The sequence below is a fragment of the Spinacia oleracea genome, chromosome 3, assembly GCF_020520425.1.
Source record: "Spinacia oleracea cultivar Varoflay chromosome 3, BTI_SOV_V1, whole genome shotgun sequence".
Lineage (NCBI taxonomy): Eukaryota > Viridiplantae > Streptophyta > Magnoliopsida > Caryophyllales > Amaranthaceae > Spinacia > Spinacia oleracea.
In genome coordinates, this window is record NC_079489.1 from 22,146,227 (window position 1) to 22,218,315 (window position 72,089).

The window sequence follows — 72,089 nt, forward strand, 5'->3', positions numbered from 1 at the left end:
AAACCAAGATCCGTCGATTCCGAATATCCATAGATGGATTATTTAATGCCATTAAATACTTGATCCGTTTACGTACTATTTGTGTGACCCTACGGGTTTAGTCAAGAGTAAGGTGTGGATTAATATTATTAATTCCACTTGAACTGAAGCGGCCTCTAGCTAGGCATTCAGCTCACTTGATCTCACTGAATTATAAACTTGTTAATTAATACTGAACCGCATTTATTAGACTTAATATTATATGCATACTTGGACCAAGGGCATTATTTCCTTCAGTTTCTTGGCATGTGCCGTTGTGCGTCAGCGCGGGCCTTGCGTCCAACTACCTTGTATGCTGCTGCTTGGCTCGTGTTGTTGCGGGCCTTGCTGCCATCCCACACAGGACCCGCGCGGGCAAGTCCATTGCTTCTGTTGTGGATGCTACTTGGCTCGCACGCATGGTTGAGCTACACTCTTGCTACGATCATGGGCCGCGAAGCACACGGCCTATGGCTCGTGCTTCTAGCTCATGATTCAAGATTCGTGTTACCGGTTCGTTTTTCAATTCCGACAATATTTCCAATTCGAGCAATATTCCGTTTCTGGTAATATTTTCGATTTCGACAATATTTTCAATTCTGACAATATTTCATTTTCGGTAATATTTCCGTTTTCAGTAATATTTCTGGTTTTTACAGACTTACGGTATTTCTGATTTTTTTTCCCTTTTGATGGCTGTTTCTCCCACTAAGCCCAACATCCATCATTTTCGAAAACATACATCTAATAGAGTATTTACTAAATATTATATATATATATATATATATATATATATATATATATATATATATATATATATATATATATATATATATATTCATCTAAATATTTGATCCAATCACATACTATGTGTGTGACTCCGCGAGTTTAGTCACGAGTAAGTCGTGCAATTAATCTATACTAATATTTAATAGCAGGCAAATTTGCAAGAAATCTGGAGAGCCACATGCATGTCCCTCCTTGAAAAATCTTCCCATTTTATTTTCTTTAAATTTCATTCCCCTTACTTCACCAATTTCATGTCTCCTGACCACCAAAAAGTTTCATGAACCTTCACCTCCAATAAATTTCATGCCCCTTTATCTTTTAAAATTTCAAGTAATATATCAATTTATATTTCTATCTTCCCATTTTCTTAGTGAAACACAAAATGAAATACATTTTCTCTTTTTTGATGAATTGAAAAATTAAACTCACCTTTAAAGCATAACAAAAGCCATGCATGGCACGGGGTCAATACTATTATTATTAATTCCACTTGATCTGAAGCGGCCTCCATCTAGGCATTTCGATCACTTGATCTCACTGAATAATTAACTCGTTAATTAATCTGAACTACATTTATTCGACTTCGTATAAATACAATAAATGCATACTTTGATAATGGACATATATGATTCGGAAATCATATTTTGACAAAATTAGTTTGCATGTTACCTGATTCTAGAAGTAAATCATTTTTTTGGTAGCTGCATTTAAAAGAAAGGCTAAATTATGTCAGGGAATAAGTTGAATTTACAATGATATTCCGCATAAAGTTTGACATAAATCTTTTGGGGTAGATTATTGCGCCCTCATGTATTCTCAGATTGAAAGTATTTTAACTTTGTTGTAAAAATTGATTGAATAATGACATTTGAAGTTGAGTGTATTGTTGTTATTATATTGATCTAGCAGGTTTATACTTTCATAGTTATCTTTGCGTTAGCACAACACAGACTAGTATTCCTGAAAATAATATTTGATTATTTTGATATATAATCCATACATATTTATAAATGTTATTATTAACATTAACAAGGTAGTATATGTATGTTCAAAAGGGGGCACTAAAAAGTCAACTTATGATGCTCTCTTGTAGAATAGAGATTATTTAACTATCAAAAGAAATCGACCATTTGTCGTTAATATTTTGTTGATTAAAATTATTAAAAAAAACTACTCTATTTGTTCTTGAATGTTAGTTCAGTTTGGAATCTAAGACAATCCAACAAAAGTACAATTGTCACATGAATTTCAATAGAATATAACTCATGTGGGTAGGAGAGAGAAATAATTAAGAAGTTTAATGGGGATAAACGTTACTTGTGAGTAAACAGGTGAGTAACAACTCGTGGAGGTGGATTTCATAGCAAGAAAGGCCAGGAGCCAGCTGAGTCTGTTGGATCAGTGCATTAACATTGCCCCCCCCCTCATGTCTCTTTGATGATATTTCAGAAAACAATGAAACTAATTTTTTGGAAGCATGTTTGCTTCGTAACTTTTGGGCCATTTGTGGCTGTAGCCTTACCTCCCCTAGGAGTGGAGAAACATGACATTTTGAACATGATGTACTTTGGTTTACTAAGCTTCTAATCTAGTTACTCTTTATTACCAAAAAAAAAAGTAAACAGGTGAGCCGTTTTGGATATTTATAAGGGTATAAAGGGGATAAATGTTGGATAAATAAGGAAATATTCTAAAAGGGACTAATAAAAAAGAACAATTCAAACAGAAAAGAGGGCTAACATTAAAAAAATAATCGAGAGAGTAGTATTTTAGAAATACTAGTTGTTGGACCGTGCGCTAGCGCGCACGATCCCCAATGTATACAAATTTAGTTTGGATAAATGTTACGTAAAAGACAAACATTTATAAATTTACGTTATATGTTAGAAATCAATGCTAAAGTTCGATTTTCTATATGAAATCATACATACGTTTACAATATTTGTGTCATTGATATCGTAGCATTCCACAAGAAACATTGATAGGAGAGACAAGAGGGCAGAAAAAAGCTAGGTTAGTAAGAGTGACGGGAGAAATGAGTTATTGGGTTGGCCGTAAAAGGGGGAAAAAAGGCAAAAGAGGAAAAAGAAAAAGGGGACAAATTGTAGCAATATGACAAAGGATATAAATGTCTCAATACTATTGATAAGAATAAGACAAAATAAAAATTAAGGGACAAAATGAGGGCAAAATAATAAATACACTATTGGGTGAATAGTAATATAAGTTCAAGGCTTTATAAGTGTTAGGATACATTAAAACTATACAAAAGTTTAATTATTGTTTTTTTTTTTTTTGACATAGGCGGTTTAATTATTGTTGTGGTTAAAGATAACTGTGGAATAAAAATAAAATGGTGTCCTGTCTATTTTATGAAAATTATTCATAGTAGTACTTAAGTGAAGAAATTATAGTGGAGCAAATAAATGTGACCCAAATAATATTTAGATTGAGACATATTATTTCAAAGCCAAGCAATTTTGTACAGGTCCAAAATTTGGTCGACATGGTTGGATAATAAAATATCTAAAATCTAAAAATGTAGGTGAATCGGACAAAATTATTATTCCTAAAAGACATAAAACCATGTATTTAAAAAAGTATAGTGAACATCAATTTTATTTTTGTGAGAGACCCACTATTCAATAATACAATTACTCGATATATACAACTTATACAACAACAGTTAGTTAGTGTTTGGAAGATATGTACAAGATATATACAAGATGTTGATTACTAACTAGTCAATTATTCTGTTACTTTGTTTTTATATTGTAATCGTAGTACTCGATCACATGTGGTGGATAGCCAAGAAGGTTTCGTTATATTTTACTAGTCTTATATGCACGTGATGTTTTTTTTTTCGGTGTTAGCACCCGGTTCACCCTTAGGGTTAATCCGGATTCGGGGTGAGTTATGGGTGGATAGGTTCCAATCCCCTCCCAATTGTTGTTGCGGGGGATCGAACACGAGTTCTCCCTACCAAGTTCAGCCTCAATCACCACTGAACCAACAGACAATTAGTTATATGCACGCCAGCACGCGATGTGTGCGAGATAATATCAGAACTTTTAAATTGTTTTATTGCAATTAATCACGTACCAAAAATAATATGCCACAAAATTTATTCACAAAGTTAATCTAAAGAAAAATTATACATCATTCCTATTTTTATTTTTGGTAAAATAGCAAACTTTATTACCAAAAGGTAGAAAATAATCAAAATCCAACAACATAAGCAACAAACACCAGTCTTACATACACGTAATGTGTGCGAGATAGTAAAAAAAAACAATTAAAATTGTGTTATTACAATTAATCACTACAAATAATAAGCAAGAAAATTTGTTTACAAAGTTCGATCATCTAAAGAAAAAATTTCCTACGAAGTATATAAATGAGCCCCTCTTAAAACCTTTTGATGAAGTTTTCAGCATTGACGAATGATCCTAATTATCTTAGTTTTTTTTTAATATAGTAATTAGGGGCATGCGAATTATGAAAGTATTGGTATATGAGAATAATATGAGAATAATATGGCAGTTGTTATTTCTTTTATTAATTAATTAAATTGTAAAGTAACTGAGGGTAGTTTCGTCTTTTAGACATGGGACACCAAAGTGTGATTACTGAAATAACATCAGCTCTTCCCTTATAGAATAAATATACTAGATGATGATCAGCCAATGAAGCAATACCTGATGTTGTTTTCAAACCGCGATAAAAATACAAATAGGTAGGCAACAGTTTGTATATATGTTTTTTTAGTGTTCAAACATTCTGACATTCAGGATCTTCGATGAATATTGAACTAATGATCAAAGTTTGTGAGCCTACATTTAATTTTGGGATCAAATTTGAATATCAATACTAATTTCTCAATCAAACAATATACTGAAGTATTAATTTACAATGAATTCATTTAGGAGATTACTTTTGGAATCACGGTTGAATATCCAAATTAATGAGCCATTTCTTAATTCCACAAATTAATGAGTCGCATTTACTTTTGGGGTCAAAGTTGAATATCCAATGCTAACTTCTCAATCAAACAATGTATTAATTTACATTCAATTCATTTCGAATATTAATTCTATAGAAAACTAATGAGCCAAGTTAAGCAAAAATTGACGAAAAAGTCGAATCTAACCTATGATTTTGGGACAAAATTTCGTAAACAATCATTCAATTGGTAATCCCTAAGTTTTAATTAGAAACCTAACATCGTGTTTTCCTATTTTTACATACAATTCAACTCATCAAATCATCAAAGCTAAATTCAAAAATGAAAAACACAACCAAAATTAAAACTTAATATGGCAGTTGTTATTTTTTTACTTAATTATTTAAATTGTAAAGTAACTGAGAGTAGTTTAGTCTTTTATAAAGGGGACACCAAAAGTGTAATTACTGAAATAACATAAGCTCTTCTCTTATATAATAGAGATGCACGTGATATGTATATCGTAGGTTTTCTAAGTCATATAGTTTTTTTAGTGTGAATGAGCCATAAAGGCAGTATAAATTACAAATGGGACGAGGAATTCGAACCTGAGACCTATTGTACACAGGCCCTCACTTTTAACCACTAGGCCAAGAAATCATTGGTTAGTGTCATATATATTTTTATCACATACTTGTATCATATAGCTAAGTGTTAGGTAAGCCGTTGTGAGGTTTTGGAGTTAAAGTGGTCTATTATGTTATTACTAGTCTTATATGCACGCGATGCGTGCCGGATTATATAAAAACTTAAAATTGTAATACAACCACTAAATATAAATATTAGATTAAAAAAATATTCACAAAGTTCATATTTAAAAAAATTAAGGTTATACTATACGAGCATACATTTAAATAGTGAAACAGAGTAATCATGCCTTTACATGACAAATAATCTAAATCTTAGTACCAAAAAATAAATTCCAAAATTCCATCATATACCTAAGAGTTACTCCATTTTGTTTCATTAACCCCATTTATGAACTTCATCAATCAAACTCTTTGAAAAAAATTCTACAGCTTTTTTCACAGCCATTTGATTAGGAAATACACAAACGAACAGAAAAATGATTCTCCATTGGTAGGTCCATATGGAAAATCTATTCTAAACTTCTCATCTTTATCAAGCTTCCCTTCCCCTCTTGTTTTCACCTCACCATTCGCAAGCTTGCAATCAATGGTAACTCTAAGCCATGCATATATAAAACTTGTTTATATCAGAACATACATATATAACAGAAGCAGACAGTACAATGAAAACGCGTTAACTTATATATATACCTTCATAAGCATGGATGTGCTTGATATTGTTCTGCTGACAATCAACACATTCACTAATACCCATGACCTCTACCATTCGCAAGCTTCCAGTCAATGGTAACTCTAAGCATCCAGATGCATTGTAGAAATACGATTAAAGTAATGAACATCAATTAATTAAATTGCAAGCAAATGAAGCATTATAAAACTTTGAATAAAGCAAAATTAACAAAATTAAGCAACGAAATTGGCATCAAAATCAATAAATTTGTACATAACTCTTCCTCACCAAGAAATTTGTATTTTCTTGTACTCCCCCTCCCCCCCCCCCCCCCCCCTCCCCACCACTACCACCACCCCCACCACCAGAAAAAGGAAAAAACCTTAACTTGTTGTTAACAGCATAAAATACAGTCTGATCCATGCACTGTGTTTCATCAATTGTTGATCAATTACAACATACGAAGTATATATAATCAACCATCATTAATTAAAGATGCCCAAAATATTTAACAGCTTATATAAACATTAATGGAACTCATAAAACTCAAAAATTAAGAGCAAATACCACAAATAGATTAATCCCTTACCTGAGAAACTAAACTAAAGCAACATAAGCTATCCATAAAAATTCTAGCTATAGCTTCACCTTCTACTATCTTTATTATTCAACATCTATTTCCACAAGAACCCCATGCCAATAACTGCAACATATATCAAAGCAATAACATACAATTTTGATCACTAATACAGAGAAAAAAAAATTAAAAAGTAAAGATACCCACACCTTATAAACATCAAATTAAAGATACCCACATCTTATAAACATCAAATTAAAGATACCCAAACTAATTACTCTGTAATTGAAAAAAAAAAAGGAAACGCAAATTACCCAAACTAATTAATTGAAAAACAAAGCAGGAAACAAATTCAATGAAAACTGTCAAATTTTATTTTGTTAATTTTTAATTCTTACATTTTCTTAGCATTTGGACCTTATTTTGCAAATTGGATCATCAACAACCTTGTCTGCATATTATCAAACCCAAGTTGGGGGAAATTAAAATTACTCACTCAGACGTGAAGTAAGATAGAGAAATTAAGCAAGTGATGAATTAAATAAAAAACATGCCAATATTTTCAAGGAATTTAATAGTAGAAATGAAAAAGAGAAAAAAACCTTGATCATTAATATATAAATAATTAGAGAGTGTTTTATAATGATTGAAAACGAAGCATTGCCTCCTCTGTAGTGATAATTGCTTTGATATGCTGAAATCATACAAACCCACAAAAAAATCAAAAATTAACACCAGAAAATACCCAAAAATATTGAAAATGACAAAATTATGCAAGAAATTATATCTCCAAATTCACGATAATAGCTCTTTCTCTGCCCAGAATAATTAAAGGATATGACAACAGAGGATCCAAAATTCTCAAATCCCTAGCATGAATCCTCAAACGTCTAAGAATCGAATACTTATCCAATTCCAAATTTTACTCTCTCCTTCTTAATTGAACAATACCCAACTGCTGGAAACCAATGTAATGTTTTTCATTGCCATAATTTCGTCAAAATTTGATGAAAAAAATGCAATTTTTGGAGTGGGATTAAGCAATTGATGAATTAAATCAAAAACAGGAATCAAAGTAAGTAATTCAAGAACTAGATTTACTTTTTGGAATGAGAGAAGAACTTCTTCGCACGGGGAATCTCCTTAAACTAGTTTTATCAGTGGATTCCCCTTTTGAATTGAATCTTAATAAGTGGTCTATCAGTGGTGCGGTTCCAGAGAAGCGCTCGAGAGAACTCCGTCGTATACGGCTGCTCGACGACGTCGTTCGCCGAATCGTCGACGTTCTTGACGTCAACACTGTCGTGATCTCCAATCCAGTGATTGACGCCAAAGAATTTGGCACACGTGATGATGATGACTCCACATTCATCGTTGGCGACGGTGGATCACCACCTCGGTTTCGATTTCTCATTCCCCATTTTCTGAGAGAGGGTTTTCTGAGGAGAGAGAGAGACTGTAAAATTTATGAGAGAAGATTATTTGAGGATGGTCGTTTCTTTTTTTGCAAGTAATTTTGGGCGTTATGTTATTGCAATCAAATTAGGTTTGTAGTAGGATTAAACTGTAACACTGTGAAGGGTATTTTTGTCTTTTACGTAGGGGACACCAAAATTGTGATTATCAAAAAGACCTTAGTTCCTAGCTTATATAATAGAGTTTTTTTAGGGGAGTCTATTATGTTATTTAATTAAATTTAATAGCGTGAGATTTTTTTGTCAATTATGTTTAGTTGATAGTATATATTTATGGTCATATAAAAAATATATATATGGTGATATCATATACTACCTCCGTTTCAGAAAGTTCTTTACGCTTTGGAAAATGTGTCCAAAGTATAAAAACTTTGACCGTAAATTCTCACCATTATATATATCAAAACGTTACATGTAAGATCTTGTTAGATTGGTCTCGTGATGTATTTTCAAAATATCAAATTTTTATAATTTTTTCACATACGAAAATGAAAATATTAGTAGTTAAATATTGCATTGGAGTCCGTGCAAATAGTAACTGTAAAGATCTTTTTGAAACGGAGGTAGTACTCGGTAAGATACTAGTGTTAATAAATGCAATGTGTGTGATACATTTCAAATTAGGAAATTAATCATGCTTTTATTCTTAGTTGACACTTTTTATAGGTAGTTTGTTAATTACTCCATAGTTTTTTAAAGCAACTAGCTTATGAGCCCGTTCAATGAACATGCAATTATATAGCGATTCTTAAGCGGTCTTTTAAAATGTTAATTTTGTTGAGAATTGTGATTTCAGTGGGTTGAAAGTTGAAAAAATATATACAAATTAGATGGTGGATTAATATCGAGTGTTAAAGAGGTAGATGGGGGTGGAAGAGGTTATATGAATTAATTGGTGAATTGATGTTGAATGGGGAAGATGAAGTGGGGTGTTAAAGCAGTAAAATAATTTATATCACAAACAACAAAAGAAAAAATTGAAAAAAAAAACAAATAAATGGAAGAAAGATGGGATGACACATGTCATCTAATAAACTATGGTCTTCCTTTTTATAGACTAGGTATAGATGTAAATACCAAGTGATTAGGGACAATATAGTCATGTAGACATTTTACATTGACAACAAAATATTCAAGAGTTCCTTTATTAAATAGAGATTATTTGACTATATTTATGCTTAATTGCCAATTGTGTTCCTAATTTTACAAAGTACGAATAATAATTATTGTATTTCCTTTCAAAATTTTGGTTTATAACTGATATGATTTAGGGTGCAAATTAGCCAATAAGTTCGTGAATAACTTGTGAACAAGCTCAATAAAATCCCATTATTACCTATCAAAGCTCGTTCATTAAGAAAATGAACAAGCTCGAGCTTTACTCGAACACCATTGTATTCGACTCGTTAATGTTCACGAACATTATCTCGTTTATGCTCGTTAATAGCTCATACATTTTAATAGAATAATATGAAATTATATGTTTTCCTATTAGAAGAATACTTCACCTTATAAGACATTGGCCTCTTAATCACAACCTTGTAAGTCCTTTTCACAGTTTCAATGATCTCCTTTGCCGGCCAATGTGGTCTTGCCTTGAATATTTCCAGAAACTGCTTTGCCATCCACATCGACTTCAGTTGCTTTTTGGACTTTCATGTTTCTACAATAGATGTGCTCATTGTCTATTGACTTCACAACAAAGCATGCCCTTCTTGTATACCAAGAACCATATAACCTAAAGGGACATCCAGGTAGACAATTCACTTTGATTCTTTGCTTCCTTTTCTTATTGCTCGATGTAAAGCAAAAGTTTCTACATTTTGTTATTGCAAACTTGGCTACAACATTCATAAATGCTTATCTGTTAGGAAATTTGAAGCCCACCTTCCAAACAAAGTTAGTGAAATATGTGTTTTAACTAATAATCATTCCCCCTGCCCCTCCTTTTGACACCAGTATCATCCTCAACAGAAGGTTTTGGAATGTCAATATCCTCTTCACTATCCTCGTATTCGCTTACGAAGCCACTACCTTCACCATCCCCTCCCTTTTATGTTGTCTTTCTAGGTCTAGCCTCCTTTTCCACCCCAAGTCTACCCTCTTCAGCCTTTTGTAGATGTTTTTCTATTTCATACAAGTGATTGTTCTTGGTTCTCACTCTATTCCTTGCTTCCCTCAACTCTTCATTATCACTCTCAAATTCTGAAATCTGGTGGTTGAGCTCCTCATCAGCAAGAGTTCTGAGTTCATTGTCCATAGCTTCATCAACATCAGCGTTAACCCCATCATCAGTGTTAACCCCCTCAGAATATTCGGAACCCTCATCTAGTCGATAAGCTTCATCTGAACAATCAGAGTCTGAAATGTCATCACCAATGAGCTCATTCAATCCCAGTGGACTCTCTAGTTTGGTATCATGAAAAACATACTCTTCATCTGTGTGTTCAGGAGAAGGTTGAGTGTTTCCAAGGTTTTTTTTGTTGAAATCAAGAGTAGATTCAATATGTTCAGGAGTTTTTTTTTGTGATATTAGAGGAGTTTTCAGTGTTTCTAGCTTGGGATTGTTGAGTGTTTGGGATTTCTGCTGAGATGGTGTTAGCTATGTAGGATTGGTTGGGATTGTATAAGGTTGGTTGGTTGCGATTGTGTACTCTTAAATCTTGGACTGGACCTAAGTGGTAGGGAATTGGTTTTTTGTGTGGCTTTTTTTTGGACTGGAATTTTGGGCTTCATCATGGGCTTGGCAGGTTTTGTTGGTGTTTTCACTTTCTTTTTGGCCTTAGTTTTCTAAGGTTTTGCAACTTCTGGAGGGGAAGGGAGTGAGGCTGGGATGACAATGGGATTATCATTCCATGCAACACAAACAACTCTATTGACCTACACTTTAACACAATTTCAGCTATTTCCAACACTTCCTTATCAGTGTATACACTCATTAACCCATCTAACCACTTATTAGGGAGCAATTAATATATCTCCTCAACTTTCCCATACTTTTCACATTTCTCCACTAATTCCAGTAAATACCACCAACAGTGTTCATCAATATTCACCTGAAACGATCTAGCTTGCCCACCCACGTATTGTCGACCTCTCTGTTTATCTTTAAACAAACCCTCATGCCAAAATTTCAAAGTAACAACCACTTTACCCCCATTAAACTACAATCACATAAAGACATAAATTTATTAAACTTACGAGATTAAAAACCACAAAAATTATGAAAAAAATATGCAATTTAAATCACAAATATTAGGATTAATTCTAGTTCTTGACATCGACAATCATGGAAATCCAATTTCACAATCTCGTTAAAATCCTAAATTACGAAAATTACAAGATTAAAACCCTAAATTACGAAATTAATTAGGTTAACCATAAAATTACAGTTCATTGTGCAGTTATAAAACCCTAAACTACTAATGTACTAATAAATTGATGTTTTACTTTCAATTTTTGTGCGTGAATGTGATGTTTCCTTATGAAATTGAATGCACCCACAAAAGGAAAGGGAATTCTTCCAAAAACAAAAATGGAGATGGTGATGGATGTACACAGTAAGAATGCAATAATGATGGTATTGGATGCTCGTCCTTTTTGCAGAGAAGTTAATGGAAGAAGAAGGGTTGGAGTTATGAAGGTGGGTGCAGAAGTTGGGTGAAGTGGAGAAAATGGGAGGGAAAAACAAAAACACGTGCCTAAGAAAATCTGAAGTCAAATTATTTGGGAAAAATAGATAAATTAAAAGAATGAAAAATATATGAAAAGGTTTGACTTACAAACCGGTCATCGGTAAAAAGGACCACGCGAAGTTAACACACCCGGCCCTTAGTTGAGACATGCCAGTAATAATTTGTACTTGGGACCCTTTAAAGATGAATGTTCATAGTTGGGACCGCCAATTTGTCAATTTTTCCTAATTATTATAGGATTTCCTTTCAAAAATTTGGTTTCTTACCGATATGATTAGGGTGCAAATTAGCCGATAAGTTCGTGAATAACTCGCGAACAAGCTCGATAAAATCTTGTTCATTACCAATTAAAGCATATTCGGACGCCATTGTGTTCGACTTGTTAATGTTCACGAACATTACCTCGTTTATAACTCGTTAATAGCTCGTATATTTTAATAGAATAATACGGAGTATAAAATTATATGGTTTCCTAAAATCTTTTAATTATATATATGTGTGTATATATAATTCAGCATAACTGTAAAGTCCAAAATTATAATAGAGTACCTATTTAAATTTACCTTTTATCTTCGTAAAAAGAGAATGGGTTGCAAATCTCGTTTAAAGCTCGTTCCGTTTAGAGCTCGAGCTCGAAATAAGAACGAGCAAGCTCAAGTCGAGCTCAAACAAGAAATTTTTCTAAACTAGCTCAACTCGAACAAAAGATTTTAAGGAAATATGCCCATGGTCCAAGTTTGCATTTAATGCTAAGTCTAATAAATGCAGTTCAGTTTAATTAAGCAAGTTAATTATTCAGTGAGATCAAGTGATCTGAATGCCTAGCCAGAGGCCGCTTCAGTTCAAGTGGAATTAATATTATTAATGTCACAACTTACTCTTGACTGAACCCGTAGGGTCACACAAATAGTACGTGAACGGATCAAGTATTTAGATGAATATTATATTCAGTAAATACTCTAATTATGTATATTCGGAAATGATGGATGTTGATTCCTGTAACACCCCGACAATTCCCTTCTTCTAAAACAACCCTTTTATAAATATAACTATAGAGAATTATCAAGACATTATCGACCGTGTGAAAACGTACAGCTTAATCAGAATTTTGCAGCGGAAAACATAAAACTAACTTTTAGGTTCATAAATAATCGACTACATATTAAGTCCAAAACCAATTAACGGAAATAAGGAAATACGAATAGTACGACAACTTTCAAATCTAAGTTAACAAACCAAATCACTTAATAAAACAAATATAACTACAAGCTCTCTAATCCCGATCCCAATGATGCATCATCTTCAAACCTGTAGATGGGCAATGCTTATTGATCCTTAGAGACTGCTCACCAAAGTTGGGTCATCACAGGATCAATAAGGCATAGCCATGATCAACACACACAAACAAAGCACGTAATCAGCAAAGCTGAGTACTACATACTAAAAGCAATAATAATCCTAACATGATACTACCAAACGAATCATCCTAACATGATACTAATGAACATAAATAAGGGCAGACAAACATGATAATTTGACGACCATACTTGACTAGACTAGGTTAGACTTATAACAATAATATTATTTTAGTTGAAATAGACAATGGACCGAGTTTTCTAGCTAGAGGCTTCACTAAGGAAGACGAGGTACGGGCGCGACTCCGTAACCTCAGTGACCTGCGATATCGAGGAACGTTTGAATAAAAATAGGACATGGTGATCAATCCGGTCCGAATTAAAGGTCATGGGCTACCACCATGAACCCCAACTCCTGTTTGTCCGTCACTTTAGACGTGCACAGTCTAAAGCTATTGCTACTCAGTTTCACTTTACATGATTTACAAATTGAAACTCTGTTATGACTTAACAATCACATAAGGCATACAAACCACATGTATTCACAACTGTTTTTATCTTGGAATTAAGTAAGTATCATAAAGGGATCAAACAAGACTCATTCCAATTAAATCCAACCTTTCCTTTAATACTGATTAACCCCTCTATATGGGTATAAGGTTTCAACTTACTAAACAAGGTCCTCGGCCCTCATAAAGTAGTGAAAAGCTAAAAGGGAACAACAATCAACTGATCTGAATCAATATATACAAAGTAATCTAGTGTTCCCAATCAAACATGTTTGCATCAATCATCCATACTAACATGTTATAATTCTCGTAATGCAATATAGGTTCAATATGTCCATGCAATAGTATTAAACATGCAATTTCAACCTGACTAAGTTCGTCGATAATATCAACATCACCAAGTTCAACATTACTATCAACATAGCCAAGTTCAACAACAAATTCAACATGGTTTCAACAATTAGCACACATTCCAAGCACACCGGTATGTACGTACCTTGTGTAAACAAACTGCAATACCACTTTAATAATTCAAAAGTCGCCTAAAGAGAATTCTCCGCCTAAACAACCAACAAATATTCCCAATCAACTTCTAATCACTCACACAATAACAAATCATTCTAAATACATCCTAAACATATTTAGGACATTCCCTAACATTAAAACTTGAACATTTGATTTCCTAGCATCATAATCATTGAATCAATGATTGAAATTCGTTGAAAACTCTTCGCAAACGTCATACTTTAAATTTTCAGCAATATGAAATCGTTTAAAGCTTTCCCAAAACCAAATTATCATGCTTAGAACATAAAAATAATAATTTTAATAATTCATAACCATTCTATCATGATTTTAAAACTATTAAAATCTTAAAAATTCATGTTTTAATAATTAAAATCCTTATTTTAATTCAATTATATAAATCTGAAAATTAAATTATTAATTATGCAAAGTATATAATCTGAAATTCCTAACTTAATAATAAAACTATAATTTAATTCAAGAAACATGGATTAAACTAATAAAACATATTTAATTAAAACATAACTAAAACATAATTTAGTTTAGGGTTGAGAATTAACCAAAAACTAGAAGAGAAAGAAGAGGTTGGCCGGCGGTGGACTGCGCGGCAGCAACACAACTGGTCGCGGAGGATGGCGGCTCAATGGTGGAGCAGGGTGGTGGCTGCACTGGGGCGTGCGTTGGTGGTGGGTAGCACTCGAAATAAGAAAGGGGAGAGGAGGAGAGTCGGCTGGGCAAAGCAGCAATCAACGGTGCAGCACACCGGTGGTGGTTGCCGTGGTGGTTGCCGCGGTGGTTGAGAACGATGGTCGGCAGCAGGGCACGGTGGTCGTGCGGTGGTGGCTGGCCCGAGAAACAAAACAACGAAGTGAGGAGGAGCGAAAAAGAAAAACAAAAGAAAGAAAAGAGAAACGAAAGGGAAGAAGGACGACGAAGAAGAAGGTCGAAGCAAAGGGGTGCTTACCGGCGGCGGGAGGTGATTGACCGGCGGCTGGAGCACGGCGTGAAGGAGGAGAGAAAAACGGCTGTGAGGGTTTGTTGTACGTGAGATTGAAGGAGGGAGAGGAGTGTATGCTTGCTTGGGTTTCACGTGAATTAGAGTAAGGGAAGGGAGGTTTGAGTTTTTGGGTTTTAATGTTGGGCTTTCCCAAGTGGGCTAGAATTAGGATTTAGCTTTTATGATTCGAATCCAAAACTGAATAAGATCGTTTTCTAAATTCAATCAATTTTCGTAATTCAAATTCTTTTCAACTTAAAATTCTAAAATCATTTTCGATTTCGTAAATCGTTGAAAATATTAAAATGTAATAAATAAATATACGTTAATTATATATTTATTTCTAAAATTCGTAAATTATTTATTAAATATACGTTAAAATATAAATAAAATGTATAAAATTACGGGGGATTACAATTCCAGTGGGAGATAAACGAATCATTAAAAGGAAAAGAAAGCATATTTTATGGAAACGGATATATGGTTCATTACGGTAATATAAATATTATCTAAGTAGAAGATAATACCGAAAACGGAAATATGATTCATTTCGGAAAATATTATCGAAAATATTGCCGGAAACGGAAATATTACCGGAATCGGAAATATTGTCGGAATCGGAAATATTACCGGAAACGGAAATATTGTTTGAGTCGGAAATAAATTTCGGAATCGGAAAACAAATCGGAACCACGGCGAGCGACAGGCCAGTGAGAAAGGTCGGCCCATCCCTCGAAGAGCCAGCCCACGAAGTGCAGCGCCAACGCCGAGCACAAGTCCCAGCGTCAGCGCCAGCGCCAGGTCCAGCGCCCCACCTGCTGGCCAGCGCGCATGGGCTGAGAGGTTTGTGCGAGCAAGGTTTGGGCCCCAAACTTACTTGCGCGGCAAATAGTCTGGGCCACAAGCTGGCCAGTTTTACTAATCCTAGGTGTTTGGGATTATCCCAAACTTCCCTATCCTAGTTGGATTTGACTACCTAGGTTTTCCTATTTTCCTATAAATACATGGTCTATGGTCATGAATTTAGTACAATAATTCATATGCTTTTACCTATCACTGGAGTGAGATCCCGAATACAAAACCCCTTAGATGATATCCTAGTTGGTTGAACCTAAGGCGGATCGAACGTGTTGTGGACTTTCTACGGAGGGACGACATTATTCGTTCTAACTTGTTCTTGTTCGGTTCGGGAGCAGCTATGGAGGCACGCATTACAAAGTATGAATATTATGCTAATTGATTATGTGCAATTAATTTGGACTCTGGAAATTTATGATTTTTCCGCATGACACTGGATGGTTCATAACCTAACACGAACACCAATATTCCTTAACAAGGTTAGCTCGATAATGTTAATACTCCGCTCATTTGCATCCTAGATACGATTTGGCAATTGTATGTTTTTTTTTTTACTTTGTCCCTAATTTTGTCTATCATTTTTTATTTAATTTTTGGTGTAGAGAGAGCCAAAAGGGTCAAATGATGTAGACGAGATTCGCTCTCAGGTCTTGGGTGTCACCTCCTCAATACTTTACCAACTAAACTAGTTGGCATCCACTAATTTTGTCAATTACCCCCCCCCCCGCCCCCCTCTTCCGTTTCGAAATAATGGGGGCGGTTTCTATAAGTAGGTGTTTCAAAATAAAAGGGACACTCTACTTTATTCTATCTTTGGGTAGATGACTCACCATATTTAATGCATCCACACTCCTCTTTTTCCTACTTTGCTTAAAACATTTCACTCAATCTATTCTTATATTTTCCTTTTACGCATAAATTTTCACCAACCTATATTTTATTATTCTTTTCTTACACCATTCCACTCAACCTTATTTTTTATTATTCTTTTCTTACAACATTTCACTTTTCCATACTTATTTCCTATTTTCTATTCATTTATCTTGGTTTTTATGATTTGTGTAAGGGTCCCCATTATTTCGAAACAGATGGAGTATATATTATCTTGTCATTCCATAGAATGACTTTCATTTGTCGTAATTAATGACTAGAGTTATTATTAGCTACTCCCTCCATCCCAAAATTATAGTCTTGTATTCCAAATCGAGCGTCCCATAATTATAGTCTTGTTTCCTTATTTGAACATAAAATACTTCTTGCCCTCATATGGGACCACAACAAAAAAATGCATTGAAAACCTCATCATGTACTATATTCCCTTTCCCCAATTACTTTTTTCTTTTTTACATGTACTTTATTCCTTTTTACATGTAATATATTCTACTTTCTCATACAGATTAGTCATCAATGTACTTCATTTCAATTTTTCATACACTATATTCTACTTTTCTTAAAATCCGTGTTTTTAGTCAAACAATACTATAATTTTGGGACGAACGAGTACTTAACAAGCATATCGTTATAAACTAGCTTTTCAACCCGTTTCTAAAAACCTTTTATCCAAACACAGTGTAATAGAGATGTAAAAAACTGACCCGACCCGAGAACCCGACCTGAACCGATCGAACATGTAACCGACCATGACCCAAAATTTTGGTTAAATAGGTAACCCGAAACCCGGCATGTACCATACCCGAAAAAATCGATAACCGATTTTAACCCGATGTTGTATGACCTGAGCCCGAACCTGACACCCGACCGAAAGATAACCGATAACCGAACTGACCCGACTGAACAATGATCTGAGCCCGATACCCGACCCGACAATGGCCTTAATTAATCCGATATTTACCACATAACCTGTTATTGACTCGACTTGTGGAGTAAATATTTTACGCTTGAATATTTTGAGATTACTTAATCAGATATTTACTTGCTTAACCCGTGCCCGAGAGTGAACCTGGCCTGCATTTTAACCGATCCAAAAATTATCCGATCCGAATTTGACTCAAAACCCGAAATGAACTACTACAAACCTGACTATATAAGACCCAAACCCGACCCGAACATGACTCAACCCGAATCCAACTTGTACCCTAAATGGGAAAAAACCCGACATGATCCGACCGAAAACCAACCCGACCGAAGCCGACCTGCCCCTTAGTGATAAAGTGACCCTACACAACCCGACCTAATCACGACCCCAAACCCGAGACGACCCGTACCCGATGACCTATTTTAACAGCCTACAGTGTAAGTGTGTACCTCGAAATAAAATAAAAACCACACTCAAATCTAACTTTAAGCCTTTAATAGTTGTAAGTTGAGGTATTGTATAGCATTAAAGACCTACAAAAATTGCCAAAATACAACCTTATTTTTCACATAGAGATCTTGGATCAACCAAAATCCAACACGTGTCGCTCTTCTAATGCAGGCACAACCTATTTGTTTCTGAAACTCTTTGTATAGCTCACAGCCTCAACTTCATGAATATACAGTATATGGTCCCATACTCATTTCTTTTGCCACTTTACATTCAACTCTATTTACTTTTTATATAATCAATTGAATTAAACCAAAGTATATTAACCCAAATTCTGTTCCACTTATTTTTATATAACACCTTTTCTTTTCTCTCTATATATAGTCTTTCTCTTCCTTAGAACTTCACTTCATTTTCCCATCACATTCATATTTGTAACAAAGAAAACTAGCCAAACCAATTTAATTCCCTCCTAAAAGTATAAAAAAAAGATGGAGCATTATTTTTCATTTAATTCAAAGTTTGTTACATTTATTGTATTAATATCAATAATTTGGTCACAACATTATAGCAATGTAGTAGAAGGAAGAGCTCATTACCATAAGAAAAGAAGTGGGAAATCATTAGTACCTTCATCCCCTGCTTCATCCCCTGTACCGGGGGATGACGATCAAACAACACCGCCTTCTTATGAAACCCCGTCTCCTACTGCTCCTTCTGACCCTTACCCTTACCCTTACCCTAACCCGACCTCGGACGGGCCGTGCATTTTCGACGTGACCTCATTCGGGGCGGTCGGAGATGGAGATAACGATGACACAGCTGCATTTCAGGCTGCCTGGAAAGCGGCCTGTGCCGTGGAATCAAGTGTTATTCATGTTCCTTCAAGGGGGAAATTTTTGATCACTTCTTCTATCTTCTCTGGCCCGTGTATGCCCGGACTTGTGTTGCAGGTAATAATCAACTCTTTCTTCTTAATTACTCTTTAATCTCTTTATCATACTGTTATTTTTATTGGTTAAAAAGTTAAAAAGGCCGAACTCAACAACGTGATATTCCAAGTAAAGACAAGTTGTTTTTTTCTTTTTAGACATCAAGTTTTCTTAACAAAGTAACAAGCATCACGTACAATGTTTGTTAGAAAACATTTTGAGTTTTATTAACTATTAGTCCAATAATACTACATAGTACAGAGAGTGATGGATAACTCAGTTTGTTAGAGTTAGGGATGGCAGCGGGTCCAGGACCCTACCCGGACCCTGTCAGACCCTACCCTAAAATTAGGGTATGGATCTTTATTTTTTTAGACCCTATAGGGTAAAGGTAGGGTATGGGCATATGCTGTTTTTTTTAGGGTAGGGTATGGGCATATGCTGTTTTTTTTAGGGTAGGGTATGGGCATATGCTGTTTTTTTTAGGGTAGGGTAAGGGTCTTAATTTTTCAGACCCGTACCCTACCCATACCCTACCCGCGGACCCTTAAGACCCATACCCTACCCATACCCTATCCATACCCTATATTTAGACCCGCTTAAATTTTGTTATTTTTATGTACTTCATTTTTTTTGTTGGATCTTGATGATGAAGTAGATGATGATATTGACGATAACTACTACTAAAGTACTGAATGGATGCCTATTTATTAACATTAATGTCGTGTAGTTAAGAATGTGGGATTTTGTAATTTATGAGCTTCGTACTTTTAAATGTATTGTGTTTAAGGAAAGACAAGGATAATTTTTGAAGACTAGCTATTTATTTGTTTTAAAATGCCTTATTAATCGTTGTTCTTGTATTATTTTTGCATATTACATATAATTGCATACAAAAAAGGAAATAAAAGTTATAGTTTTACGCGGACCCGCATAAGACCCTAGACCCTACCCATACCCTATCGTACCCATAGGGTCCGGGTAAGGGTCTTATAATTTTAGACCCTATAGGGTAAGGGTAGGGTATGGGTATATGTCAAAAAGTTAGGGTCCGGATCCGGATATTACTAGACCCTACCCAGACCCTACCCATTGCCATCCCTAGTTAGAGCTTCCATCCCGATTTCAGGTGATCTTATTCGCAACAAAACAAAAAAAAAAAAAACTACATAGTAAACATTCGAAAGTCGTGTCGGGTGTAGTAAAAGTAACAAACGTATGTGTGTTGTAATTTACAGATTGATGGTGAGTTAATGCCGCCGGAAGGACCAGATTGTTGGCCGGAATCAGACAGTAAGAGACAATGGTTAGTGTTCTACAGGTTAAATGAGTTTACCTTGAATGGAACCGGAACCATACAAGGCAATGGTGAAAAATGGTGGGACCTTCCTTGCAAACCTCACAAGGTAACTATTTTTCGATTAACCTCTAATCTAAAATGCCCTTAACTATTACGTAGTCTTTTTATATAGATTGACGTACAAAGTTTTAAAATTTGAATTATGCATTGCGTGCATTTATATTGATACTGATTATGTTATTATGTTAATGCAAACATAAATAAAGTTTACATTTCTTGTGTTGTTTATGTGTAGGGACCAAATGGATCAACATTGCCTGGACCATGTGATAGCCCTGCTGTAAGTTGGAGTAACCATTTCTTACTTTTACACTGTTATTACCATCTCATTTCCAAAATTGAATAAAAATAAAATAAAGATTCTTTGTTTAATTTTGGATTTTTGGTAGAAAACCACATCATTAACAATGATTTGATTTCTTGCTATTCATGAAATTTTGATCCTTAAATTGACCATTTTGTTTTAACATGTGAATGGAATATAATTGAGCAAAAACATGAACATATTACAGAGGGACATTTTTGTTAAATTAAATTGATATTTGCAAAAGCACTAATGTTTAACATTTATACAGATGATTAGGTTCTTCTTGAGCAACAATACAAAGATGAGTGGAATAAGAATTCAAAACAGCCCACAATTTCATGTAAAGTTTGATGGATGTGATGGTGTACATATAGACAAGATCCAGATTAATTCTCCACAAAACAGTCCTAACACGGATGGAATTCATGTTGAGAACACTAGAAATGTTGGCATTTACAACTCCATGATAGCCAATGGTAATTCACATTATCTTACTCCTTAAAATACTCTTATTCTTCAATGTTTGTCTTCCAAGCAGGGGCGGAATTAGAATTTTAATTAAAGGAGATCGAATTGACACATATTTTAACGGTTTTCTATAAAATTATAAACAAGGGGCCCAAAGCTCTTATTCGTCCCTTATGTTCCGCCTCTGCTTCCAAGTGGCACTCGTCTTGTGAATAACTGACATATTGCTTGTTTAATTAAAACGAATATATTCGAATTAAGAAGTGATTAATAAATGTAAATTTGACAGGGGATGATTGCATATCAATAGGACCAGGTTGTTCAAATGTGGATATACAAGGGGTGGTGTGCGACCATAGTCACGGGATCAGGTGAATAGTGCTATTTTAACGTCAACTTTCCAATAATACACAATTATACACATGTTTTGTCATTGTCTTTAAGCTAAATAACTTCCAAGAAAAGGACCTTTTTGGTGTGTTTTTGTTTGCTTGGAATTACTATATTTTTTTTAACTTACCAACTTCAATACGTGTCGTTGTGTACAATATTCATGGCCTTCAGTGAAATAAGCCAAATTCATTTCTAATTTTTTATTATTATCACCTAACCATAGATCCGTAAATCGTATAGAATGTGGATGCAGTAGTAGTACTAAGTTTAGAACATGTTTATGTCAACTTATTGGTCCTTATATTTTAAAAGAAAAACGAAGCATAAGTATTTTTGTACAATTGGTATATGATTTTAGAATATTTGAAAGTTTGATAAAAGTTTTGGCCTAAGGAACATATTTATATTAATTGTCGGTTGGTTTAGTGGTGATTGAGGCTGAACTTGTTAGGGAGGACTCCGTGTTCGTTCCCCCGCAACAACAATTGGGAGGGGACTAGAACCTATCCACCCAGAACTCGCCCCAAATCCGAATTAGCCATAAGGGTGAACCGGGTAGTAACACCAAAAAAAAAAAATCATATTTATTATTAAGTCTCCAGTGAAGCAATACAGTTTTCAGAAAACATAATGAACTAACCAACAAAAATATTTTCCTTGCCTTGTTTGATAGCATTGGAAGTCTTGGAGTGCACAATTCACACTCTTGTGTATCAAACATTACGGTTCGAGGCGCGTTGATAAAGAACTCAGACAATGGAGTAAGAATCAAGACATGGCAAGGAGGATCAGGGTCAGTGTCAGACATATCATTTCAAGATATCCAAATGGAAAACACAACAAACAGCATCATAATAGACCAGTATTACTGCTTCACAAAGGGATGCAGGAACGAAACATCAGCTGTTTACCTATCAGGAGTGTCCTATAAGAACATTAAGGGCACCTATAACAATGTTCGTAGTGCCCCAATTCACTTTGCTTGCAGTGATGCTGTGCCTTGCACTAATATAACAATGTCTGAAGTTGAACTTTTACCAGCACAAGGGGAACTTGTTGATGATCCCTTTTGCTGGAATGCTTATGGGATTCAACAGACCTTAACTATCCCTCCTATTGATTGCTTACAAGATGGATTTCCTCTCTCGCTTGGAGAACACGTCGTTGCTTGTTGATTTATTTCTTACACTTTCCGTTCTTTTAGATAGGTCAGTCAATCTCTCTCTATATATACGTAGTATGTATACAACATATAAGCCCTAGCATTTATTTTATGGAGGGGGTTTTCATGATTTTCATTTCTTCTTAGGATTCAATGTAGTAGTAATAGTAGTAGTAACTTCGTCCCGATTGGGAATTTTTCTCCCATGTTGTGTGATGAAATTTATGGGACATGATTTCTATGGATATTATTATTTAGATTGAATCACATGGATCCCATCTTCATGCATTACATTCCTTGATTAAATCCTATTCGCAGGGGGGAGGAAAAAAAATGCACAACCGTTTCCGGTAATTTGTTAGTGACACAATAGAGTGATGCTCCTTAAACACAAATTGATAGAAAGCTATAATAAATCTACAATAAGATGATGGAATGGTTTGTCTTTTGAATTAAAGATAATAATAGAGAGATTCGAATAATGATACAGAACAATCAACTAATTGATTAGTACTAATATTAATCATAAATTAGCAAAACGGTGAGCATGCTTCTTTGAACATTCCAAAGCAGATCATAAGCATGTTATGCTCACCTGATACAATGGCTTTGTTCACCACTAGACTAAAACTGAGTACACAAAATTAATACATTTTTGACAGCTTATTACATTCTCAGGCTCAGAAAAATGTTTATCTACCTTATTTCCAATAGTAAGCAAAAGTAATAATCTTGAAGACCTCCCAACTCTTGCAGACTTGCAACTTCATTGCTTATTAACTATCGTGCCCTTCCTACCACTTAATACCGGCTACAAATTCATAATAGAAAGTGAAGTCCAAACCTGCATCTTCACTACTTCCAGGGACTGTCTTCATTGTTTATTGACTATCATGTCCTCCCGGACATACTTCTGACCCGCTGCAGGACACGAACAAATTCATAATACAAAGTGAAGTCCAAAGCTGCAACTTCACTACTTCCAGCTCCAGGGACTGTCTTGGAGCCTTTTTCTGAATATGTACATGGGTTTTGGCAAACAACCAAGTCAAAACCACCAAACTTTTTCGTCAGGAACTCCAATTTGTTAATTGTCAGCTTTTGGATACCTTCAATCTGTATCAACTCCCCTGCTTGATCAGTATTCTGCCACCACCTTCTCAAAATCTTACGTCTCGTTTCAGAAGACTCAACAGAAACAACGGCTTTCAGATAAATTCCAAGCCGATGCAATGTCACTTCTGCTCCACCGATTCCACTGTAAAGAGACAACAGAGTTATTCCACCAGGGAACAGAGGCTTCATAACAGAGAGATAATATCCTAATGTATCAGTTTGGAAACAATGCTTCAAGGATTCGAGCCTCTCCGTCAGATTCATGTCAGGATTCCGCGTATGATTGATTGGATATCCTAGAATGCGTTCCACATGTTCTGGTTCCATGGGGGCGAGTCTTTGTGGGCCAGCCCAAATAAGATTCATAGTACGACAATAATAGAGTACTTTTCTTTGTTTTTCACTTGAAAGTAAACCTTGAGAACTAACCAACATCTTACCCAAGCTACTACAAATTTGTGTTGATCCTACTGAATCACAATTTATACTGCTTAATTGCTTCCTTGTATCCCATGACGGCCACCACTTCTTCATGTGTGGTACTGCTTCTCCAATTGTCATCGGAGATTTTAGATCGATGTGAAACCGACCTTCAATGGGCAGATTATGTATGTATCCTTCTGTTCTATTTAAGGCAGAAAAAAGTTGAGTATTCACAAATTCCGGTTCTAGTGCAAATAAATACTGAGACACCTTTTGCCAACCATCAGCAGATAGATTAACAAAATTTCCATATAAGAAATAAGGAGGTCCATGAAGCCCTTTATCAATACTTCTCCTAGATGGCTTAGGTATCCCAAAATTGTCACCGGGGATCTTTCTAAGCGGTGATGGATTAGAACCAATAGTTAGATTTTTTGATTTTTTCCTTGAATAGTCAACACAAGTACTCAAGTCATCGTCATATTCTTCTTTTGGTCTTTTACCCTTTATATCGTCTAATTTAATATCCCCCATAGAAGAACTTGGCTCATCAAAGTATTCTTCTTTTGGTTTTATATCACCATATATATTTCCAAAGCCCACACTACTCCTTTGAGAAAGAAAGTCTTCGTCACATTTCTCAGTTTTTACGCCAAATAAATCACAATTATTAGGCATTCCCTTAATACGATACCATGAACTATCATGAGATATACGCTTCGCCTTCGAAGGTATTGAAGAATTCTGCATGGTCAAATAATGAAAAATAAAATAAGCAACTGAATTCTGAATTTCGCGTGTCAACAAGTTATATACCCCACAGGACTACGTTTTGTTCATATATATTTAACGTTAATGTATTATATTCCATTTGCTATGAAATTTCTCAAGATTCCGATCAAGAAATAAATAAAGGACGAAGAAAGTACTTGATAGTTGATTAACCACAACAAACATGCAGAAAGCTAGAAAGCTAGAAACAGATATCCATATCATCGCCAATGTTTTAGGTAGTATTGTGAATTTGTAACTAAACTACTGATTCAATATTGATGATACAAAGATTTCCAGATAAAGAATTTGAGTCAAAATGGAGCAATGTAAAACATGGTCAAAACTCAAAAGTATAGTATAACCAAACAAATAAAATCAGCCTAATACAATGTTACACGAAAGCGGGACGTATAGAGTGGTACGGGAACACGGAACGCTAACACTAAAGTTCCATGAACGTTGGGTTCATTTTTTAATTAAGATATTTAATTACTTGGTATTTTTAATTATTAGTCATATTTTAATTAAGATATTAACGTTATATGATAGCTTGAGCGTAATCACCTTGAAAGAGTATTGGTGTATGACTGCCATAGTCCATTACTACAAAACTTATAGGAAAAAGGAAGCCCAAAGTAAATGAATAACAGGAAAATATGATATGGGCTTTTAACCAACAGCCCAACACTGTTGAAGGCAAACGTAAAAATCATGACAATTAATTTCAGCCATCTCTCCACTCCCCAGCCGCATGAAAGAAAGAGGAGAGAAAAACAAGGTTTTGAAAAAAAAAGATAAAAAGATGGAGAAACAATGTGGAGCAGCCATAGCAATCATGATTCATCTCCTTTTTCCTTGTCAACCCAACGCCGAGACCATGACTGAAGTCACAATAGCTACTCGACTCTCTCTCTCTCTCTCCTCCCTCCCAGAGTCCCAGAACTACAATTGGGTTCGCCGAACAGGAACGCGTACCGGTTCACGACCCGGATGTCAAACCGCAGCGAACAGAGACGATCTAACCCGGGTCGCGGAGCGGGGCACTGTTCCCGGTTCCGGGTAACACTGGCCTAATCAACCGAGGCACATCGAAACCAACAGATTCAATTTCATAAATGACAAGAGATAGTTCAATGTTGACCTGACCAATACTCAATCAAACCCGAAATGACCATTTTGAAGTTTTAAACCCACCAAATATGAATTACCCAAAAACCCAAATGTTGAACTGTTTTAAAACCCACTTAATCCAAAATCACCAATCCGGTATTCATCTTACCCAACAGGGAAACCCGCGCTATGATTAAATTATATACTGAAGTTCAAAGCAAAGAGAGAATATGAATTTAATGGCCTTCAAAGCCTGCACTGTGACCGTATCATTTATTCACTAGCTACAAAAAAGATTCTTACAAATCTTAAACACAAACATAAAATTATGAACAGGAAAAGGAATTAAAAACCTTGGTATTCACTATTCAGGAGATAAGATTATGAACAGGAATAGGAATTAAAACCTTGGTATTCAGGAGATAAGATTCGCCCATTTGCGAGGCACAAATGCAGTTGGCAAGCTCTATGATTGGCACTTCTGAACCTAAAAATCAAAATAAATCAAACATAGAACAATCAGCACCATAGTTATTGACCTCAAACAACTAGTTTACCATAATCATATACTACACCTCCAATTTTTGTTCTAACCACTTTCCGTTTAAGTGTTTGATTGTTCTACCCACTTCTACTTCATTCCAATTTTGTTCTACCTCCTTCTCCGAGCAATTTATCCACCATTTTCTTAAACAGACCCACTTTCTACTCTATTACTTTATCCACCTTTTTTTCTTACTTTGCTCGATATGTGAATCTACAGTGTGAGTAGAGCAAAAGAAAATAAACAGACGGAGTATAAAGCTAATATTCTATAGAGTAAACAAAATTATTTTTTTCCTCTTTTGAGCTTAAATACATACTCTAGTTTGCCCCACCCAGACACAATAGCACAATTTTACATGTTTAAACCTAAATAGAGCAGCCAAATGTACACCCTAACCCCCAGACAATAGCTCCAAACATCATGCGCCGTTCATCCGATCATACCATAACAAAAATCTTACCCAGCTTTTCAATAGCCAATGAAACATCTTGCTCATTAAATCCCATTTCGAGCAGCTGCAAAGTCTTGTCCATGGTTCCAAATAATGCGTCTGTACTGCAATTCTGTGGACAAAAAGTACTAAATCATTACAAATAAATTATGCAACACTATGAATCTACCACATATCTTTAGAACTTTTACCCTAGTAACTCCCGCAAGGCTCCAGCCCATGATGGGTAATTGGGTAAAATAAACAAAGTCATTTCCTTTAGACCCTTGATTATACACTGCTAAAATACAAATCTGGGTCTTACGATGCAACGATCCCAGAAGTGCAAACGATCCCGGATCAATACTAGGATCTTTGATACCATTATTCAAGTGGGGAAAAATTGTGTTAGATACTTGTAATTGGACCAGTCAGGACGTTGAATGCCACGTTGTGTTATGTTGAATGTTGATGCATAAATATGTATCATGTAATTAATCATAATATTAAACTAGGAAAATTTGTCAATTACTATCTAGGTTGTTAGGTAGTTTGTCAATTACTACTTACGTTGTTAAAAGTTGTCAATTAATACTTACCTTTCTAACAATTGATGTTAATTGCTACCTTATTTCATATTCCGACCAATTAATTCATTAATGACATTATAATTAACGATTAATTATAATTTAATCATTATATTTAATTAATAAAAACTAAAATCCAAAAAATTAATTCTCAAAATTAAATCCCAAAAATTACCCGAAATTACCCAAAAATAAAAACAAAAAGTCCAAGAAATTGAAAAAAAAATTGGGAACTTCTTTTCGAGATTGACCATTTTGGAATTTTTTTTAAAAAAAAATTTGGGCAATTTTGGAAAAATATCTCGAAAATGTTCCAAAAAAAAATTCCCAAAATTAAATCCCGATTATTTTGGTAATTTCAGGATCTTTTTAAGAAAAAGATTATTTCGGAGAATTTTTGGGATATAACTTTTAGATTTTCCTTTGTGAGATTTTAATTTTTATTAATTAAATTAAAATGAATAATTAAGGGTTAATTATGATGTCATTGGTTGACTAATTGGTCAGAACACGGACTAAGGTAGCAATTGATATTAATTGTTAGAAAGGTAGGTAATAATTGACAACTTTTAACAATCTAGATAATAATTGACAAACTCCCTAACAGCATAGGTATTGATTGGCAAATTTTCCATTAAACTAACTTGAAAATCCATACACATTTGAACATTATTTTTAGGGAAATTTTAGCATATTTTATGTTTTACAATTGTCTATTAACGTTGTAGTAGATCCCATTTTTTAAACACCCCTCTACCAGTACAAAGCAAGATCCTCAATCTAACAACCAGGGTAGACAAAACTAACTCGACCAGAGATGACCTACTTGACTCAAAAACCAGCACGACCTGACCATACCCAACATGAACACTTGACTGACATCTCTAAACTAAGATATGAACGTTAACACAACATTTGAATACAAAAGACAAATGAAACCTTGCTTTTGTCCATTGTCTCTGAAAGCTTCGCAAAACTCAAGAATGTCTAATCTGCTATATTATCCCTTAGTTTCATCGTAACTGTCCATATTCCATTTTAGGATGTTTGAGATGGTCTGTCTATATGCTTATCAATTCATCATTACGAATAACTAGTGCAGAACAATAGTTAAACATGCAGTTTTGGTGCTAAATACGTGTATTTTGTCTTACAGCAGTCATGGTGAAACACAATAATACGATGTTGCTTAGACACGGATTTAAGTGTCATGCCCGACAAGGTGTCGGGAGAATCTGACACTCAAATCCTAAATTTTTGCAGACACTCTGACACGGTCAAAGGAGTATCTTGACTAGCTTTTTTAGACACGGCTATCATAGAAAGTGTATGGGGAAAAATTCGACACTTTTTTAAAAAATAAAATAATAATTGAATTACTTACAACGTATTTACTGCAGTATTATAATATCAAAAGGAAAAGAAATATAAAAATAAACAACGAAAAAAAAAAGTGAATAGTGAGACTATGAGAAAGAGTAAGTACATGTCACGTGGGTTTGTTTCCACTGTCTAGTTTTTCCAACCCTAGTCTCTTTTTTAAAAGAAATTAAAACCACAGAAAAAACGTGCAAAGGCCCACCAGCAAGACAAAACATTAAGAACAATAATGGACGTAAGAAAGTGGATAGACCGTCGCCATGTTTGAGTATGAAGGACGGTTCATAAATGAAAACAAAACTTGGCTTGGGCGTTCATCTCATTTTTACGTCTAAACAAAACCCTTAACATATTCTCTCGCCTTCCCCGACCTCCTTTAATCGCCAGAGCTAGGGTATCAAATTCGGGACTACAATACCAACGAATTGGTACAAGCTTCAAGATCTAGATCCGGGTAAGACTAATGTGTTCACATGTGATGCTTATTTTCCTCTGGGATACCACAATTTGATTATTTTTTTATTTTTTTATTCTCCTTTTCCCTTCTCCTCCCGATCTCGACGACACCTGCTTTCGGATCCGTTTTCGTCACCCGTGTCGACACTTCCCCGGACACGAGGTCCCTGACGTGACACACTCCTTGCACCACCTTCCACCAAAGTGTCGGAGAAACATAGAATAAATCATGTCATTTACAAACATGGATAGTGGCATGCACAAACCATCACTAGCAGTCTAGCACAAGATTCTTCATTTCACTCCATGGTCGAATGTCAGTGATAGTTAGAAAAAAAACAAAGGCAAATGCAAATGCGAGCAATTTAATCACTAAGATGTAACATAAAGTTTATAAAGTTTCCAAGAGAAATCTGTTATACCAAGTTTCAAAGGAATATCATACAGCGTAAGCAACCAACACACCTCATTTTTATCCACATTATCACCATTTGGCAGGCCGTCACAGTTTTCACTCTCAGCTATCTGAGCTGCCATTATGAAGTCCACCAGTTCATTGATTGGAGCACTGCTACCTGGTATAAAGCACCAGAAAAAAAAATCAATTTTGGATACAGATGCAATGCAAACTATACTTCAACCCCACCCAATTTCTTAATGCACCAGAAATTCAGTGACCACAAAACCATTTCATATCCAATGAACATTTGTCTGGAAAGCTTCGAAAGCACAATAAGGTACAGTCATACAAGATACAATCTACAACAACAACAAACAAACAAACAAAATAACCTAAAGAGATGAGGCCGGCTGCATGAACCGATAACTCGATAAATCCATCTCATATAGTCATCCACAAAAATCATCCTTCTCCAACCACCATTATCTAATGCTACATCATCTTGCAAGCCCAATTTCTCCATGTCCTTTTTAACTCCCTCCATCCAGTTCATCTTTGGTTTACTACGACTACGTTTGAGATCTCCATAACCTCAATCATGTACCTCCTTTACAATACATCTTCTAATTGATGTCACATGCCAAAATCATCGTAACCGATTCTCCCCGACATTGTCCTCAATATCCAAACTCCCAACTTTCCTCCGAAATTCTACATTTCTAATTCAATATCTAAAGGTGTTCCTGCACATCCACCTCAACATATGCATCTCTGTTGCACTCCTCTTTTAAATGTGCTCGTTCCTATATGCACCCCTTCTAACCCATATAATAATGTCGACTTAATTGTCGTCCAATAATTCTCCCTTTTAAAATTAAGGGTACACTATTATTACACAATCGATGCTCTCCACTTGAGCCTCATACTTTATCAGTGTATGAAAAAACGTGTCTGGGTGCTTAGGCACTAGTGGATTGGGGTAAAGGACGCGCATTCCAGGCACACATAAGTTACTTTTAAATAACTTTATTCAGTGCGACGCAAGCCCCTATATCCTTAGTGCCCATTGCGCTTTTTTATACATTGGACTTTATTTTATGAGTTACATCCTGATCAATGTCTCCTTTTTGTAGTCGAATCGATCTGGTGTTTACTCCTCCAACTCCCCCATCTCTTCTGAAGTACGTCTCTACTCCCCCCTTCTCCTTCTCTTGAATCTTCATTGTCCCCTTCTCTTCATCTCCTCCCTCCTTCGCCCTAACCCATCGGCCCCCTACTCACCCACCAACCATCATAGGCTCATAGCCCCCCACCCACCCAAAATAAAATCCCCAACCACCATGAGAGGTTGGCGTAAAACTAAATAATTTTCTGGACTTGTACATCTAACATCCCTGACAGGCCACGACAAGAGCCTAGTTTGAGGCACTGGGATAACATTACAGTACACGAAACCTCTTACAATTGTAACAAATTAAGGTTTTCTACAGTTTGAAAAACTTTGTAAAAGTCACTGTGATCAGAAACTTTTAACAGAGCCACGCTAAGAGGATCTGAAGGATTTCAACATCTCAAAAACTTCAGAAGTCCAACCGACTAAATGAACCAAATTTACAGCATAGCCGAACTCCTAGACGTATTACTGGTATTAGATGCAAAAAAATTGATTGTATTCATCTAAAGAAAGACTGAATTTGATTGTTTGGAGAGACGGGAAGTGATGATGACTTTTAACATTTATAAACATTATTAGGGTTGATTTCCAAAAGTCATTACTTCCACCATTCCAAAATTATTGCACCGTCTACAGAAGTTTTCACAAATATTGCACCACTTCCATTCTAGGAAATAAATAGTTGCTTTTACACTATAAATACCCCATATACCCTTACCCCTTGTTGATTTATTTAATGTTTGCAATCACATGACAAGTTTGTATTTTTGCCTTTTTCTCTCTTCTTTTACCCACTACCTAAATACTTGTGCATAACCTACATGGTGCAATAAATATGGAACGGAGGAAGTATGAAGAACGGTCTGGGACTCTGTCTCAGGAATGAGAAGAAACAAAAATATAATTCAGAAGGGGATAGGGAATTCATGACTGCAAAGGGGGACTGGAGTCACTGGACGCACACACACCTATACATAAAAAAAGACATTTTTAATAACTACATACTACATAATAAAGGACAACTGAGAAGAGAAAATGAATATAGCAAGATGATACTCAGCTGAACAAATTAAAATAACTGAAACTACAAGATGCTTGTAAGTAACTAAGTACACCAAAGTAACTAAGTACACCACAGATGAACAAACGAGCCAAAAAAAGCACCAAAGAGATAACTTGAGACTTCAAAAGAGGCAGCGAAATCACTGAAAGGAATTACTACGTAGATTCAGCAGAAAAGAAGAATGAAAAAACAGCTTTTGCAGCAGAACTGAAGATAAATAACGGATAACCTTGGGCTTACCAAGTTTACTGATTGCAAAGTCGACTTCAGCAACAGGAAAATTCATCATCAATAATGATGCCCTCTTGTCATCATCAAGATCCTCGAGTACATCAGGCTCCTATAGACATGGAACCAAAGGTGTAACTCAAGATAATACAAAAAGAATACCCATTATCAGAGATTAAAAGCAGACAAACTAGTGAAGGTCATCAAGCAATAAATGGAGTGATTTCAGCAAATCATACACATTTTCCATTAGGAAAAGCTGGAATGAGAGAACAATAGAGCAGCATATACAACATATGCAATAATAGAGACTTTTGAAAAATATTAATAGACAACCTATTCAATACATTCAAAAACCAATCAATACCATTACCGGAAGAAAGCATACCAGCCTCTGGGAGATCGAATTCGACCAAGGAGACTCAGGTGTCTCAATGGATGAATTCAAATTCCTAAAATCTGGCATTCGTGGGTGGATTTCCATCAACCTTTATTGACATAACACGAATCGTGATCAAATCTGCGGGCGATCCTATGCTGAAACAATTTATTTTTGTGAGTTCATTTAGATCTATTTCATGCTCTTTACCTTTTTCTTTTTTTAAAATGAGTCCTCTCTCTTGGGACAGAAAATTGTTCGAGGATGTGGTTTCCTGGAGGCTTTGTTGCTTGTTTTTGGTTGAGAGTGGAAATATAAAGAGGGGGGAGAAGTGAGAGGCAGGGGTAGTTGGAAAAGGTAGTGAGTGATGGTGCTGGGTGAAAAATGATAGTAAACGGGTGTGCTGGAGCTGGTGGTGAAAGACTGAGGGGAAAAATTACAAACAGTTGGTGTGCTGTGTCAGCTAGGATACATCCAATATATAAAAAGAAATAAATACTCCTCCTGTTCCTTTTGTTACAGAGGATTTGCAAACCAAGGTAGTAGGTGTGTCACGTGAATGTAAGAAAAGGTGAGTGTATTAAAAAAAATTAAAAAATAAAGGTGGAAGAGAGAGGGAGTATTAAGTGGGTGGGTGTAAGTTAAAGGTGGATAAATTGTGGGGCAAGGAGGGATAACATGGTAAACGTGTATGTCAAAAATAGAATAATGTGGAAGTGTGGTAAAAAGGAATACCCCAAATTGGAAAGTAGGTAAAACATGAACATGGTTTTTGGTGTCAGGAGCATCCTCCTTGTCGCACATGTTGGACAGGCAACGTCATGGACAAGGTGTAAAACCACTTGCGGAGAAATCTTCATATGCACATTCAGTCACTTATTTCTAGGTCAGCAGCCATGTTACCATAAGTTAATACAACATAAGATGTTATTAAAGACTAACTGCATTATAAACTACTCCCTTCCTCCCTAAAAGATTGCCCCATTGCAATTATTTGGGTCAAAATTTGAAAACTTTGACCAATTCTCATTAGCATATAAGAAATAATATAGTCATGTGGGTCTTGTTAGATTCGTTTCAATATATATTTTTGGAATATCAACCTTTTATATAATTTTTACGCGTGTAGAATTAGAGTTATTTACGTTCTAAGTCGTGTCTTGGAGACCGTGAAAAGTCAAATGGGGAGGGAGTAATAAGTAGGTCATTGATCCTATATCCACCAAAGGAAGGTGTGTAGGCTGGTGGCTTGGCAAGGGGCCAATGACCCGTCAATAATGAATGAAAAGGTAAAACAGAGAATACGGAAGGAGGGCTCAGTGAAATAAAAGACTTTGCTTCTCCTTGACACAAAATTCCATTTCCCTGTACGAAATTTAAATTATTACTGGTATTTCTTTTATCTTTACATTGAACAGGTGAGTTCTATAATTCTAGTCACAGGTTCACCAAGTTCTTACTCTCCTTGGTAGAAATGATGAGTCCGCATTATATAATGGTTTACCTTTGGACTAGGTAGACTACATCAGACATATTATTTCAGTGTTCTCCACAGAGTTGTAATGAATTCTTGTTTCCAACACAAGGTCTGTTCAGTCATATTGTGGACATGTAAGTTGTCTCACTTTGGAGAAGAGGACAATAAAAACCATCTATAACATTATACGGAGTAGTAAACGAGATAACTGTGTTATACCTTTAAACTTCCACCTATGTACAAAAATCAACATAAACATTGTCTGGAACACCAAACCCGTGTACAAGCAATTTTTGTTACGACGGAAAAGCAAGGCTTCAAAGTCGACACGTGTACAAGCAATTTTTGTTACGAGAGTAAAGCAAGGCTTCAAAGTTGACATCAGAGATATAGCAAGATCTATTAAACAAATGTAGCTTAAAGAAAACAAACATGGAGGAGCCTAAGCTAATTTACTTGAATTTTCTCACTTAAAGTGTTCTCCTAAAACATATTTTGATCTAACTACTTCCACTCTCAGGGAGAATTTGGGAAAAAAAAGGAGTTTGACGCCTTTGCCAACAAAAACCGGGTAGAGAGCCACTCTATCAAGGAAATATCAGTTCAGCAAGTTCATATCCGATGTGTATTTCTAAATACTTCCTCCCTCTTTTTTTTCCTTGCACCATTTGATATTTCACGCTTGTCAATGCAAATCTTTATCCATTAATATCTCTAATTATATATTAGCTAAAATTATAAAAAGTTGATATTTTGAAAATATATATCGAGACGAATCTAACAAGATCCCACGTGACTATAAAATTCATTGTGTATAAACCACAAAAATTGATAAAAGAGAGTGCGCGAATAGTGTAAAATTGCAAATGGTGCAAGTATAAAAACGGAGGAAGTATGTTGCACATAAGCTAAAATAAAATCAAAACATTGCTTTCCTGCTAGCTCCCTTGCAGAGTTGCAGTTCATAGACGAATCCACCAATGAGGCTATTATGCACCACAAGCATACCCTATTCACCACAACAAAAATACTCATAGTCTTAGCTGCTTTACTGCGTCAAAATCTCATTGTGAACATGCCCCAGCCCCAACAATAAGTCTTCTAGCAAAATCAACTTTTATAGACCAATATGCATCAAGCCCTAACCATCAAGTGAACACTTCAACACACTAGTGATGAAATCCCCAATCCTATCAACCAATAGAGTCCAACATCATTTTAAATGGAGAGGTCACCATGAATATTCACTTATCATTAAAACGCTTCCCAGTAACCACATCCACACATTAGACAGTGCCCCAAATTTTAATTACCAACAAGTCCAGCATCCTGATAAGTACCCTGTACCCATATCTGATACCAATACCTTAAATCATGTAACCAAGGTGGAAATTATAGAACATGTTGGAAGTACTTTGATATCAATCATTTTATAATATTAAAATAAAAATTCAATTTAATAGTAATAAAATAAAGAAGAAATCAAAAAAGAAAATAATCCACCTGTTTCACACTTGATGGTCCGTTGTTCCATTTTAATAAAGCTTCAGTCTGTATTTATAATAATGCTCCACAAAAGGCTATTTCCTCTTATTCTTCCCACTTCTCTTGATATGTAGTTGAGGTTGTCACGGTCAGAAAGATATTTAACGAAGACACTAGAGAGAAGTCGTTTGTGTTTGATTCCCTTGAAAATTCCATTTGTCTTCTCACCATAATGCACCTGTTGGCCTCTGGCTAGATTTTTAATGTCTTAGAATTTACATGATGTTCAGAGGCCATCACATGACAGGGAGTTAGAGAAGCTTTCTCATTTGATCGAGGTTCCACCATTGGCTGCAGTGGAGGATTATTAAATGTGAACAGGATATTCTTAGGGATCTTTTTTCTGTAAATAATTTATCTGTTGCTTGATTCATCTCCCTCAGTTTCCAGCTTTTCCAGCAGCAAAATTTAGTTGGAAAGTGAAGGTACCTCTTAAGACGGGGCTTTGTGTGGGCGTTGGCGGTTGGGTGATTTAGTGCTAAACTGCTAATGACATGCTCCTAAAGCGAAGTCCAGGGTTGGTTATTTGACTTGATATCTGTTTGATTTGCCAAGATGATAGTGGCAAGTTACCTTTGGAGGTTGTTTGCTTTGAATGACGGAAGTTGGATTTTCCCTATAGAAATTTCGGATTGGCTGAAGATTAGTTTTATAGGGTTTGGTAAGGATAAGGAGATCACGGATGGCAGGTGGGTACAATTTTGCGGATACCGCACCGCACCAGCCTCAGATGGGGCGGGTATGAGCACGACTTTGGTGGGTAGTAGGCGGGTATGGTTACAAAAAGTCATACCAGCAACGGGTCGCGGGTAGGTGGTGGATTTGATGACATACCCGCAAAATACCCCCCTACCCGCCTACTCGCCCCAATATCCAACCGCATGTCGCCTACCCGCCTAACTTGTTTAGCCCAAATAAGACTTGGCTCAACAAAAACATAATGGAGCATAACATAATGGCAGATTGGTATCCCAGGAACATAAGCCCAATCTTAGTAATATCCCATCCCTAAGAAGAAAAAACCCTAATGCTGTACAAAATTTCCAAATTACCTACGCCTCCCTCTCTCTTATTACTCTGAAAATCTCAATCTCTCTTTCTAGTCTACATTTTTACCACTGATCAGATCACCTTAGTCGCTATGAGCTAAGTCATCCGGGAATTTTAGTTTAGGACTTACTCGATTCAGGGAGATGCGAAGAAATTGAGCTATACTGCAATTTTGGATTCTGATTAAAGAACAGTTAGTCCTCTGTCTCTGTACTTCTTTCAATTGTTAATATATTTTTTTGTTCTTATAGAAAGGGGACAACTAGAACTGTCGCAATGGTAAAGCCAGTACTAGATAGATATTAGTTCTAAGTAAACAAAATAGGGAGGCATAAACTAGTTAACATGGTTCACAAAAAAAATAGGCACCTAAAGCCATCAAACATAAAATATTTACCTACACCAAAACAAAAATATACGCAGCTCAGCAGGTGTGATTGTTTACAATGCGCGTAGTAAAAGGCTCAAACTCTAGGCATCAAAAGATAGGCATCCCCTTCATTATGTAAATTACCCTCCTGATAACCTAAATCATAACATTTGACGCAATTCGTCAGCATTTCATCTCCTAAAAAGCATGTATAACCTGCTGAGGACTATTGCTTTGCTCCTAGGTTAGTATTGGATTCATTCTTTTCAATGTAAAACTACATAGAATAACATTAATGACTCGAACCACGGGAGAAAACAAACTACAAAAAAAATAACTATAGGCAACTTGAGGACTATGGCTATGCTCTATAATAGTATAGCATCATTCTTTCTCATTGAAAAAGCTACATCACATAGAAGAATGAGTTGCAGCACAGAGAGAAAACAAACTACACAGACATAACCATAGGTTACCTGCTTCAGATTAAAATGTGCAGATGGTGTAATGTCTTCTACATCTTTGTCATCATCGAGTAAGCTATCCAGCGACTCAGATGACATAGATTTTGTTCCTTGCAGAGCCTGCGTATAACAAAAGAATACCAAATAAAGGTAAAAGAAGAGAAGTATGATTGAGTCAATGTGAAAAGATGAGACGTGAAAGAGGAAGTATACCAGAAGTAACTTCATATGCTATTTGCTGGATCTAATAAATTTACTTAAAATATCATTGTTCTACAAAGCAAGAGACATGTATAGATAGGGGAAAGCAAGAGACATGTATAGACAGGGGATCTTCACTTTTCTAGCAATGCTAATGCAAGCCATGTGTCTTATTAAAGGAGGATTAAAAACAAAACAACGATATATTGATATGTTATATGATAATTCATTATAACTTATGAATTTGCAACCTCTGTAAATTGCAAAAGGGGAAAAAATAGCAACCTCCGTAAATTGCAAAAGAGGAATAAGTGCAACCGCTTAAGTCATTTAGGATTGAAAGCATCGAAAAAAATTGCAGTTGCAATTGCATTCATGATGACAGTCAGAGTTGCAGAAACATCATCTCATGACAAGCGTCAAGGATGCTATTTAAAGGAGGATAGCAATTGATAAGTCATTTCTCTCTCAGTGTGTCTCTTATTTTTCTGTGCAAACTAGAAATTATTGTTAAAATGCTTTCTATAGGTAATCTATTCTTTGTCGCCCATTTTGGATGGTTGACATTGGTTCATATTACATCAACATCAATATTAACCCAATGCTACTAAAGAAGCTCTTGCGAGTAGTCTCCCCTCAGGCGGGGTAAGGGAAGTAAATGTATGTAGCCTTATCTTTGATAATTCACAACAATTACAATGTACTGAAAACGCAGTGATGGCAATCCTGTGGAGCACTTGGCTATGGTAGCTGGAGCTTTCCCAGGTTATACAGTAGACGAGATACAACGGAATTGAGCAAATTTGTACAGGTGTCAAGTGATCCTTTGTGAGGGTACCTTGTCTTCTTTCTGTACACCCTTTCCCACTGGGTTAATAAACAACCTTTTCTTATCCAAAAAAAAAACAAATATTCCATATTATCCAAGAGTAAAGTGGGGGTTGTCATAAATATTACTTCACCATAAAATTGATGGTACAGAATGCTATTCCCCATGTCCCCTGTTAACTTCCCTCTTCTCATTTTTGGTGGGTTCACAAAATAAAAAATCGTATTTCCAATCATTTTACTTCTACACTTTGGGTCCCTACTTTACATCACCTCCCAAGTAAGACATTAAACTATACCCACTACCTTTTTTACTGACCTTTAATCAACAAAACACACTATAATTTCTCTCCTAAAAACGTCTGCCTGTGAGAAAAGAGAAGTTCAACCGGGCCGGAAGGAGTACATATGAGGAACTAAAACAGAGTTATTGAGAAGTTTAGTCTGAATTCGCCTATACCGAGTATACCCTGATAGGATACATCTCGAATTTTCTACATCAAGATGCAGAAAGAACAGTTGAAAAAGTACCTTCTCCAACTGACACTGATCGTCAGACCCAGGAGGGCTTCTTTTGTACCTACTTTCATCAGCCAATGGACCCAACGAATCTGATGATTCAGAATTTGACTTTTGATGGGCCTATAGCACAAAATGATAACATGTATAATTAGCCATTGTAGCTTAAATATATGATAGTCTCATGAATAATACATATTGACAAATTTATCCTATTAACAACCCAGGGGGGAGGAAAGAATTGATCATTTAGCAGTTCTAGTAACATCAACCAATAAATACCGTCTCTAAACTGGTTTAGGATATGGAAAGTCCCAATTTCGCTAATGGTCTCAACTCTCAAACCAACCTTACATTTTCAGTTCATTAAAGACTTAACAAAGACCTCTCATCTCCACTGACCACATATAACGCAATTTTTTACTGCTAATAAAATTTACTCTGAAGGACTCCCGATTACTTTGTTAAAGCTTACTAATGACCCGTGATCCAAAAATACAGCGACTCGTGGTAAGGTAAAGAAACGCAAAAAATTGGAGAGGCATTTAGCATCAATATCAGATATCACACTTTAGACCACTGAAATACAACTGTGTGAAGCAACCAAAGAGAAGCATCAAAGGAAAGCAAGGGAAGTGTACTCTATGTCTCTATCCCACAGACTAGCAACTCATCATCCATGAGACTATTTGAAAAATGTTATGATATCCAGTCACAATATCCAAAGGATATCCGGTTCACATATCCTAAAAAGACTTCCTTCCCCTGTTCAGTTATTACACCCAAGCTTCCATATTTAAATTGCTAACAAGCCCAGTGAATCCAAATTAAACCTCAACCGGTCTATTCCAAAGGTAAATACCCAGCTAACAACACCCAAAATATGACAAATAATTTACCATTTGCAAATCACATAATAAAAATATGAGGAATGAGTAACAGGTTAATAAAAGACATCACTGACAACTATATTTGCAACTTGTATCCCAAACAAGTCTCCTGCTAATCAAGAACTACAATCTTTGCGCAGTCAAAGTCCAAACACTACACATAAATACATAATCCTTGCACCATCAGAATTTTAAATACAATTTCAGTTTTGGTTTCTTGGTGAATCGGAAAATTCATTAAAACAATAATTACTTTTTAATGTTTCAATCTCTCAATTTTTACCAAGAAAAAAACAGATGGAATTTTTTTAATTTTTGAGTTACAAGTATTTTCACTGATAACTTTAAGGTTCTACATTAACAATCATGAAACTAAAGGGAAAGTGTATAAGAATGTCATAGTACTAGGTCCATAAAAGGATGATGACATGATAAGGAACAACACAGACAGAATAGCAACGCTCAGATGTTCCACAATCGCCAATCATGCAACTTTTTGTCAGATGTATAGAATAGACGAACTCTCAACTAAACATAAACAAGAGATAGAGCAAACAAAACATTCTTACTTACTGAATATGCAAAGAGAGTGTCCAACAATAAGCCAGCATCTTCCTCCCCTGTGGTTTTCAGAAAGATATCTCCATAAGTAATAATCACATAAGCGTGCAACTTCACTTTCCTAAGTAATTTAACAGATACGGAGTACATTGCAACAAAAAATCACAAAGATTAACAATGGGTACCTTTGTCTTTAATCACTTTATCTATCAGAGAAGGTGTAAATCCCATTCCAATGAAGGAAGATCTTAAATTAGTTCCTGATGAGCTGGCAACATTTTCCTGAGAAAGATAAATCAATAAGATAGAAAGACATCAATATATCTTGACTCTTGAACGAAGCCTTATACTCCCTAAACATGAGTCAGACTCACATTACAGTAGCGCAAGGAAAAGGGAGCACTAACGGCTTAATGTAATGGAATTTTTAGCAAACAAAAGTGAGTCCATTCAGAATTAAGAACGACACACATATAACACAACAAAAATATAATGTAATCAGCAAGACTGCTAAATTATTTTTAACTTAAGAAAACCCAGTTTGTAGAAGAACCTCCCACACCCACACCCACACGCACACACAAGGTTAAGAATATACTTCCACTACTTCCTGTAAGTCTCTTGCTGGTTTACAATGACAAACACTTGTTGCATATTAATTCACAGAAGATTAAAATTATACTTTGTTCCACATTCAATAGCTTGCTTCCTATTTTGAGCATTTTCTATACAATGTTCAATAATTCCTAGTACTATACTTAATATTCCAAGATATCCTATTTTTCAAACTTCTCACACAAATATGACATTTATCAGGCAAGGAAGTTGCGACCTTACGAATGCAAATAGATTGCAATATCACTTGTCACCCACTTATAATTCCATTTTCGTTATCTAAATAAATTTTTTGCAGGACCCTCTCTAAAAATTTTAATTAATTTCTTCTTAGTGTTCATAACTTCTTTGCTCATCAATGACCAATTATTTGGTTAGTTTATTGTTCCTTCAACTCCTGTATCAACATAAATACCACGTAAATAAACGTCGCACGTGCTAAAAACCAGTCAACGCTTTAGATGAAGCTAATAACAAAAAAATGTCACATTACCCCAAGATGCCTTGACTCTGCAACCTCGACCTCAGATGACATCCCAAACCCCAATCCACCAATGTTTTGCATGCTTTGAATTTCACCTTCCCCATCAGATAAACTTTCAGTATCTGAGATGTTTAAAACCTTAGGCTGAAAAGGCCATGGATATAATAAGCAACAGGTATATATTTGACTAATATAAAATACAGATTTCATAGATCATACTTCAAAAAGTTGAGAACAACATACCATCATGAGATACAATAGCAGCAACAGTGCTCAAGATGTGTACTTGGTGATCCTAAACTGCAAAAACTGAGCACTTTCTAGATATTCCTGAGAGAAACAGTCAAGCAACCATTATAAGAAAACTGAAACATAGCTATGGTTCTTTGTGTGCTTTAGCTCTTCAGACGATATTTAAGGAGACGCACACATTTCAAAGAATAACTAGTTGATTAGCCATTTAAAAAAAATGGAGGGGGAACATTAGTTTCATGCACTGGGGCTTATAATATAAGTGTGCCGTGAATAGAAGGAACAAGGCACCCAATAATGAACAGTGTTGCTTAACCATATCCATAATGCAATTACGGTTTCCATCTTCCCCTAATTCTATCCTGAATATCCTTTATTTACTACCGAATAAGTGGGAAATGTATATTGTTGGATTGAGGTGTGATCACGGGGAAAATTTAAAAGTTAGAAGCATAAGTTTTTGGAACAATGATAAAGGAGTTAAGGAGCCGTTTGAACTAACATTTTCCTTCCAAATCTTTCAAACATTTGAAGGATTCGGTTTAGTTAAAGAGGAAGAAAAATGAATACCTTCAATTCCCTACGGCCTACCTTTCCTTTCGCCCGTTCCATACCCGAGCAAGAAAAAAAAATGGATCTTTCAGTCTCCCTTCCCTTCATTTCCCTCGACATTCCCTCATCCAAACACACTATTACTCTATTACTGAATTCGGCATTATCACTAGATATCCCATAACAGTAATGGTGAAATTCTTTTAGGAATTTCCGGCACAAAGACTACAACAAACCAGTATCATCAAACTAAAGCATCAACGTGATCCATACAAATCCCTAAAACAATGCAATTTCCACATGCACAGAAAATCAAAAAAAATCAAAAAAAAAAGTGAAGAAAATACAAATAAAATCAACAAAAAGATTCCCAACAAAAATCAATACAAACTAGAAAAGTGAAGAAAATATATGAGGAAAATAACCTATACACTATCGTCAACACCGAGAATAGCAGCAGCGGAGAAGGAGAGGTGGCCGGAAGTCCCCTAAATTGAAAATCCTCAATGGCGGAGGCGCCGCCGATAAGAGGTGGTGATACAACTGAAGCTGGTGGCTTTGGTGAAAGAGAGTTGATGGATGGTGGTTTTGTTGAAGGTGGGCGCAATCAGAAGGCGGAGGACGGCGTCAGGTGCCGCGGACGACGGAGGAGACTAGAGGAGAGAGAAAGAAAAGTGTGTGTGTTTGTGATTGTGATTGTGATTGTGTTTGTGTTTGTGTTTGTGTATGAGCAGTATGACTATGCTTTGACCGTGATTCAATTAAATACGGTTTTTTCATGAAATGCCCCTGAGGTTTTAAAAAACGCACCAAATACCCTCGCCTGTTTCGATTCACATAATATACCCCTATTTTTCTGTACTGTTCATGACATGCCCCTGTTAGCTAACGCCGTTAGTCTGCCGTTAGTGGTGTTTTACTTATTTGCCCTTAATTTTGGTTTAGCGCCATTGACTTCCTTCACTTTCACAGAAAGACCAAAAAAAAAAAAAAAAACCGTTCACATTTTTCTCTTTCTCTCTCCTCTCCCCTGTTCTTCTTCAAGCTCTAATCCTACTCAAACCCTAGAAATTCTGGGAAGATCTTCAATATTTTTGTGAATTTTGCTGCGCACCTTAAAGGCGAGTTCGTGGGTTGTGATTTTGCTTCAATCGCGACAAAAAAGGGAGAAACTTGAGGCGATTTCCAGTTGAGTTAGTGTTGAAGAGGAAACGGGAATTTAAAGTTGGTTAGTCTACTTCCAGGTAATAATCTCTTCTCCTCTGTTTAATTTTGCTGGTAAACTTGTTTTTTTTTCACGAAATCGATTAGGGTTAGGGTTTGTGAAATTGTCAGTTTTTTTTTTAAAATTGCGCAACTTTCTTGTTGGTTATTGGTCAATTGTGGTTGTTGGAATGAAAATTGATGTTAGTTTCATTATTTTTTCCCTTTAGGATGAGTGCTATTTGGTTGTTACTACGTTATGGGTCACATAGTTTTGATATTAGAGTGGGAGACATGGAAAAATATCGTTTGTTGAAGTTGTTTCTTGATATCTTTGAGGAATCAGTTAAGCAAGATGTTTTTTTGCCTAGTACCTTTAGCTTGTATGTTGAGGGTCCTTGTGGTAAGGTTGAATTGAATGATGATAAGACTTTAAGGCTTCTGTGGGGATGGAATTGGGGTAAAGACACTGCTGAAATTTGGGTTGAGGGAACAGATAAACCAGGATTGGTGTTTAGGAATGCTGTTGCAACAATTGAGAATCATAGAAAGGAAAAAGAGAGACAACTTAAGGAGAGACAAGAGGAACTGTTGAGGGCTCAAAGAGAGGAGGAAGAGGCAATGAGGAAACAACAGGAAAGGGAGGACATTTTGAGGGAAATACAGGAACAAATGGAGTACACTGTGGCTATGGAGGTCCCTGTTGTTGATTGTGAGGACATGAAGGTTGAGTATGTGAGAGTCATTAGCAAAGATGATGCTGATGAGGTGTTTCCAGGTTGCTCTCAACCAAAACAAACACAAGAATCCCCAAAGAAACAACCCACCCCACCCAAACACACAAATCATGTTGCTTCTAAGTCAAAAGGCAAGGATAAGCCTGCTTCTAAGAAACTAACCCCCAAAAGGAGGGCATCAGCTAAACAACCCACCCCACAGAAACAACCCACCCCACCTAAACAACCCACCAAACAACCTACACCACCACCCCCACCACCCCCACCACATAAAGAACCCACCCAACCAAAACAACAACAACACACACCACCACCAGAACATCCCACCTCTCCACCACAACAACAACAACACACACCACCACCAGAACATCCCACCTCTCCACCACAACATCACACCCCTCCACCACCACCACAAAATCCCACTCCACCACAGAACAACCAAACTGATGAGCCTAACAATCAAGCACCACCTGATCAAGCTCAGCCAGTGAAAAAGAAGGGGGGCAGAGCTAGACCTGAGGGGTTTAGGGTTAACAAAGTCACTGCTAAGAAGGCTGGAACTTGGGTTTCCAAGGGAAAGGGAAAAGGGAGAAAGGGTACAGGAAGGTCTAAGACACCAGGGGTTTTTGCTGATGTTGGTGAGATATGTTCAGAAGAGGAGAGTGAGGATTCTGATTATGAGGAATCAGATTCTGAACAAGAGGATGTTCTGAATGATTGGATTGATTCTGATGTTGATGATGAGGTGATTCCTGATGATATTCCTGATTTGGGGTTTGAGGATTGTCTAAATGGTTCCTCAAAGATGGATAAGGCCTATAAAAATGGCAAAATATGGACTGATCAACCATATGGGTCCATTAAGTTAGAACCCTGGTTGATCTTTCATGATAAGGCCACATTTCTTGAAGTGTTGAGAAGTTACTGCATACAGGAGGGGTTTGGGCTTAGTGTTGAGAGGGCTGATAATAGGAGGTACACAGCAGTTTGTGCAGTGGAGTCATGTGACTGGAGGATACATGCCAGTAGGTTGTTTGACAATGTTAGCTGGGCCATTAAGGTGATCAGTGGGTCCCACAGAACTTGTGGGAGGCTTGAGGAGAATCCAGTAGTGACCTCTGAGTGGTTGTGTAAGCATATGTTGGGGGAAATAGAGGCAAATCCAGAGATTCCAGTGGAGACATTGAGGAGGTATGCACAGGAGAAGTTTCAGTTGAGGGTGAAAAAGAGGCTATTGTACAAGGTCAGGAGTATGGCAAAGGGAAAGCTGCATGGTGGTTGGGCTGAAGCATATGAGCTGTTGCCTAGATATGCTGAGATGATTAAGCAAACAAACCCAGGGAGTCATGCACTTATAACATGGGGGGCCAGTAGTGGGGATGTGAACCCAAAATTCAGAGCTTGCTTCTTCTCATTTGCTGCACAAGTCAGGGGGTTTCTAAGGGGTTGTAGGCCCATAATTGGAATAGATGGGGCTCATTTAAGTGGTTTCTACAAGGGCATTCTACTGACAGCAGTTGGCATAGATGGGAATAATGAAATTTTTGTTCTTGCCTATGGGATAGTAGACACTGAGAGTTGTGACAGTTGGACCTACTTCATGAGATGTTTGAGGCAAATGTTTGAGCAGGAGGGTTGCAACAGAGATGATTGGACCTTCATCAGTGATAGGATGAAGGTATGTGTACTGATCTGATATTTACTCTTTTCTGATCTTTACTTTTTCTTATGTTTATGTTTCTATATTAATGAACCTGTTTTTGTTGTTTGCTGATGTGTAGGGTGTTGAGTTGGCAGTTAGAGAAACTTTTCCTAGAGCAACTAGGAGAGTTTGCTGCCAACACCTATACATGAATTGTAAGAACAATGGCTTCAGTGGATCTGCATTCCACAAGCTATTTTGGATAGCTGCTAATGCATACAATGAGTATATTACCCCTGAACTTGTTGTTTGTTGTTTAATCATATTCATGCATAATATACCCCTGAACTTGTTGTTTGTTGGTTAATGTCTGGTGTACAGCAATCAGAAGTTGGTGTATGCAGAGGGTGGGGGCTAGATTTGACAAGGCAGTTGACATGGAGGAAGGTCAGCTCACTGCATATGCATTGAAAGAGTTAGAGGAGAGGACAGCTGAGTCCAGGTTATGTTATGCCACAGCATGTGGAGGGGGTGAATTTGAGGTTAGGGATGGACATGTCAACTTCCCAATTAGGCTTGCAACAAGAAGTTGTGCCTGTGGGAAGTGGCAGATCTGTGGAATCCCCTGCAAGCATGCACTGAGGGTCATATATGACCAAAGGATGAACCCCCATGATTTCATATCCCCATGGTTCAAGGCTGCTGCATACAAGCTAACCTATGCAGAACATATTCATCCTATGGCAGATCCATCTCAGTGGCCTGACTTTGGTCTTCCTTCCATTCAGCCTCCAACCATCAAAAGACCATCTGGCAGACCTGCTAAGAAGAGAAAGAGAGGGGCAAATGAACCAAAGAAAGGGAAGAGGAACACAAATGTGAAATGTGGAAAGTGTAGAGAGTTTGGTCACAACTCAAGAACATGCAAGAGTGGAGGAACAAGTGCCACTGGACCAAGTACTTCAAAGAGTGGTGCAGCAGGAGCAAGTACATCAAATGGGGGACCAAACACAAGGAAGAGGTCAAAGGCAGCTGCATAGTCACCTCAGTTGGCTATATTTTGTGAATTGTAGTGCACAAAGCTAAACTAACTTAGTCAAATCAGTTTAGTCAGAATCAGTTTAGTTAGAATCAGTTTTTGGAAACAGTTGTGCAGAGATCATTTTTTGGAAACAGTGAAATGCTTAGAACACCTCTTTTTGTGCAGTTCAGTGGTGTTTGTCCACTTAAAGTTCAGTTTATGTAAAGCTTATTTGCTTGAACAAGTATTTATGGAACAAAGTCTCTTTATTTCATGAAATTTGTTACAACTTTACTTCATTGCTATCCAAATCAGAAATGCAAACATTAATACACCAATTTTTATTGCAAAATTGATTTTCTGTTTCTGTTGTTTGATCTTCTTCTTCAATAGCTTCAACTCTTCATGCATTCCCCTGCTCTGTTCTTGCATTCCCCAGCTTTGTTCTTGCATTCCCCTGTTTTCATCATCTCTGTTTCCCTTGCTCTGAACTTCATCACTTGTGTGCTCAAGAAAACCTTTGCACCATTTGAAATTATCACAAGGATCACACTTGTAGTAAAGCTTTTGCGGATTTTTTTCCGTTTCCGAGCTCCTAATTGCAAATCTTCTCCCGCAATAGCAATTTTTATTAGGAACTCTAATGTATGCTAAATTTGGGATGGAAGAAGATTCGATTTTTGAATGAGAGCTCATGGCTAATTTGGAGAGGGGAAAGTATGCAAGTGAGGTGAACACTAGTAGCATTTATATGCAGCAAGAACATAACGGCTATATTTTGCTTCCTAGGTTTAAAAACTAGCCGTTAAATTCAAATTCCTGCAATTTGGGTATCTAGTGCAACTTAATTTTAAAATAGGTGTATATTATGCATTAAGTTTATAAAAAGGGGTATACTGTGAATTATAAACACGACTTAACGGAGGACTAACGGAAGGTCAGTTAAGGGGTATTTGGTGCAAACTTGGAAAAAAATAGGGGTATATTATGTGAATCGAAACAGGCGAGGGTATTTGGTGCGTTTTTTAAAACCTCAGGGGCATTTCATGAAAAAACCGAATTAAATATTAATTATGTTTTGGGAAGTTATTGGTTTTGACACTAATCAAATCTTAAACCAAACATTTATTTGTACTTCACTTCTTGACTTTGTCCGTAGACGGTAGCCTTCAAATAAACAAACCCTAACAATTACTAATACCGATGAATACAATTCACGCAATATAATGTGATAAGTAATTATGTGTCACGGGCATCATTAATTACATTTCACTACAATTATACTTATAAGTACCAATGAGGATCATTCTCACAATAAAATGTGACTATTATTATCACTAGCATCATGAAATACAGTACACTAGTAAGGACCGTCTACACAATGCGATGTGATATTATAGGGCAAATAATTATATGTGTGGACCATGTATGCAATATACTATGTATATGACAAACAATTATGTGCCATTGGCATCACGAACCACCTATCACTACAATTACAAGTACCAATGAGTCTCATTCACGCAATTATTTTTGTTTTTTTTAAAAGTTAAGAAGAAGGGATCCTACTGAATCAACACCTAGCACATGTTAACCAACCCAGCTCCGCAGGCATTCGCTTGAGCCACTCCCAAGCATTTTGCAGTTGATGGGGCTCGAAATTGTGACCTCCAAGTCACAAGGTGAGTTCCCCACCAACTCCACCAACTTATGGTGGTTAGATCATTCATTCATGCAATGTATCACTTTTGCATCGCAAAATACAGTTCACTGATAAGAATTGTTCATGCAATACAACATGACAATTATGCGCGCCTCTTTTACATATCATCTCCAACGTGACATTGAATATATTTCCAAAGATAGAAATCATTATTTTTATTTTATTCATTTAAATAAAATTGACACGTTACTAAAAGTACGATAGTAATTTCATGAGGGGACGTCGAGTTCTTAAGGGGGTTGTCAAACACAAATTGAATTTACTCAATGCAACCCTTTTTACTTTCATTTTTTTCATTCTAAAAAACCCTCTAACAGTCACTTTTATTATTTTCTCTCAACCTTTTTTGATATTATTTTGTTTCAAATAAATTTGATATTTTTAGTATCACGTGTATCTAATCAAACTAGAAAACATATTTTGATTGCATTGAACGATATTTTTTTAACTTAGAAGACCTTGAAATTGAGGTAATTTGATTTTTCCAGTTTTTTCGAGTCTTTCATTGAATTTGTATAAAATACATAGCTCTACTTTTACAGATTGAATATTTAATATAATTAACAATTTCGTACAGATTGAACAAATTATCAGTAACCATTTCGTATAGATTGTACATAATAGAACTAAGTATAATGTACAAATTGAACAAAACATAATTCTGTACAAATTGAACATAACAGAAATGGGTTCTATCATCGCTACTAATGTATAACAAACAACCACTACACGACCAGTCGACGGTTCTTTCACTATAGACAACTGAAAGAACTAGAATCGTCACTTTGTTCAATTTGTTCGGAATTCTTAGTTATTTATGTTCACTTTGTATGAAGTGGTTAATTATATTTCGTTCAATTTGTACGAAAATAATTATATTTTGTTCAATCTGTTTAAAATAAAAGTATTTATTTCATACAAACTGCATGAAAATGCTCGAAAAAACGAAAGTTACCTTAATTCCAAGGTCTTCCAAGTCCAAAAAAAAAAAAAATCATCCATTGCAATCAAAATGTGTATTCTAATTTGATTATATACATGTGACACTAAAAAATCAAATTTATTTGAACCAAAATAATATCAAAAAAAGGTTAAGAGAAAATAGTAAAAGTGAGGGTTAGCATTTATTTTAGAATGAAAGAAAATTAAAGTAAAAAGGTTACGTCAAGTGAAATCAGGTTGTGCTTAGCAATCGTATTCTTAGGAGTTAGTTACTCCGTAATATTAAAGATAATTTACGCCGGATTTTCTTGTGAGGAGTTAAAATATCTACACCAGTGGGTTAGGGTATTCGTCCCAAGATATTAGGTTACAATCAATTCAAAGGCATTTCTACAAAAAAAAAGTGTTGAAATAGCATGAACACCTTTCTATATTTATCTTTTCTTGAAATGTGAGATCCTACATAAATTATTTTTTAACTTCCAAAGATCTCCCTATCATATTAAATGTAGCCCTGAATCAAAATTTGTGTTTCCTGTAATAGTATAACAAAAATGATGGCTTAAAGTCATGATCAGATCGGCCCGAGGCACAACCTAGCACCAAAAAAATACAACATGGCAAGGCACGGCAAAAAGCACAACATGGAAGCTAAACTCTAGGGTTATGTCTGGGTTGCATTCTTTTTTGAAAAAAGTACAACTATGTTTAGAGTTAAATTAGGCTTAAGCACGACACAACACATGTGCATGAGTCGTGCATGGACCATCCTAGTTTAAACATTTCAGCCCAGTAAGTGGGATGCGCCTAGACCTGGTGTCACGGTCCGAGGGTTTTTACACCAAATTGTGCAACACGCTATTGCCTATGGGGCGGCAAGGGCGTAAGCCTTGTGCGGATACAAGACTCGTAGGGCACGACCAGGTGCTTGATTCGGAATGGGAACTCTTTCCTATAGGCAACAAGAGCGAGGGTCGGTGGTCGATTGATATGTGTGTTTTATATAGTGTTTTTACCCCCGTCCCTTAGTACTTTTATGCTTCAAATGAGCTCTTAGGAGCCGTTTTTAGTACTAATCTGTGTTTTTTAGTGTGCCTTGAGTTTCAGGACTACTTAGTGAGAAATTGGTCTTTTTAGACCCGTTACATGATGATTTAGGCCACTACGCGATCCCGAGGGAGTTCAGGACGACTATTGTCGACTTGCGAGAGCCTTAGATGCTCATGGTTGAGCCCCGGAAGTTAGACTCAGTGTTACGGACAAAGTTCGGTTCATTTAGATTTCCGCCCGGTTGATCTCCTCTCGCCCACCGGGCGAGCAAGCAGAAGATGCCGCAGTCAGCAGGCGCCCGATGGGCGGAGTTCTGCCCGGTGGCCACCGGGCGCCCATCAGAGTGAAGGCTGCAAGATTTCTCTCCTCGCCCGACGGGCGGAAGCTTCCCGACCGGGCGCGTGCGGAAGATTTTTAGAGAGTCTCCCTCCGCCCGGCGGGCAGACCTGCGCCTGACGGGCGGGTTTCGAGCTGGTCGCCCGGCGGGCGGACGTCTGCCCGACCGGGCGACGACAACCCTGGGCGGTTTTTCGCGCTTTGTTTTCCGGTTTTCTTTTATTATTTTGGTCATACTATAAATACTAGGCTTCATTATTTTAGTGAACATCTTAATTCCTAGTATTAAAACCCTTAGTTTTATTTCCCTTAGTTGAATTCTCTCTCTAAATTTATGCAAACACTTAGTTTAATTTTCAATAAAAATCAAAGCTTTCAATTTCCATTGTTCTTGAATTAGGTATTGCTTCTTATTTTAATTCATTGTCTTGCTTTAGTAATGCTTTCAATTATGATTATTGCTTTGGTTATGGTTAATATGCTTGAGTAATCTATTTTCTAGGGTTTGGGGATCCACGAATAATATGAAGGGACATTGAATAACTATGCTTGTTGGCATTGTAATTAATTCCTATTGATTGGTTTATATTACTATACAATTTTATTTGCGCATGTTTAATTGTGATAGTCATGCAATATCAAGTTAAGATTCGAGATATGCAATTTGATGTTTAGGCTTGTGTCAATAGGTAGAATTAGGATTAATACGTAGCGAGAGCCCGTTAATTCTAAGTCTATGATTAGTATCGATTCGAGAGAGCATGCTAGTCTAATTAATTACTTTGTTGATTATTGTGATTGTTTATCGTCCTGGATTGTTACTTGTTGGTGAACCTATGCCCTAGATTCTTTAATTCATGAATTCTTAATTGTTTAATTATCGTCGTAGTATTAGCATACAAATCAACCAATTCCTGTTTCCCAATAGTCTAGTTTCATTGATTAATAGTAGAAAAAACACTGTTTCCCTGTGGATTCGATCCTGACTTCCCTTGCTGCTTAGCTAGTGATTTTAGGTTTATCTTCGATTAGGTGATACGACTTTAGCCTGTCAAATTTTGGCGTTGTGAGGGGGTCGAAAAAGCGCGAGGCTAATGCGTGACCTTGTCCCTTGTGGGTGTCACGATTCTTTTTATTCAATCAAGTGTAATTGGATTTCCTGTGAGTATACACCCAATTGACTAGTAATATAGGAGTCGCCATTCAGTTTTTAACAACAATGAGAAAAACTGACAAAACCCGGTTATCGTGACATAAAGGGAGTGCAATTATGTTTGACCACGACGGCCGTAGGTTCCCTTGTGATCCCTGGTGTGGGGATCTCTCAATATACACCCGCAAGGTAGAGATTGAGGGTTCGGGGGACTGTAACTACCGAGAGGAGTAATTCGCTCGTCGATAACTCCAGAGGCAGGATATCCTTAGTAGCTCAGCATAAATAATTGAAGGGACATGCATTAACTATTAAATTAATCTGAGTTGATTTTAGCAATATGCAACATATAATACTAATTCGATCGTGATTATCTGATTTAAATAACATTAAGAGACCTAGCATGATAATCCGATTTCCCAAAAATATTATATTTGTTAGGCGTGATAGAACAATCATATTAGGTTAGTTTAACAGTTCATAAAAAGGGCGAGGAAAGCAGTTAAATCATCGAAAAGGGACACGTTACGACGCACCCTTGAGAGGTGCGTCACGGTTCTCAGAAAACTAACCACTTTGACTTTGCTATTTCTCCTTTTTATTTAACGAATCTCAATTATGGGACAGGATACATTCTGTACGATTTATGGATCGATTGCGACAGAACGCGTGAACAGTTTTGCAGCGAGAGGCTTAGGCTAAGGGGTTTAGAGTCAATACTCAGAATATAATTATGTGTTGTTGTTGTTGTTTTACGTCGAAACTAGGGGCCTATTTATAGGGAAGAGTTCGTGGAAAGATAGAATTGCAGAGTTCTAATCCGCAAAGAATTAGGAAAAGAGACGTACCCAGGTACTTTCAGCGCCCAGGCCTGGGCGCCGAAGATTTCGGCGCCCAGAGCCAGGCGTTGAAAATAGGATCTGGGCAGTTTTGTTTAGTCAGATTCGGATTCCTAAAATCCGTAGAGTTTGAGATTAATTGGAGTCTTTTAGCGCGTATCAATTTCATGACGGAATGCGTCTGGGCCCGTTACGAACTCTAGGCTCGTTAGGATTTTGATTAATACGTAACTCTTATTTCCGAATCCTATTAGGAATAGGATTCTCGTGGTTTTCTATCTCATTTAGGATTTTTGTTGGAGTGCAACACCTAATTCTGACAGGTTTCTATCTTTTATGATTTGCCACTTTTAGACGCTACCTTTTACGGCAGTTACTATTTTTAGCAGGTTTCCATAAATAGCAGGTTTCGGGTGAAATGAAATGGGGAATCGAGATTCGTTTATTTTATAGGAGATGCGTTGTCAAGTGGAGATTTTATGCTTTCATCATCGAACCTTTTCCTTGCGGGAACGGGGACAAAAGTAGGTGTCTACAGGCGTCGTTGCCGGGAAAACGGTTTTATTTTCTGTTGTTGATTGTTTATCCTAGATTATTGTTTGTTACTACTCAAGGAACCGGATCTCACGTTCCTTGAGACCATATCTCACATTGTTTTTGTAGTTTCTTTGTCTATGCCCAGGACCGTAGGTACTAGTAATCTTACCCATTTGATCCTAAGCCCGAAAGAACCTTTCATAGACGAAGAACTTTCATTGCAAAGTGTGGGAATTACTCTGATTCTGATAATAATATTGGCGATCTTTTTCCTTCAGATACAGATTCAGTTTTAGAGATAGAGATGGGTGACGAAACTCCACCACCGCCACCTACCCCACGGCTTACAGACTATTCTAAGCCAAGTCTGTCTGTGCTACCAAAGGCAATCATGCCTTCAATTGCAGCTGAGACCTTCAAGATTGAGCCTGCATTGATTAACATGATTGAGAGACGCTAGTACGGTGGGGAACCGGGTGAAGATCTGAATCTTCACATTCAGTCCTTCATCCAATACTGTTCCACCATCAAGCAAAAAAGGGATTGACTCCGGAGCAGACTATGGAGATACTTTTCCCGTTCTCTTTGAGTGGGAAAGCAAAGTTGTGGATTAATGGGTTGAATCGGGCGGCTATGAAAATCACTAATTGGGAGTCCTTGGCCCTTGCATTCTATGTTAAATATTTCCCACCTGAGAAGACGGCTCGTCTGAGAGGTCAGATAATTTCTATTTCTCAACAAGCAGATGAGAGTTTTTTCGAGGTCTGGGAGGGATTCAAGGACTTGCAGAGAGAGTGCTCGCACCATGGTTTGGATGATTGGTTCTTGATTCAACAGTTTTATAATGCTCTGGGTAATGAGTCTAGGTGTATTTTGGATTCAGCTGCTAGTGGGAGATTCATGCAACTTGAGGTGCCTAGAGCTAAGGAGGTGATTGAGGAGATAGCCATTCATAATGCCCAGTATGGGAATCCTACAGGCCTATCTAACAAGGGTGGTAAGAATGATTTGAATTCCATAGAACAATTAACTGCCCAATTGACTGCTTTACATTATAAGTTTGATAATATGCAAGCAGCAAATGCTCAATCTGCCCAACCTGTTAGTGTAGTTGCAATGAGTGCCCAATCTGCTACTGTCTGTGAAAGTTGTGGAATGTGTGGTCATTATGCACAGGAATGTAGGAGCTCTATTGAACAATGTAACGCATTCCAGTCCTACAAAAAAAATAACCCATTCTCCAACTCTTACAATGAGGGCTACAAAAACAACCCTCTACTATCCTACAGGAGCAACAATATCCAGAACCCTCATCAAGTCCAACATCCACCACCACAACAACCATACCAACCCCCCCAACAACAATCCTACCAACCACGGAACAACTACAACCAACAGTCTAGTGGACCACCTGGGTTCCCTAGACAACACACATCACCTCCACCACCACAACCTCAAGCCACACAGCCTGACCCTCTGCTAGTAGAGATGAGAAATATGATGCTACAAATGCAAAAATCTCTAAGTGAAAAGGATACGAAAATCGATGCTCTTACTGCTCACAACAAGAACATTGATACACAGTTGGCACAGATGGCTACTACTATTGCAGGGAGGTCCCCCGGCCAACTTCCTTCACAACCTGTAAATAGGGAAACGGCAAATGCTATTACATTGAGGAGTCGTGGTAGGGGTTATGATAGTCCTTCTATGCCCGTTAAAGTTGATTCTGAGGTGTCTGCTAGTGGTCTGGTTAGTGAGGAAGTCCCAGAGATAGTCATGGATGGTAAGGAAGCTGAAAAGGTAGTCAGTGAGAATGAGGCTACAACTGAGGTTAAGAAGGGGACAAATATTCAAGTACCACCCATTGTACTCCCCTTCCAAAACCGGCAACTCAAGAATAAGCTAGACAAGTAGTTTGGCAAATTCTTGGAAGTGGTCAAAAACTTGCAGGTAACGGTTCCTTTTACTGAATTGATTTTACAGGTTCCTGCATATGCTAAATTTATGAAAGATATTTTGACCAGGAAACGTGCTTTTGTGAGGTAGAGACTGTAGCTTTTACCGAGGAATATAGTGCTTATTTGCAAAATAAGTCTCCACCTAAACTTAAAGACCCCGGGAGTTTTTCCATCCCATGTAACATTGGCACTGTGTTTATTGATAAAGCTCTATGTGATTTAGGTGCTAGTGTGTCTGTTATGCCCTTGTCTGTTGAATATGGGTGAGCTTAAGGTTACCAATATCACTCTGCAAATGGCCGACCGTTCTGTCAAATACCCCCTAGGTGTTTTAGAGGACGTCCCTGTTAGAGTAGGTAAATTCTATATACATGTAGACTTTGTGGTACTAGACATGCAAGAGGACTCTCAAATTCCCATTATCTTAGGTAGACCCTTCCTTCACACAGCGCGGGGGCGGTCATTGATGTTAAAAGTGGGAAATTGACTTTATCTGTTGGGGATGATAAGGTGACTTTTAATCTGAATAGTGCCTTAAAGAGTCCCATGCTAGAGGAAGAACAATGCTATCGAATTGATGTGGTTGATTATATTATGCGTGATAACGTCTCCCAAGTTCTCGAAAGAGATCATTTAGAGGCAGTGCTTTGTTGTGAATCTTCTGCAGGTGATAGCAGTTCTTGGAGTGCTGAAGTGGATGCTCTAGAGTTGGCTCTTGATGGTGGAGGGTCTGAACCAGAGAGCACCAAATTGAAGAGGTTAGTTCGGCCGGTTTGTCCTGTTAAAGAGGTAAAGAAACCCGAACTTAAGCCTCTTCCTGCTAACCTTAAATATGCATTTTTAGATGATGAACAACTTTGCACTGTAATCGTCAGTACTGCACTTGATGTAGACCAGTTGTCCCAACTTCTTACTGTGTTGAAAAAGCACAAAAAGGCCATTGGGTACAGTATTGATGATTTAAAGGGTATTAGCCCTAACTTTTGCATGCATAGGATACATCTAGATGAAAATCACAAACCATGCATTCAACCCCAACGTCGTTTGAACCTCGTCATGCAAGATGTTGTGAAAGCTGAAGTTATGAAATTGCTTGATGCGGGTATTGTCTATGTTGTGTCTGATTCTAAGTGGGTGAGTCTTGTTCAGGTAGTGCCTAAGAAAGGGGGGACAACTGTGGTTAGAAATGAGAAAAATGAGTTGATACCAACTAGGGTAGTCACAGGTTGGCGCTTGTGCATTGGTTATAGGCGTCTAAATGTTGCTACTAAAAAGGACCACTTTCCCCTCCCCTTTATTGATCAAATGTTAGAAAGGCTAGCCTGTCACAAGTTTTTCTGTTATCTGGATGGCTATTCTGGTTTCTTTCAAATTCCCATACATCCAGACGACCAGGAAAAGACCACTTTCACCTGTCCCTATGGTACCTTTGCATATCGTAGGGTGCCCTTTGGTCTGTGTAATGCACCTGCTACTTTCCAACGTTGCATGATGAGCATCTTTTCCGAGTTTATTGAATCTATAGTGGAAGTGTTTATGGAAGATTTTAGTGTCTATGGTACTTCTTTTGATTCTTGTTTGCTAAATCTTACTAAAGTGTTGAAAAGATGTGAAGTGTGTAATCTAGTCCTAAATTGGGGAAAGTGTCATTTCATGGTTACTGAAGGGGTGGTCTTGGGGCATTTAATATCTGATAAGGGCATTCAGGTGGATCGAGCTAAGGTCCAAGTGATTGAACAATAGCCCCCTCCAGTTAATGTGAAGGGTGTTAGAAGTTTTCTTGGTCATGCGGGGTTTTATCGCCGCTTTATCAAGGCTTTTTCTAACATTGTTAAACCACTGACCCAGCTCCTCCTCAAGGATGCCCCGTTTGTGTTTAATGATGCTTATCTTGAGGCTTTTGACAGGATTAAACAGGCACTGATTTCGGCTCCTATCGTTCGTTCTCCCGAATGGGATCTTCCGTTCGAGATCATGTGTGATGCAAGTGATTACGCAGTTGGGGCAGTTTTGGGTCAGAGAAAGGAAAAGGTCTTGCATGCCATTTACTATGCAAGTAAGACCTTAGATGAAGCTCAAGTTAATTATGCCACTACTGAGAAAGAGCTTCTAGCCATAGTCTATGCCTTGGATAAATTTCGCACTTATCTGATTGGGTCCAAGGTGATAGTCTATACTGACCATGCGGCTCTTAAGTATCTGCTCTCAAAGAAGGAAGCCAAGCCTAGGCTTATTCGATGGATACTACTGCTACAGGAGTTCGGTCTGGAGATTCACGATAAGAAATGGGCTGAGAATGTGGTTGCAGATCACTTGTCTGGATTGAGGTATGATGATGGTAAAGTGTCTACACCAATCGATGATTCATTTCCAGATGATCACTTACTAGCACTTGCCAGTCAGTCACCATGGTTCGCAGATTTTGCTAACGACTTTGTAGGGGGTATTCTTCCGGCCGATCTTACATATCAACAGAAGAAGAAGTTCCTACATGATGTTCGGTTCTACTTTTGGGATGACCCTTATTTGTTTTGTGAGACTGCTGAAGGGTTGTACAAGCGTTGTGTTCCAGAATGGGAAGTCCAAGGTATTATCAGTAGGTATCATTCTTCACCTTATGGTGGTCACCATGGACCGTCAAAGACTAATGCTAAGTTGTCACAGTGTGGTTTCTACTGACCTACTATGTTCAAGGATGCACAAGCTTTTATTATGGCTTGTGATGCGTGCCAGAGGGTCGGCAGTATTTCGAGGAGGTATGAGATGCCACAAAACGGGATTCTTGAGGTCGAGGTTTTTGATGTGTGGGGAATTGACTACATGGGACCATTCCCATCGTCCAAGGGTAATCTGTATATCCTTGTTGATGTAGATTATGTGTCGAAGTGGGTGGAAGCCGTTGCCTCACCTACTAATGATGCTAAGACGGTCATTTCTCTGTTTAAGAAAGTCATTTTTCCTAGATTTGGGGTTCCGCGAGCTTTGATCAGTGATGGAGGGTCACACTTCCATGAGAAGCATCTGGATGCGCTCCTGCGCAAGTATGGAGTTTATCACCGCACTGGGCTAGCCTACCACCCCCAGACGAGTGGGCAAGTTGAGGTCTCCAACAGGGAGATCAAATCTATCCTTGAGAAAGTGGTGGCAAAGTCTAGGAAGGATTGGAGCGATAAGCTGGATGATACTCTGTGGGCATATAGAACCGCCTTTAAGACACCTATTGGTGCCTCCCCGTATCGGTTGGTGTATGGCAAGGCGTGTCATTTACCGGTAGAAATGGAGTACAAGGCTTATTGGGCAATCAAACAGCTCAATATGGATGCAAAGTTAGCCGGTGAGAAGCGGTTACTTCAATTGAATAAGCTAGATGAATTTCGATTACAAGCTTACGATAGTGCCCGGATTTACAAAGAAAAGACTAAGCGGTGGCACGACAATCACATTCTGCATAGAGAGTTCGCGGTGGGCGACAAGGTTCTACTATTCAACTCTAGGCTTAAGTTGTTTCCTGGAAAACTTAAGTCTAGATGGTCTGGGCCGTTCACCGTGACTATGGTAAGCAAGTTTGGGTCAGTTGAAGTAGAAAACAATAATGGTGAGCGATTCAAAGTCAACGGGCAACGTCTGAAGTTGTACCATGATGGGGCTACTGTAGGAGTGGTTGAGATTCATCACCTCAATCCCTCCGCCCCATGAACTGCATATTCGAGGTAATGTGGTCGAGCGGGACCTAGAAATAAACCAACTAGGGATAGAAATATCCAGTGGATGATCCAATAACCCGGTCACCCGCTCTAATTAAACGGATGAAAACCCGAAATAAATGGATGAAAAGCGGGTGATGGATGCGGGTCGGATGCGGGTGATGTTTTTTCATCCATCACTCGACCCACCACCCGTATATCACCCGATCCATCACCCATTTATTTTATATATATTATTTTTACTTTTGTTTTAAACATAAAAATGTGTTAGTAAATCCATTATTTATTAAAGTTAGTGTTTGTTTAATTTTTTTGGGTTACTAAGTTATGCATGATGAGAAACAATTATATGTTTCGGTAGTAAATGTTGTATATAAGATTTTTTTTTTGGTTAATTATTATGCATATTCTAAGGTGGTGAATTTTTAGTGGTTAATAGTTTTCACCCGATCCACCCGGTTCACCCGCGGGTGATGGATGGACGGAATGCGGGTGATGAGTAAAGCGGGTGACGGATGGACCGGGTGGAGCGGATGAAAGCGGGTGATGGATGCGGGTGATGCTCCACCCGATCCAAATCCCACCCATTTCCATCCCTAAAACCAACGCTTTGCGGGAGGCAACCCGTACTTTATTGCTTTCGATAGTATAGTTTAGTTTTGTGTGTTTTATAGTTTATCCTTTACATTAGAGAGGTGAGGAGATGGTATTTTTACTATTTTGGGCGTTTGATGATGTGCAGGTGTAAGCTCCCAAGCGCGAAAAGTTAGAAAACATCGTAAGGAGCAAGTTTGCAAATCGCCCGGTGGGCACCGGGCGAAAACCGCCCGATTGGGCGCGTGTTGAAGGAAATAAATTCGTCTCTTTCCGCCCGTCGGGCAGACCTGAGCCCGTCGGCCAGGATACCAGCTGCAGGCCCGACGGGCGATTGCTGGCCCGACGGGCGGGCGTATATGGGAGCTGAAAAAAAGACGAAGACGAGTTTCGTCAATCGCCCGGTGGGTATCGGGCGAGAGGCGACCGACCGGGCGCGTGCGGATAGTTTCAAAATTGTCGCCCTTCGCCCGGCGGGCGGACCTGTGCCCGTCGGGCTGCCTACGAGCTAATGGCCCGTCGGGCAGGCGCTGGCCCGGAGGGCGAGAGGAGATTTGCGGATTAAAACGCACGGGTTCACTCTTATTCCTTCACTTTACCTCTCAATCATCTCCTTCATTCTCTCTCACCCACCATTAAACCCCCAAACCCTAAGATCTTCAAAGCTCCATACTCACCACAAAAAACCCAAATTCCACCAAAAACCTCAAATACTCAAAAATAAGAAACCATGGGTTCTAGGCAAAAGAGGACTTGCACGGGAGCGTCTAGGAGGCAAGAGGAGGCTTCCACAAGCCGTGCACCACCACCACCTCAGTTTGCACCCGATCCGGCTTTCCCGGACATGGTTCTTGTTAGTGAGGAACAACAAACTCTCCTTGCACACCTCAAGCTTCGGAAGGTAGTCCCTACTCGATTTATATGTCAAAAAACTTTGAATGATATGGGTATTGAGAGGGATGTTAAGAAATTATTTCATGGGTGGGCATGAAGCATATGTTTTCTATGGTTAGGTTGACATTTAGAAATCTTACTCTTGAATTTCTGAGCTCCTTTAATGTCAAAAAGAATGGATACAAGGATGTCACTAGAGTGTCATTTCGATTGTTGAATACGAGTTTTGATATGCCTATTAAAGATTTTGGTGCGATATTTGGTTTGTTTGTTGAGCGCAATAGGTTCCCCGGGGAGGGGCATAATAATAGTACTGTGTGGGGGAAGTTGACTGGGGAATTCAATCCCAATAGCATGCAACATTTGCACGCCTCTAGCGTGCAACATTTGCACGCCTCTAGCGTGCAACACCCCGTCCCTTTTGTTTGGTTCCGGTTTATGGCATTTACTATCTTTGGGCGGGATAAAAAGGAGAATGTGAGGAGCACAGAGCTAGAGGTGCTCGGGGGGTATTTGTTGGATGGTAATGATGGTTATAGGATGAATTTGGCCCATCATTTGACCAATCAGCTGCTTACTACTGCCACCCACCGCTACTTGACCGATATTGCTTTAGGGGGTCTGGTCACCCACATTGCCATAGCGGTGGCAAACTTTGCTGAGAGGGACCATGCTGCAGTCCGGGGTAACAATTTGTTGGACATAGAGTATTTTGGGAGTCTTTAAAGGGTACACTTTGAGTACGGGGCACTTTTTCTCGTTCAAATGTCATGGATGTTCCAGAGGAACGCCCTCTTTACTCTACCGGACACTTCAGGGCTCACCCGTTTTGAGAGGGGTCAGTCCCATTACCTGTATGTAGGTGAGCAGGCGCCACCATTACCTGAGCCCCAACCCCAGCCACAGCCCGAGGCCGCGCCTCGTACCTACTTCCGTAGGGGTGGGCGAAGAGAGAGGGAGGCGAGACAGAGAGGTAGTCCGGCTCCACAGGGGGAGCAAGGGTCTTTGGAGGAGCGTATGGATAGGTTGGAGATTCACTTCGATCACTTTGAAAGTGATCACCAGAGGGCCATGTTCCCTATATATGACCACTTTGCTCGAGAGGGTGTCGTGCCTCGGGAGGCCCAGCATCCTTCATGGTTTGGTTACCCGGCGGAGGGCTATGGAGTCCCGGGCGCTAGGGGCACCTTTACACCCACTCACTACTACGGTGGGTATGGAGAGGGCCCTAGCCACGGATATGCTGATGATGATGATGGCCAAGGCCATCAGTGATGCTGTTGATGATGAGGATGGTTCGGTTCCCCTTGAGCCAATGAGGACATTGTCTGATTTGGTTTGAGGGGGGTTTCAAATTACCTGTACACATTAGGTATGTTTTCTTTTCATTTCGTGTTTCCTATTTATTTTGGTGTGTTTTGGTGTGCTTTTGTATGTTTATTACTTTCTAGATTAGTTTATTGCTTTGAAAAAAAATAGAAAATACAAAAATACGTGTCGACCAATGAGACTTAGACAATTAATTCCCTGTGCCTCTTTGGTTCGAAAATGTATTTTGATGATTCAAGCTGATAAGACAGGTAAGCATCATGGATTGACTGTTTGATGTATGAACTACAGTTATATTAACTCTTGTCAAAGGTCAACTTTGTCCCACTTTTCGTATGTATAATGCTGGGTTGTGGTTAGGTGTGAGGTTTTGAGCCTTGATTTTTCAGAGTGCTTAATTCCTGGTGTTGCATTGATCTGAGTTTTTGGTTTTCGACTATTAGTATGCTTAACACACTTGCACTTTGCGCATGATGAAAGGCCATTCTTTAGGAAGCCTTCAGACGACTTTAGATACATCTGTTCCTGCCTTTTCTTTCCCATGTTTAGCCTTGACCATTTCTTTCATTTAACTCCACAAAATAGCCCTTATTAGCCCCGTTGGTTACTTATCCCGAGTCTAGCTTGGGGGAGCTATCATTTGTTAGTATCAGTTCGTTTTGTTGAGATGGTTGGCTTTAAAAGCCTAGGTTACTCAAGGTTGTATTTCTGTGTACTCGGGAAGTTAGCAAGGAAAGAGGTGTAATCATTAGTTGGCACCTAAAGTGTGTGGTTATGGGTATTATGGTTTGTACATATCTAGTTTTCTTATTTTCGTCGTTATATACATAAGTCAAAAAAAAAATCAAAAAAAAAATATGTCATTTATTTTGTAGTATTAGAAAAGCAAGGAAAAGGGTAGAAGTCGATTCATACTTCGAAATTTGTCGGTTACCTCCTCCCTTATGGTGTTATTTTGGTTATTGATGAGTTATGTTTTCCGGAGATGATTTCGATATATTGATTGGTTGTTTTTGCTCCCCAAGTTAGACTTTATACTCTCACATATCCAGAATATTCCTTACCCCTTGTTTATACCCAGCCAACATTACAAGCCTATATAAAGACCTTTTTGATCATCGTGCAATGTGTGTATAACAATAGGTTGAAAATAGTCGTTTATCAAGGGCCAAAGAGCATATGCGCATTTCGAGTCGACTCCGGTGTTGACAGGCTAAAGTCGTATCACCTAATCAAAAATAACCTAAGGTCAACTAGCTAGGTAGCAAGGGGATTCAGGATCGAATCCACAGGGAAACAGGCGTTCTTTCTACTATCAATTAATTAATCTAGACTATTGTGAACAAGAATTGGTTGGTGGTTTATATGCTAAGACTACGAACGATAATTAAACAAGGATGAATCAATATATTAAGGAATCTAGGGCATAGGTTCGCCAACAAATAATAATCCAGGACATTGAACAATCACGATAATCAACAAGGTAATTAATTAGACTAGCATGCTCTCTCAAGTCGATACTAATCATAGACTTAGAATTAACGGGCTCTCGCTACGTATTAACTCTAATTCCACCTATTGACACAAGCCTAAACATCAAATTGCATCTCTCGAATCTTAATTTGATATTGCATAACTACCACAATTAAACCTGCGCAAATCTAATTGTATAGTGAAATAAACCAATCAATAGGAATCAATTACAATGCCAACAATCATAATCATTCAATCATCCCTTCATATTATTCATGGATCCCCAACCCTAGAAATTAAACTACTCAAGCATGTTGACAATAAACAAAGCAATAATCATAATTGAAAGCATTATTAAAGCAAGACAATGAATTAAAATAAGAAACAATGCCTATTTGAAGAACAAAGGAAAGTGAAAGCTTGAATTTTTATTGAGAATTAAACTAAGTGTTTTTGCATAAATTAGAGAGAAAACTAGGCTAAGGAAAATAATACTAAGGTTCAATACCAGAAAATAAGGTGTCCTCTAAAAATAATTAAAGCTTGTTTATATAGTTTGCCAAAATCTACAACCTTTTAAAAGTGAGGAGTTCAATTTCACTATTCATTCAATAGTTAAAGTACTGATTTACCCTTATTTTCCTTCACATTTTCATTACTACCCTTTTGCCCTAATTATCTCAGATTGCGCCACGTTCCTTCATCCTTTTCCTTTGCTTTCTCTGAGCTCAACCCCCCAATCCGTTCTTATCTCTCCCTTCCCCAATCTCTTTCGCCCCCTTCTTCTCCCTCCTGTATCATCGACATTTTCTCTCTCCTTCTAAACAGCTTGCAAATTGTGCAAGCATGACAAGGTTTCTCTCTTCACTATCAGTTTCTCCTGCTTCTCCCTGGTATGCTCTTTTCTCTGACTTTTTGAATTAGGGTTTTGTTCTTGCTTTTAATGGTTGAATTTTGTGCATTATGGCTGATTTTAATTGAATTTGCTACTAATTTTGTGTTTCATTGCATGAATTTGTTTAATTTATGAAGGGATCAGATAATTTTAATTGATTTTGTATGTTTTTAGGTGGATTTTGATTAGTTTTGAGAGTTAATTTTGAAAAAAATATTGAATTTCGGTTATGTACTTATGTTATTATTTACTAATCTCATAGTCCGATTCCCTTTTCATTTTCTGTCATTTTTCTCCCAGGAATGTGGTATGGGATGGAGTTGTGGGTGGATCGAGATTTCTTCCAGTGGTACACTGCAAGTACACTGCATTGAACGCAATTTCTTTATTTTCTTTTTAAAAAATGTGTATTCTTGTAAATTCTTGTAGATTGCTTTGCTCTTCTTGGCACTAATGCATCAGGGTTTCCCCTTCAAGACTTCATGGGTCATGACTTTATCAATTTCCCCTCCAAGAATTCATGGGTGATGTAAACTCGAGATCTTGCTCATTTATCAAGTTTTGTTCCTTGTTTTTAATTAATATGATTTATTATTAGTCATACTTTCTTTTCGCTATTTCTGTTTACCTTAATTTCTCGTTGTCCAATGATTTTGCAAGTGGTATTGAAAGATTGTTTATTCACAATTCCATTTTGCAGGTCTTTGGGTAGTTTATGTAAATAACTTTTTGGGAATTAAGCAATCTCTTCGTGGTGGTTACATAGTTATGCCTTGTTTGGAAAGAGATCGAGTAGAGTCAACTGGAAGAATTCATGAAGCTGCTGAAGGTAAAGTAATAAATTAGTCAGATTCAAATCATGTGATTTTCACAATACTATTTCCTTTTCCCAAGTACTAAATTTGTTCGTAGATTCACGAGGTACTTCGAATTCAATTTAGCATTGAAAAAGTATCATTAAATGATTAAATGGTAAAATACGAAGAGATAATATGTTAGATGTCTGTGTTCTTTGAGGTGAAACATATTGAAATCCACGTTTACCAAGATTGCTACATGCGGTAGTTTCGCTTTCTCATGTTCGGGTAGGTTTATGATTTATTTGTTTGATGACAGATTTGTAAGAGTTACGAATGTTAGAACTAAGAATTGCGACCGATGACTTATGTCCAACCAACAAAGTGGAGAAGGTGGGTTTGGGTCTGTGTATAAGGTGACAAGCTGACAAGTTTCGTTCCATCACATTACCTGCTAAAATGATTTGTATGGTTGCATAGAAAATTTGCTTATAGATTTTCTTTTTCCTGTTTGCAGGGAAAGCTTAAACATGGAAATATAGCTGCCATCTAAGTTATGTCTATTGAATCGCAACAAGGAGAACGTGACTCTTCAACTGAGATAAAGGTGATCTCATAAATCCAACATGAAAACTTGGTTAATATATACAGCCTTTTCGTGGAGGGGAAACATAGGATACTTGTATACAACTATGTAGAAAACAACAGCCTTTCGCACACTCTACTAGGTAACTACATTTCATTTTTCTTATCATAGTTCCTTCATCATCTTCATCTATGGTACTTGTACATAAGGATAAAATCTTAATGGGTCTGTTTGAAATGATTCTATGTGTATAAGTTCAGGAAATCCCGTCATTATGTTACTATTGAGGCGTGCAAGAATCTTAAGTATTTTAACTTATGTGTTGTATATTTTATGCAGAGAAACTGTGTGACCTTGATTTTATGGAGAACAAGTTGGAAAATCTGCATATGAGTAGCTCGTGGGCTTGTTTTTCTTCATGATTAAGTTTTTCCACAATAGTGCATAGAGAAATCAAGGCATGTAACATCCTGCTCGACAAAGGCCTCAGTCCCAAAATATCATATTTTGGTCTTGCCAGACTTATGCCGCCCAATGCCACTCATGTCAATACACGGGTCGCTGGCACATTGTAAGTTAGTTTTGCTTGGCTTCCATCCAGGTCAGTTTTGTAGTCATTGAGTTGGGCCTTCATATTACTATTGAAACTGAAGTCTGACCTAAAAGTTTGTTGCACACTTGGCTTCCAAAGACTCTTACCACTACCATTGATGGTTTATCAGTTGACTTAATAACTACAACTTACAAGAACTTAAGCTACTGTTTATATACACCAAAACAGGCTATAACCCCTATGTAGTTTAGATAATTATCCACTTGAATCTTATTTCTCTGGATAGTTTAGTTGCTTAAGATTGTGGTGGATGCACCTGTATCAATATTGACTCTATCTATGTCCTCAGTAGAAGCTTTCTAGGATTGATGTTGTTACATACAAGCATTCGAGAGGCTTGATTAAAACATAAAACAACTTCATCATCTTCTTCATTATTTCCTCTCCCCTACTCTGTTAGACAATTCAGGTGGGGCTGAAGAACATATAAAAACAACCTCATGCGTAATAATCGTTTCTACTTTATCAGTCATAATGCCAAGTTAATCATCTATGAGTGGAATTTCTTTTATTTTGTGTCGGCAGTGTTCATTTTTACATTCTATTATTGATTTATTTTCTCTATTGTATACTTTTTTATTTGTATATCTAAAAAAAATAATAAAAGGCTATGTAGTACATTTGTTTGACCTTTGCTTTAATATATTTTTTAATGGAGTTGTAAGTAGTTAGGGTCTGTTATTGTTATTCAAAACAAATTACTTAGAGTAGACATCAGGGAAAGTTATTTGAATATTGTTATTTCTTTGTTTAATCTGAGCAATATGAAATCTGAACACGATATGCTAGAGCTTCTGGCTTTCAGTTATCTCATGAGATTTTATCGGAATAGCTATGGACCTTTGACATTATCCAGGATCTAAGTTAGGGGGATCTCTAATGGTTGTCACAACCTATTTATGTTCTCTGTAAATTACGGAGTAGAATTTTCAATTGCAGCTTTGAATTAAAATTTCAAACTGGGAAGAAAGGGAAAGAAATCAATTAAAATAAACATAATTTCTGATACGATTTCCCCTAGAATATTTCTTCCCCTACCCCCATTTCCCCCCCGTACCACAATTGAAGGTTTTAGGATTTTGTTACTTCGTTAGTACTTCCGATGATTTGTCCCCTTTGTTGTTTCTTACTTTAGACTCATAATATTTTATTTTCTACTTGATGCAGCTGATAATGAAAAAAAACAATGAGGATAAATTGTCCCATTTATATGAAGAAGGCCAAGAACTCTTAGGGTCGTTTATGCGGGCACAAAAACATTCTGATTAGGCTATAGAGATCTTTGAATGCCCAATTCAGTGGTACCGGATAACGCCTAACAGCGAAAAGGAGAAGCTTATATGAGGTACCAATTGTTAGTATATTGTAGAGAAGCATTACTGATATATTTGTATATGGGACATACATTCAATCTGTAGGATAAAATAAATTCTGCAGCTTGTTTTTGCCTATTTGCCACTAATGTGATTATTTTCTTATCATGAAATTTGACCATTTTTCATATGTTTGAGATAAACATATTGTTTCTCATTGTAGAAAATACTTGCTCAGTTGCTTCATTGATTATACTCATGATATGATTGATTCAATTCTCCATTTATTGTTCTTGGAGATTTACGGGTGCTAATGTAATTGGAGCTTTACGGAGTTCACCCGTTTATATAAATTTCAATTTGTTTGCGGGTTTGGATGTTTCAGATTAGGGTTACAATTCTGATTATCTAATCCTATCCAAGCTTATCTCATTGTAGCTTTTGATAAATAGATGAGAGTATTCTTGGGGATTGTTTTTCTGTTTGAATTTGTTTCATTTTACTGGCTCTTTATTCTCTTTAATAAGTTCCCTATTCCAATTACATTTTGTTCATTGGATATACAGACCTATCGCGTGAATGATGAAAATGTTGGAAGCCCATTGTGTATCTGCTAGAAATTGGAATTATATACTGTGGGATGTTGTTATAGTATGCTAATGAGGGAGTTTTGAGTGAGATGGTTATCTTGATAATTTTTTTCCCTTCAGGTGGCATTTTAGTATATCTTTGTACAAGCTTTTTTGACAAAGACTCAGGCATATATTGTTGGATGCAAAGGTAATCCATTTATATCCTACTATTACGATGCTTAGGAGTTAAAGATCATTAGGTTGGTGGAAAGTATATTGATATCATCTATTTCCCATTATTATCATGTAATTTTTTCTTATCAAAGTGCTCATTCTGAAACTGGCTTGACTCGTAGGATTTTCTATTTGGACTTATATGACTTTTGACATATAGCATATGATTGTCTGTCATTCCTTATTGATCAGTCCTTCTTACTTTTATGTCTCATATGCTACATTCACACTAAATGTTTCCTTCATCACTCTCCTTGATTCAAATGAAGCTTTTAGCATATGTACGTGATGATATCTCTCTAATATTCTTTAAAGTGTTGAATTTGGCAATGGAAAGCTGAATTAGTTTGCAAACATGCATAGAGTGTTCAGAAATTACTGAGAATATTTGAGGGTAGTGGCATGATTCATGTCAAGAATACTTAAACTTGTGTAGTTTTGTCCATCTTTGTGAAGCTTACCTGTTGTTCTTCTACTTAGGTGTGTTTGGTTCAACCAAAGTCAGAAATCGATCTTCAGTTTGAATCGACTAAGCTGAGCACTCCTTGGGGCTATCTTAGATAGCCTTGGGTGTTACAACTTTTGGAACAATTGCTTTGACAAGTGGTTTCTTTGTCAAGCCTGGTGCAACATTCAATGACTACCTGGCTAATGTTGTACCTCTTTTTGATGGATTTCTGACCATTTTGGGTGTTTCTGAGGTGCGTCATCTCATGCATTTGGCTTTTATATATGAAATTAGTTATGAATGTATTTTTTTGATTTGATATTAACTTGAACTTGTGTTGTATCAAGATTATGGAAAATAAGCAAGAAACATGCAACAATGCCAATGTTCCTCGAAGTTAAAATTACAGTCTTTTAGTCGTGGTGAACAGAATTTGTTCTCTCTGCTATATTTCAATTTTGTTTATGCTGAAATTAGTTTGTACAAAAGGCTGTAATTTTCAAGATTCATTGAATTATTAGATGTATATGATTTATTTATAATTTCTTATTTTGGTAAGAAAGATACTTTGTGTATGTTGCGCTTGAAATTAAATGAAAAATGTAATTTGGTTTATATGAAATACAACGTTCAATGGTTATGAAATGAAGAATGTATCTAATTATACTTTTAAATTTGTACGTAGTTCCATCCCGGTTCCAGGTGATTCTGGGAACGATTCTCAACCCCGCCCTTATGGCTCATTCGCACACAAAAAAAAAAAAAAAACTTTTAAATTTGTACGTAGAGAGTGGTTTTTTTGGATATGGATATGAACACATTGTAATTCACATAATATATCAATTATAATTTCACAAATAATATGAATTACAATTTCCCAAACAATTTTTGCTACCTTGGGGGACGGCGCGCGTTAGCGCGTCGGCCAACAACTAGTAAAGCCTAAAAAACGGAAAGTAAATGCGCGAAAAACTGCTGGAGGTTGGCGTCGCCCGATCGGGCGTCGCTTCGCCCGATCGGGCGATCCACTCGATAGTCGGCCCGATCGGGCCAAAATCCGCCCAATCGGGTGGATTGTGAACTCTCCACATAGGCTCCAGGATGACCGCCCGATCCGGATCGGGCGAGCTGCGCCCGATCGGGCGCGCGTTGATGAGTCCAATTCGCTTTAATTCCGCCCGATGGTTGCATTTCGCCCTCAGCTCCCAGGGCGATTTGCAATCTTCAATATAACTCGCCCATATCACTAAGTCTAACTCTCAGGCTCAACCATAAGCATCCAAGGCTCCCAAAAGTCGACGATGGAGGTCCCGAACTTCCTCGGGCTCATATAGTGGCCTAGATCAACATGAAACAGGTCTAAAAAGACGAATTTCTCATAATCAAACCTGAAACTCAAGGCACACTCAACAACACACATTAGTACTAGAAACGGCTCCTAAGAGCACGTTTGACACATAAAAGTACTAAGGGACGGGGGTAAAAATACTATATAAAACATGCATATCAGGTGTAGGTTGAGTGTTTAGGAGAACCTTCAAACACACTAGTGATGTGAGTTGGGAGGGGCTACTACTCATTTGATAGTATGCATGTTCATAATGGGAAGGTGAGTGAACGGGCCACAATTGGTTCGCTTAGCCCGCCACATAACGAGAGGAGTGATTCACTTGGTGAGGCCCAATCTTGATTTTATACATATGTCTTGTGAGCTTTGCTTGAACTTTGTACCGGTTTGATGTGTAACTGTGGGGACTAGAGATTTCGGTCATGATATTTGCCTGCCTTGATTTGACTCTTGTTTTATCATCCATCCTTTTGCGTAGATTTTGGGATGAGTTAATCGTTTATGTCTCATTGATGATATTTGCTTAGGGACAAGCAAAGTTTTAGCTTGGGGGGATTTGATATGTGTGTTTTATATAGTGTTTTTACCCCCGTCCCTTAGTACTTTTATGCGTCAAATGAGCTCTTAGGAGCCGTTTTTAGTACTAATCTGTGTTTTTGAGTGTGCCTTGAGTTTCAGGACTACTTAGTGAGAAATTGGTCTTTTTAGACTCGTTTCATGATGATTTAGGCCATTACGCGATCCCGAGGGAGTTCGGGACGACTATTGTCGACTTGCGGGAGCCTTAGATGCTCATGGTTGAGCCCCGGAATTTAGACTCGGTGTTACAGACAAAGGGAGGTTCATTTAGCTTTCCGCCCGGTTGATCTCCTCTCGCCCACCGGGCGAGTAAGCAGAAGATGCCGCAGTCAGCAGGCGCCCGTCGGGCGGAGTTATGCCCGGTGGCCTACGGGCGCCCATCAGAGTGAAGGCTGCAAGATTTCTCTCCTCGCCCGACGGGCGGAAGCTGCCCGACCGGGCGCGTGCGGAAGATTATTAGAGAGTCTCCCTCCGCCCGGCGGGCGACCAGCTCCACGTCCGCCCGCCGGGCGACGACAACCCTGGGCGGTTTTTCGCGCTTTGTTTTCCGGTTTTCTTTTATTATTTTGGGCAAACTATAAAACAAGGCTTCATTATTTTAGTGAACATCTTAACTCCTAGTATTAAAACCCTTAGTTTTATTTCCCTTAGTTGAATTCTCTCTCTAAATTTATGCAAACACGGTTTAATTTTCAATAAAAATTGAAGCTTTCAATTTCCATTGTTCTTGAATTAGGTATTG

The 72,089-nt window shown here is 37.4% G+C and overlaps 4 protein-coding genes and 1 non-coding gene across 9 annotated transcripts; 2 read left to right on the forward strand and 3 right to left on the reverse strand.

The window, feature by feature from the left end:
* Positions 1-5,748: 5,748 nt before the first annotated feature.
* Positions 5,749-8,143, reverse strand: LOC130470713 (uncharacterized). Of its 4 annotated transcripts, XR_008931437.1 has the most exons (4): positions 7,749-8,143; positions 7,250-7,341; positions 6,091-7,098; positions 5,749-5,995 (listed from the first exon to the last, which is right to left on the reverse strand). XR_008931437.1 is itself a non-coding variant. In XM_056841238.1 (3 exons), the coding sequence occupies exons 1-3, from the start codon at positions 8,059-8,061 to the stop codon at positions 5,958-5,960; spliced, it is 453 nt and encodes a 150-aa protein (XP_056697216.1). In that variant the 5' UTR covers positions 8,062-8,143; the 3' UTR covers positions 5,749-5,957. The 4 variants fall into 4 exon arrangements, 1 of the variants encoding a protein (XP_056697216.1); XR_008931436.1 differs by having other exon boundaries at positions 6,091-7,341; XR_008931435.1 differs by having other exon boundaries at positions 7,250-8,143.
* Positions 8,144-18,545: 10,402 nt separating this feature from the next.
* On the forward strand, positions 18,546-23,213 carry LOC110791112 (polygalacturonase At1g48100). The gene is made up of 6 exons (XM_021995867.2): positions 18,546-19,280; positions 20,498-20,665; positions 20,855-20,899; positions 21,195-21,402; positions 21,684-21,765; positions 22,461-23,213. The coding sequence occupies exons 1-6, from the start codon at positions 18,819-18,821 to the stop codon at positions 22,960-22,962; spliced, it is 1,467 nt and encodes a 488-aa protein (XP_021851559.1). The 5' UTR covers positions 18,546-18,818; the 3' UTR covers positions 22,963-23,213.
* Positions 23,214-23,377: 164 nt separating this feature from the next.
* LOC110791114 (probable inactive DNA (cytosine-5)-methyltransferase DRM3) lies at positions 23,378-43,554 on the reverse strand. 2 transcript variants are annotated; one of them, XM_021995868.2, is made up of 12 exons: positions 43,250-43,554; positions 42,264-42,350; positions 42,030-42,164; positions 41,107-41,203; positions 40,934-40,980; positions 39,483-39,593; positions 37,935-38,042; positions 32,650-32,749; positions 30,238-30,347; positions 27,380-27,482; positions 26,780-26,859; positions 23,378-25,232 (listed from the first exon to the last, which is right to left on the reverse strand). In XM_021995868.2, the coding sequence occupies exons 2-12, from the start codon at positions 42,267-42,269 to the stop codon at positions 23,841-23,843; spliced, it is 2,289 nt and encodes a 762-aa protein (XP_021851560.1). In that variant the 5' UTR covers positions 42,270-42,350; positions 43,250-43,554; the 3' UTR covers positions 23,378-23,840. The 2 variants fall into 2 exon arrangements, with proteins under 2 accessions (XP_021851560.1, XP_056695901.1); XM_056839923.1 differs by lacking the exons at positions 37,935-38,042; positions 39,483-39,593; positions 40,934-40,980; ... (2 more) ...; positions 42,264-42,350; positions 43,250-43,554 and adding an exon at positions 33,026-33,454.
* A 112-nt stretch (positions 43,555-43,666) lies between these two features.
* Positions 43,667-47,446, forward strand: LOC130469566 (uncharacterized). The gene is made up of 4 exons (XM_056838921.1): positions 43,667-44,068; positions 44,258-46,442; positions 46,546-46,713; positions 46,811-47,446. Exons 2-4 carry the CDS (start codon positions 44,259-44,261, stop codon positions 47,444-47,446), a joined length of 2,988 nt encoding a protein of 995 aa, XP_056694899.1. The 5' UTR covers positions 43,667-44,068; position 44,258.
* Positions 47,447-54,712: 7,266 nt separating this feature from the next.
* On the reverse strand, positions 54,713-54,819 carry LOC130471144 (small nucleolar RNA R71). The gene has a single exon (XR_008931809.1). It is a non-coding gene; the product is annotated as a small nucleolar RNA R71 (small nucleolar RNA).
* Positions 54,820-72,089: the final 17,270 nt, after the last annotated feature.

What these genes read in the sequence shown, in the direction of transcription:
- LOC130470713 (XM_056841238.1), bottom strand. Translation starts at nt 8,061, where the DNA reads ATGAGAAATCGAAACCGAGGTGGTGATCCACCGTCGCCAACGATGAAT. An exon ending in TTCTTCTCTCATTCCAAAAA is followed by an intron (nt 6,193 to 7,748) that starts GTAAATCTAGTT and finishes CTGGATGCTTAG; the next exon opens with AGTTACCATTGACTGGAAGC. An exon ending in GCACATCCATGCTTATGAAG is followed by an intron (nt 5,996 to 6,090) that starts GTATATATATAA and finishes TGCATGGCTTAG; the next exon opens with AGTTACCATTGATTGCAAGC.
- LOC110791112 (XM_021995867.2), top strand. Translation starts at nt 18,819, where the DNA reads ATGGAGCATTATTTTTCATTTAATTCAAAGTTTGTTACATTTATTGTA. An exon ending in TTCCTTGCAAACCTCACAAG is followed by an intron (nt 20,666 to 20,854) that starts GTAACTATTTTT and finishes GTTTATGTGTAG; the next exon opens with GGACCAAATGGATCAACATT. An exon ending in CAACTCCATGATAGCCAATG is followed by an intron (nt 21,403 to 21,683) that starts GTAATTCACATT and finishes TAAATTTGACAG; the next exon opens with GGGATGATTGCATATCAATA.
- LOC110791114 (XM_021995868.2), bottom strand. An exon ending in CTTTGCAATCAGTAAACTTG is followed by an intron (nt 30,348 to 32,649) that starts GTAAGCCCAAGG and finishes GCTTTATACCAG; the next exon opens with GTAGCAGTGCTCCAATCAAT. An exon ending in CTTATCTCCTGAATACCAAG is followed by an intron (nt 25,233 to 26,779) that starts GTTTTAATTCCT and finishes TTGACCATGCAG; the next exon opens with AATTCTTCAATACCTTCGAA.
- LOC130469566 (XM_056838921.1), top strand. Translation starts at nt 44,259, where the DNA reads ATGAGTGCTATTTGGTTGTTACTACGTTATGGGTCACATAGTTTTGAT. An exon ending in TCATCAGTGATAGGATGAAG is followed by an intron (nt 46,443 to 46,545) that starts GTATGTGTACTG and finishes GCTGATGTGTAG; the next exon opens with GGTGTTGAGTTGGCAGTTAG. An exon ending in ATATTACCCCTGAACTTGTT is followed by an intron (nt 46,714 to 46,810) that starts GTTTGTTGTTTA and finishes TGGTGTATGCAG; the next exon opens with AGGGTGGGGGCTAGATTTGA.